Raw genomic sequence first — 72,089 nt, 5'->3', positions numbered from 1 at the left:
TTCATTATTATTATTTCGGTTAATCGTTTCCATTATATTTCTACTTTAATGCTGTAATATTGCATTGTTGCAAATTAGCAAGCAAAGGTTAAATCTAAAGACACCATACTGTACTTGCTTAGATGAATTGTAATGCTATTGTAATTACTATAATAAACCCACTTGTGAAATAAAGATAATATTGTACACAGTGTGCATTCTGTTTGAAATGAGACACTGTTCACATACAGTGTTTATCCATTTATAATAAAACTCATCATTTTTAAATGTCTTTTACATGACAGTAATTCATTTCTTAGTTGTAGATAAAAGTTTAATTGAACTCTTTTATAAGCCCATCCATGCTGATCAATCCTTAAAATCAAGCAGTTAGAAAGTACACATTGAAGCCTTAAGAATAAGATATATTATTTAGAGCGTATTAAAATGCATAATTGCCTGACCACGATGACTTGCTTTAATCATGATTATCTGAGATTACCATGGTCATGTGCACTTTAATTTAAATCACAAATTCAAGGCGGGACATTTGATGTTGCAGTGGCAGATTTGAGAGGTTGTAACTGTCGATTTGTGGCTGTACTGCAAAAGTGAATTAAAGTACAAATGTAAATATGGAATACAATTTTGTGTCTGTCATTATATTTATGTGAATATCATTTTACACGTGTGACTGTTTGTCTGCAATTCAAAACACAGGTTTTGATTATTGTCTGTGAGTGCAGATTGCATCATTCAACTTCAGATTTTTATTTCAAAGTATTCACATTGTTGCTGTGAGTGTAAATTTCAACTTAAGAATACAACTATTTATTGTACAAGCTCTCAAATTGAAATCTACAAGCTTTCGAAGTTTGCAACAGATTTACCTTCATAGTAAACTGAGTAGATGCTGGTGGCCAATGTTTAAACTAAAAAGATTTTGGACGAACTATAAGATTATGTGTCTATGAATTCCATCCCAAATTGTTTGCAGAAGTGCACGTATCCATTTATTTGGATGATTAAGGTTTTAGTTGGTATAAATATATTGTCTATGCATTCTATTATAAGAGTGTAGTCCATCCTACAGTGCATCCGGAAAGTATTCACAGCGCTTCACTTTTTCCACATTTTGTTATGTTACAGCCTTATTCCAAAATGGATTAAATTCATTATTTTCCTCAAAATTCTACAAACAATACCCCATAATGACAACGTGAAAGAAGTTTGTTTGAAATCTTTGCAAATTTATTAAAAATAAAAAAATCACATGTACATAAGTATTCACAGCCTTTGCCATGACACTCAAAATTGAGCTCAGGTGCATCCTGTTTCCACTGATCATCCTTGAGATGTTTCTACAACTTGATTGGAGTCCACCTGTGGTAAATTCAGTTGATTGGACATGATTTGGAAAGGCACACACCTGTCTATATAAGTTAACAGTGCATGCCAGAGCACAAACCAAGCCATGAAGTCCAAGGAATTGTCTGTAGACATCCGAGACAGGATTGTATCAAGGCACAGATCTGGGGAAAGGGAACAGAAAAATTTCTGCAGCATTGAAGGTCCCAATGAGCACAGTGGCCTCCATCATCTGTAAATGGAAGAAGTTTGGAACCAACGGGACTCTTCTTAGAGCTGGCCGTCTGGCCAAACTGAGCGATTAGGGGAGAAGGGCCTTAGCCAGGGAGGTGACCAAGAACCTGATGGTCACTCTGACAGAGCTCCAGCATTTCTCTGTGGAGAGAGGAGAACCTTCCAGAAGAACAACCATCACTGCAGCACTCCACCAATCAGGCCTGTATGGTAGAGTGGCCAGACGGAAGCCACTCCTCAGTAAAAGGCACATGACAGCCTGCCTGAAGTTTGCCAAAAGGCACCTGAAGGACTCTCAGACAATGAGAAACAAAGATTGAACTCTTTGGCCTGAATGGCAAGCGTCACATTTGGAGAAAACCAGGCACCGCTCATCACCTGGCCAATACCATCCCTACAGTGAAGCATGGTGGTGGCAGCATCATGCTGTGGGGATGTTTTTCAGCGGCAGGAACTGGGAGACTAGTCAGGATCGAGGGAAAGATGAATGCAGCAATGTACAGAGACATCCTTGATGAAAACCTGCTCCAGAGTGCTCTGGACCTCAGACTTGGGCGAAGGTTCATCTTCCAACAGGACAACGACCCTAAGCACACAGCCAAGATAACAAAGGAGTGGCTTCGGGACAACTCTGTGAATGTCCTTGAGTGGCCCAGCCAGAACCCAGACTTGAACCCGATTGAACATCTCTGGAGAGATCTGAAAATGGCCGTGCACTGACGCTCCCCATCCAACCTGATGGAGCTTGAGAGGTCCTGCAAAGAAGAATGGGAGAAACTGCCCACAAATATGTGTGCTAAGCTTGTAGCATCATGCTCAAAAAAGACTTGAGGCTGTAATTGGTGCCAAAGGTGCTTCAACAAGGTATTGAGGAAAGGCTGTGAATACTTATGTATATGTGATTTTTTTCGTTTTTTGTTTTAAATAAATTTGGGGTACTGTTTGTAGAATTTTGAGGAAAATTATTAATTTAATCAATTTTGGAATAAGGCTGTAACATAACAAAATGTGGAAAAAGTGAAGCGCTGTGAATACTTTCCAGATGCACTGTAAGCCTGAGGGCAGGCACACCATCTCCTTTAAAATCAATGAATTCACAGTATAAACTCTCGTGTGTAGACACCCTCATACTTAAGGTTAGGGGTTTGTGCAAATCTGCAAAACCTCATTATGCGCAATTAAAGTGGTAATAGTTTCCCTTAGCAAGCACCACTTACAGTATAAAAGAAACAGTGTTTACTGCTGTTTTATATGTACAAACATGTTTACCTTAGGTAAAATTACCAGTTGTTGGACAGAAAGTTGATTTGTTGGATCGATATTTCAATATGTGTTGACTTGGGCAACGTTCTTAAATGCAAAATCATTACAGAGTGAATGTTCCTTTTTATAAAACGTGTGATGCAGCGCCACAGGCTCCGGTGATCTTCTTGCTCACACAGGAAGCCCGTTTTCACCTGGGGCAGTGAGGTCTGTTTAGAAGCTATTCATTTCCTCACTCATTAGCGTAATGGAAGAAAACCCTGCTGTGAAGACTGACAAAGGCAGATAGGTAGATGCATAGCACTTTGGGAGAATATTCCACTTCATTTGAGACAAATAATTTAACTTCTGCAAACACACACACACGTATGCTGTGAGATCATAATTAAACCCAAAGACCTGAAAGTACCTTCAATCTTTTGAAAGCACATTCCCACATAGTCTAATTAGCAGTATTAATGTTGCTCGTGGGTTTCCAGGTTTGATCTATTCATATGTGTGTGTTTGTATGCTAATATATATATATATATATATATATATATATGTGTGTGTGCTTATGAAGAATGACTAGACTGAATATGTGATAAGCCCTTTCATATTGGCAATTAAAAGTACCCCTGTGCTGCCTTATTTGTCATATTTAAATCCAATTAGGCCAGCTAGAAAAAGCTCAGGACATATTTATAAGCATTTATAACTTATAAACACCACACGTGGCCCTGACAGTGCAATTATGAACTCTCTTTAGCTAAGTAGGGGTTGGAATAGAAAGATAATCTCCCTCATTATTTTATTTCTGTTTTCAACACACAGATGTTCTCAGATAATGTGTTCTCCTGTGTGCAGGTGGCTTAACAACTCTCTCCTAAAGCATCTTTTTCTGATAAGCACTCCATATATTCTGATGCAATTATGAACCTATAAACAAACGTCTTAAAGCTGTGTGTAATTGTTTCCTTGTGTTAAAATAATTTTTCCCATCCCAGCTTCATATACAGAGTCATCTACTGTATAAGTAAGTTATTTGTAAGTTTATTATCCCGAAAAGTGTAAATAGCACCTGTGCCATTATCAAAAAATAGCTGTACTTGCTAGAACATCCTGGCTTGCCCAACATAGTAACATTGGCTAAAAAAATGCTTTGAGTTTGGCACGGGACTATCTTTGTCTGAATAGTGGCAGATGGAGGGAATGTTTGTGAAACCTGTTCGAAAATAATCATAGTTTTTGTAATTCCATTTGGTTACACTTGTGTTAAAAAAATGGCAACAACAATTAATTGTTAGTAGTGCTAAGGCACCCTTACAGAAATGTTAGAGTTCTATCAAACTTGCTGCAAATTTGCCTCTCATTATTTTCACATGCAAATGAGTTTGCAATTTGCTACAAACAATTACCAGAAGTTTGCAACTCTTCACCGGTAGAGGTGAACCTACAGCAAACCTTTGGCAACAATAGACAATTTGCAACTATTTTCAAACACTTCTGTGGCAAACCTGTGGCAACAATTAAGAGTTTGCTGCTAATCTCATTTGCATGTGAAAATAATAAGTAATAATAATAAGGCAAGTTCGCCACATAAGTTTGCTAGAACTCATGATTTTTGCAAAGCACAATTGTTTATATTAACCCTAAGTCTTAAACTTTGCCGCATAACTCAGTCTACACTGTTTGTGCTCCAGGCATGAATATTACTTCAAATTATGAAGCTTGTTAAGAAGAGGTGTGCCATTACTAAAGCTTCCCTGCAAATTATGTAGTGCATTGTTTGAATGTTTGGGTGAACCTGTTGTATGCAATGGATCTGGCACGTCATTGGTGCTGCACTGTCCATTCATGCATGCAAGCAAATTTGCCAGTTCAACAAGTGCTCAGCAGAAAGACTTCATAACATTGAAAATGTATTCACCCATGAATTTAAACAACAGTAGAGTGCAGAACATAAAATGGTTGTCTATCAATAATGTCTTTTTAGCAAACAATTTCAACTAGGTATGATTCCTTATGCCAGTTGACTCGTCCAACTGTACAGCAATACATGCGGCCCATGTTAACTGTCCCAGCACTTGATTGTCAACACATTGGCCATTTATGTGACATTTTCTTTTATAGGACAAAGTCAAATGTCAAATTATAGGTATATACTGTATATATACAGCATGAGCCCTTTGCAATTGCGGCACAGAACACTAGGGGTCTGCATACAGCTGGTTGCAGACTGATCACACTGTGAATTCGTGACAGTAGGTTGAAAGTTCTGCTGCTGAATTTGTAATTCAAATGAGCGAGCTCCAGTTTCCTGGTGAAATATCTACAGAGTAGCATCAAAAGCAAGTTGTATTTTTGATTGTAAATAATGGAATACATTCAACAGGAATGCATATTTTATTAACCATATGCCCTAACCCTAACCCCAATCCCAACCCTAACCCTAACTTTCAATGGAGTGGAAATGTAATCTTAGAGGAAAAATGGAACCCCCAAAGCATTCTCACCATTGTTTCTGTGAATGCAATTACTTGGTTTCCATGGGACCAGAACCTGTGGATATATTCGGAAGCAACATGCCGATTTCCCGTTTGATCATGTTTCTGGTTGAGAACGTCTTGGTTACTGTTGTAACCTCCATTCCCTGATGGAGGGAACGAGACATTGTGTCAATGTAGTGACACTAGGGGTCACTCTTGGGAGCCCAAACACCTCTGATCTTTGAGAAAAAGCCAATCGGAATTGGCGAGTGGAATTTGCATGCCACTCCCCTGGACATACGGGTATAAAAGGAGCTGGCTCACAACCACTCATTCAGGTTTTGCGCTGAGGAGCTGAGACAGGGTCCCGGCCGTTTCAGCGGGTAGTACAGCATTGTGGCAAGAGGGACACAACTGGGGGGGACAAGACGTATCTACAATGCGAACAGGCCGTGTCAGCCGTGACCTTTTCTCTCTTTTTTCTCTCCCCACAAAGTGAAAAAAAAAATTCAGCTGGGGCCATATGTATTTGCATTGGGGAAGGTGTTCTTTCCCAAGAGGAAAAGATACTGCAGAGACAACATCCTGCCCGAAGGGGAGGTTAACATGTGGCAAATACGTCACATGGGCTTACCAGCTGCATGTGGAAGAAGCCCCGTGGTAGGTCCTACCCAGAGGGGAGGAACTCTACAGCACAGCGACCTGTGGCAGGGGAGGACCCTGCCGAAGGGAGACACGGATTTGCCCTCAGGGAAACTGTACCGTGGAAAATACATCACAAGGGGTTGCCACAGGTAACCAGCAAATATGGAGCACCTACCCCAGTACAGGGCATACTAGCACACATACTGGGCCCGGCTAGATCACGTGAGAGTACTCTGGACTGAACTCCAGGCAGGTGTTGCTGTCAGAGAATGCCTGCAGGTCCCTAACCCTCTTGATGGACATGAGCGCAGTCAGGAGGGCAGTCTTCAATGAGAGAGCCTTTAGCTCAACTGACTCTTGGGGCTCAAACGGGGCTCTCCGCAGGCCCAGCAGGACCACTGAGAGATCCCACGAGGGAATGAGGCGTGGCCTAGAAGGATTCAACCTCCTAGCACCTCTAAGGAACCTGATGACCAGGTCGTGCTTCCCCTGGGACTTACCGTCCACCGCGTCATGGTGTGCCACTATAGCGGCCACATACACCTTCAAGGTGGAGGGGGACAGCCACCCCTCCAGCCTTTCCTGCAGAAAGGAAAGCACCGACCCGACTGCGCATCTCTGGGGGTCTCGGGAAGAACACCAATTTGCGAACAAACGGCACTTCAAGGCATACAGCTGCCTCGTAGAGGGAGCCCTGGCCTGAGTGATCGTGTCTACCACCGCCGGTGGTAGGCCACTTTGATCTTCTGCGTCCTGCCCAGGAGAAAGACATGGAGATTCCAGAGGTCCGGGCGTGGGTGCCAGATAGTGCCCCGTCCCTGAGAGAGGAGGTCCTCCCTCAGGGGAACTCACCAGGGAGGGGCTGTCGCGAGGAGCGTGAGTTCCGAGAACCAAGCCTGGTTGGGCCAGTAGGCGTCACCAGGATGACCTGTTCCTCATCCTCCCTGACCTTGCACAAAGTCTGCACAAGCAGGCTCACTGGGGGGAATGCATACTTGTGCAGCCCCTGGGGCCAGCTGTGTGCCAGCGCGTCTGTGCTGAGGGGAGCCTCGGCCAGGGAGTACCAGAGTGGGCAGTGGGAGGATTCCCGGGAAGCAAACAGGCCTACCTGTGCTTCGCCGAATCAACTCCAGATCAGCTGGACCACCTGGGGGTGGAGTCTCCACTCTCCACTGAGTGTCACCTGCCGTGACAGTGCATCCGCTGTACAGTTGAGGTCACCCATGATGTGAGTGGCCCGCAATGACTTCAGTCGCTGTTGACTCCAGAGGAGGAGACGGCGGGCGATTTGCGACATGTGACGCGAGCGTAAACTGCCTTGGTGGTTTATATATGCTACCGTCGCAATGTGTCCGTCTGGACCAACACATGCTTGCCCTGGATCAATGGCCGAAGCCTCCACAGGGCCAGCAATACCACCAGCAACTCGAGGCAGTTGATATGCCAACGCAGTCGCTGCCCTGTCCACATGGCACCCTAGCCTAACTTGGAGGCATCTGTTGTAACAACGACACGCCTGGACACTTGCTCTAAGGGTACCCCTGCCTGCAGAAATGCAAGGTCTGTCCAAGGGCTGAACATGCGGCGGCAGATCGGCGTGATGGCCACGCAATGTGTGCCGCGGCGCAATGCCCATCTCGGGACTTGAGTCTGAAGCCAGTTCTGGAGCGGTCTAATATGCATCAACCCGAGCGGCGTGACCGCCGCTGAGGACGCCATATGCCCCAGGAGCCTCTGAAACTGTTTCAGTGGGACAGCTGTTCTCCACCTGAATGACTTCAGGCAGTTCAGCACTGACTGCGTGCGCTCGTCCGAGAGGCGCGCTATCATAGAGACCGAGTCTAACTCCATCCCAAGAAAAGAGATGCTCTGAACCAGGGAGAGCTTGCTCTTTTCAAAGTTGACCCGAAGCCCCAACCGGCTGAGATGCCTGAGCACCAGGTACCTGTGCGCACACAACAGGTCTCGAGAGTGAGATAGAATCAGCCAGTCGTCGAGATAATTGAGGTTGCGAACACTCACTTCCCTTAGCGGGGCAAGGGCTGCCTCTGCGACTTTTGTAAAGATGCGAGGTGACAGGGACAGACCAAAGGTCTGTACTGACATGCCTGGCCCTCGAAAGCGAACTGCAGAAAGGGTCTGTGCCAAGGTAAAACAGAGACATGGAAGTACACGTCCTTCAGGTCTACTGCCGCGAACCAATCTTGATACTGAACACATGACAGAATGTGCTTCTGAGTCAGCATCTTGAACGGGAGTCTGTGCAGGGCCCGGTTCAGCACTCACAGGTCCAAGATTGGCCACAACCCACTGCCTTTCTTTGGCACAATGAAGTAGGGGCTGTAGAACCCCTTCTTCATCTTGGCTGGAGGGACAGGCTCTATTGCATCCTTCTGTAGAAGGATCGTGATCTCCACACACAGGGCAGAGGTGTTCTCGCCCCTCACTGAGGTGAAACGGACGCCACTGAACGCGGGTGGGCACCGGGTGAACTGAATCACATAGCCGAGTCGGATCGTCCTGGCCAACCAGCGTGACGGGTTGGAGAGCACTAGCCATGCCTCCAAACTCCGAGCGAGGGGCACCAAGGGGACGATCGCTTTTGATAAACCTGCGGAAGGGGCTGTGCTGAAGGAAACATCAAAGCACTTACCTTGCTCCGCATACCCACCATAGGACCAGTCAGCGAAGGGGGGGGGAGGCTGAGTGCCCTCGCGGGTCTTCACGACCGCCTGCCCGTGGGTATGTATGTGTCACGGCCAAGTGCGCGAAGGCAGGGGAGGCAGGGAGCCCATGTTCGTAGCGCCCTGGCCGCGAGTGTTCAATGTACAGCAATTGTGACAATGATGGCCGTAAACACCGGGTGAATGACCCAGGGAGTGAGGAAACCACTCTTTTTTTTAAAATGTGGGCATTGTCAAAACAAAAGGGAACAAAGGATTCTCCTCCTGGCCATCCACCGGGGAACGGAGTGGTCTGTGTACCAGCTCTGGTGTTCCAGTGGGCCTCTTCCTCCCTGGGTCGTCCACCTCAGGGGCGCCTGGAGGCCTTTTTGGGGCTCTTAGCGCCGGATCGTGAGACAGGGGGTGTCAGCTTTCTGCGGGAGGCTCTACGCCAGGGCTGAGCGTTTGGCTCGGGCTGTGGCGGAGCCGCCTGAGTTGCAGCCACAGGGGGATGCCCTCGGCGGCGAGCAGATGGGGTGCGGGACCTTGAACCGCACCGGGGCAGTATGTGTTGGATGGCCGTGACTGCAACGTTGCCATGGTCATGTTCTCGCAGTGAGAACATGAACCATCCATGAATGTGATTATGGCCCAGACACGTGAGACAGCGATCATGGCCGTCAGAGGCAGAGAAATAATGACCGCATCCAGGAATTACACACAGACGGAAAGGCATCTTTAAAAAGACGGCAGTGGAACTCACTGCTCAACACCCCTCGGCTCTGAAGAAAAAATCTGAATGAGTGGTTTTGAGCCAGCTCCTTTTATACCCGTATGTCCAGTGGAGTAGCATGCAAATTCCACTTGCCAATTCCCATTGGCCTTTTCTCAAAGATCAGAGGGGTTTGGGTCTCCCAAGAGCGACCCCTAGTGTCACTACATCGACACAACATCGAGTGAGTGACAGATAGGGAAACACTGGCTTAGCATCATGGTTGCGAGTTCTTGTCTAGTCTGGACCTTCTACACTGACATTCATCCAAAATAAAGACAAATAGGTCTATGTAGAACATCTGTTAAATAATACTGCTAAAAGACAATCCAGAGATGTGTCTCTTATGTGCAGTGATGGCATTCTTCACCATTCCAATCTTGTAAATAGACAGACATGTTTGTGGCTATACTGTCACAAACAGAGACAGCCCAGGAATGATAGATAATTCTTTCTTTTCTATAATACAAAAGCAGCCATGTGCAAAATCAGCTTCATCTTTGATGCAAAACACATCTTAGGCAACACAATGATATTTCATATTGAATCAACTAGCTCTACACATTCTCTTTAAGTCTTGTCTTAAAGGCCTGATGGAAAAACCATACATATGATTTTATTGGAGTCCTCGACATAAGTAGTACTCATTGGGTCATGGACAGCATTGAGAAAAGCGATGCTTAAATGGCAACAATAAAATGCAACTAACCACAGATAGCAAAATAAACAGGCTTATCAACTTTTAAAAGGGATGAGAAAACACCTCTAATATTTTTTTTTTGGTGAAGTCAAAAGCTGTGCGTCCAATCAGACTATATGGTATTTCACTACCCAATTTTGGTTCACAACCCACCAGTTGAGAACTACTGGAATAAACATTTTTCATTCTGTTTTGGGTCGCCACTTGATGTCCATTGTAAATTATGGGACATGAAGAAAACTATTTGATTTCTTTATGAAATGAAAAAAAAAAAGAATAAAAAAAAAAACTTTTCATATTAGTTTTTAGTATCTCAGGCAAGAAAAGAAAGATACATTTTACATACAGTGGGAAGTAAAATATATATGAATATCGAGAAACATAGTCAAGGAAAGTTCAAGTCTCCCTCTAAAACTCTGATATATTTATTAATGGAGGTTTCCAGCAGGCCAATTCACCATGGAGACCTTTTCATAGAAAAGTTTTAGTCAATACACAACAGTACAATAGGACGCTAGTTTCTATGCAACATACAAGGTTGAGAGGGGCATTACTCTGTCTGTGCCCTGATTTTATTAGATATTTCCAGGTTTATAACGCAAACATTAAACTTAACAAACCAATTAAGAGATGCCACTGACCTCATGAGAGCATTGCTACAGCGTAAAGCTTGCCACTGATGTTTACGAGCCAAACTCAACCTGAGACAACTTTAGAGTCGCTTGGGCATCAGTGATTCAAGGTTGCACTTTATTAGAGTGCTTAGTGCCACCATTGCTGGCAGGGCTGCTTAGACAGCAAGTTTAGATAATTTTCAGCGTCTATCATCTTTCTACCCAGGCTTGAAAATTACATTGTCTTCTGGGTTTTGGGGCCACAACCTGAACATCTCTATTCTCAAGCGCAATTGACTGCAATGTATCCCAAAACCCTTTGACTTTGCTTAGCGTTCCAAGCCATTCCCATATTCCTGTACACATCATTCTAGACAGGGAATGGGGGATTTGGGAGGAATGAAGTGGGGGCAGTCTGTGTATTGATCACCAAATGATACCAGAGGATTATTTCAAAGTCCCTCGGGTTATCTCCTTTTGTTCATAAAAAGCCTTTTAGGCTCATATAAGTCAGCTCTCAATGGAGTGAATGGACTCAAAGTCTATCTGTCAGCTTGACATGTCAGTAATCAGCGAAAGTCTCAGCTCTGGGTTTTTGCACTGAAATGAATGTCTGTCTTCCATGCTGTAATAAAACCGTGAGGAAGTCTGCTTAGCAAGATTGTGATTATATACTGACAAGACTGCTTAAAGCCTTTCCATGGCATTGAAACTGAGGGAGGAAGGTTAGAATAAATTGGCTGAGATGAATTTGTATATATAGTTCACCTTTGCTCCTCTAGGGGGAGATATGCCATTGTTAAAATGGGCTACCAATGCCTCCCATTACCTGTGTGAAACTGAGTACACAGAATTCATCCTTTTTACTCTGATACATCACTTCCTTGGTTTACTTGTCTTTTTGTTATATTAAAATGTGTCTTTTTTATTGAAAAAAAGAGAGCAAATAAACAAAATGTCCTTGAAATGTTTAACAGTGAACAAGACATTTTGGGAGCTGTGTTAAAAACAGAGACCTTCATTATTTGGCTTCTGCTAAGACTGTTATTTCTTCAGTCTGGCAGCCAGCAGTGGGAGCTGCCGTGATTGGCATCAACAGGCGGACATATTACTATATCATCAAGCATGGCTATCCAGATCACAGCTATGACTCATTCTGAACTGGCTATCAGCTCCCACTGACCTTGTTTTATTTATTTATTTATTTGTTTGCATGTATTTTTCATTTAAAATAATTTTTAATCAACAACTTGGTCTTGCTTTCCTGTTAAAATAATTAAATATGCTTAAAACAAGAAACTTTTACATGAAGTAAAATTAGGTAACACTTTACATTAATGCTCCATATGTTAAGTGATTATAAAGGGATTAACTAATTAGGACTAATAAGTCATTTACAAATGCATCATAAACATTAACATGTGGTTATAAAAATAATAATAATAATAAATAAAAAAAAAATATATAAATAAAAGGTGACTTTAATGTACTACCTGCCAAATAGTGAGCCATTTTACCTCACATGTTATAAATGCTTAATAACATTTATGCAAAATTAGTAACCTATGAAAATTTACCTTAACATAAAGTGGACAGATGTAAAGCAACATTAGAAACCTATATATTAATCACTTTAATCATTTATTTTTGATAACATGTAAGTTAAAATGCTCACTGTTTGGTAATTATTGGAATGAAAGTTGATCTTTTTATGCATGTTGCTATAACTGCATATAAATGATTTCTAATATATTTGTGCATGACTTATTAGAGATCCAATAACCCCTTTATAAACAAAAGACATTAAGACACATGATTCTATTCTAATCTATTCTCAGGGTTGGGAGGGTTACTTTTGAAATGTATTCCACTACAGATTACAGAATACATGCTGTAAAATGTAATTTGTAACGTATTCCGTTAGATTACTCAAGGTCAGTAACGTATTCTAAATACTTTGGATTACTTCTTCAGCACTGGTAGATTTTTTCACTTCTTTTGACTATAAAAACGCTGCCAGTACAGTAAGACAAAATACACATGTTAAAATACATTCTCTGAAAAACCTAAATATCTTATGCAGTGTTGTTTCTAAAACAAGATAAATCAAATTGATCTTGTTTTAAGGATTTTTAGATGTTTTTACAGGAAAAGAATACAAAAATTATTATCAAAAATATTATTTTTGTCCTAATATCAAAGGTCTTACTAGAAAAAAAGAAATTATGATCCAATGTGAATTTTCTTGATAAAAAAATATGATCGTGTCTGGTAACGTGCATGTAAAATGGCTAGAAATAACATTTTAGCTTAGCGTAAAGCTGACAGATTACACAAGGTTTATTCCTATTTCTTGTGCTCCAAACTTACTTCAAACTTAGTTCTCTGTCTGCTCATATGAATGTAACACATCATAAGAAAGTGTTTCACCGCTGTTCTAATGCACTTTGGATCGCATCATTTATATGTATAAATGTTTTCCATCTGAAAGGACTAAATATTAAATGAAACAAATGACAATAAAATGCAAAGTAATCTCTTCAGTAATCAAAATACTTTTGAATGTAACTGTATTCTAAATACCAATGATTTAAATTGTAACAGTAGTGGAATACTACATATTCCCGTTACATGTATTCCATCACTCCCCAACCCTGTTTATTCTAAATACACAGTATATATTTATAAATATTGAATTTATTATTTCTTGTTTATTTATAAGTTTATTTTTATGATCCTACTGGAAAATAGTATTTTTTTGTGCATGTGTCTTGTTTTAAGCATAAACATCAGTAAAAATTTTTTAGATTAATGCTTAAAATAAGACAGAGAGAGAGAGAGAGAGAGAGAGAGAGAGAGAGAGAGAGAGAGAATTGCAAATACAATAAGAAATATAAACTCATAATTGAAATGTGATTTCATGCTTCCCTCAATGTTCATGTGTCTTGCTTTCATTGCTTTATTGTCTTGTTACCCTGTTATCAGTTCTGTCTTGTCATTGGTTATCATTGTCATGTTTCTCCCTTGTCCATGTATTTAAGCCTCATGTTTGCCATTGTCCATGGTCAGGTATTATGTTTATGTAATGTTGTTTGGTGGTCAAGTTAAGTCAAGTCAAGTCAAGTCAAGTCAAGTCTAGTTTGTTTTGTCTAAGTCTATGTTTTCTGTTCACAGTTTCTGGATTTCACATTGATGTAAATAAACACTGCACTTGGGTTCTACACTTCATCATCATCGTCTGCCTGTCATTGCCAGCATTGTTACAGAATATCTGACCGCAAAATGAACCCAGCAGTTCGACTTCTTTGTTTACGTCAGGGGAATCGTCCCCTGGAGGAATATTTAGAGGACTTTTGTGCTCTGGCCAGCAGGGTCGATTTTAATGAGATTGCCCTCAAGGACTGTTTTCGCTTTGGGCTGAATGAGCTAATCTCCTCCTTGATGCCAGGCGGCCGAGTACCTACAGCCTGACTCAATTTATTGACCTTGCCCTACTGATATGTGGTTCATCGTTCACTATGGGGGAGGTGGATGCCAAGCCAGAGTCAATCACCCACGTCATGGCCGCCGAGCCAGAGTCCCACGTTATGGCCGCCGAGCCAGAGTCTCATATCATGGCCACCGAGCCAGAGTTCCACGTCATGGCCACCGAGCCAGAGTCCCATGTCATGGCCGCCGAGCCAGCGTTCCACATCATGGCCGCCGAGCCAGGGTCCCACATCATGGTCACAGAGCTTGCGCCACCTTATGCCCCGGATCCTGAGTCTGCTCCATGCCATGTCACAGCCACGCCTTGGCCTGCTCCATGCCATGTCACAGCCATGCCTCAATCTGTTCCATGCTATGTTACAACCATGCCTCGGCCTGTTCCATGCCATGTCACAGCCATGCCAGAGTCAGCTTCTTGCCATGTCACAGCCACACCAGAGTCTGCTCCATGCCATGTCATGCCTCTGCCTGCTCCATGCCATGTCACAGCCACACCTCAGCCTGGTCCATACCATGTCACAGCAATGCCTCAGCCTGCTCCATGACATGTCACAGCAATGACTGAGCCCATCACAATAACACCTCAGTCTGCTTCACGCCATGTCACAGCCGAACCTCAGTCTGCTCCATGCCATGTCACAGCCAAGCTTCAGTCTGCTCCATGCCATGTCTCAGCCAAGCCCCAGACTGCTCCATACCATGTCACAAGCAAGCCTTTGCTCCATGGTTCAGGCCCACCTCCATTCCAAGGTCCAGGCCCTCCTCTGTTCCAAGGTCCAGGCCCTCCTCCGTTCCAAGGTCCAGGCCCGCCTCCGTTCCAAGGTCCAGGCCCACCTCCGCTCTACGAGCCAGTGCTCACGCATGCCATGGCCAACGAGTCAGCATCCACGCCTACCACGGCCAAGTCAGGATCCTGCCGTACCATGTTACCATGTCATGCCATGTAACCACATCAAGTCACCATGGTCACCCCCCCCCCCCCACCAGCTCCCTCTTGAACTCTGTGTTTTTGTTTTGGGGCATCGGGAGCTGCCCCTAGTGGGGGGATATGTCATGGTTTTATGTGTTTTTGTTCATGTTTTGTGTTAATGTCTTTTATTTTGGATGTTTAGTACCTGTTTTATAGTCATGTGTTCCATGTCATGTTATTTCCAGTTTTTTGCTTTCATTGCTTTATTGTCTTGTTACCTTGTTATCAGTTCTGTCTTGTCATTGGTTATCATTGTCATGTTTCTCCCTTGTCCATGTATTTAAGCCTCATGTTTACCATTGTCCATTGTCAGGTATTGTGTTTATGTAACATTGTTTGGTAGTCAAGTCAAGTCTAATTTATGTTTATGTTTTCTGTTCACAGTTTCTGGATTTTACGTTGATGTAAATAAACACTGCACTTGGGTTCTACACTTCATCATCATCATCGTCTGCCTGTCATTGCCAGCATCGTTACAGCTGACATGTGTCAGTCCCCTATCCTGTGTAATTTGTCAAATGAGGAGAACCCCACTTCGTTTTGATATAAGTTCAATAGTCGTGGCAACTTTGTGATTTGATCAGCTAAAGCCAGTTCAGTTATTTCCAGTGCTTCAAAGCGGCAAATGTTCGGTGTCTTTATGCTGACTCTGGGAGGCACATGTCATTTTGATTCCTGCCAGAACATGAATAAATAGAAACTCGGCTCGCGGCGTTTAATGTCTGCAAAAGCACAGCACGTTAAGAGCGCACAGTAGGGCTAAATCAAACGGTCTCTGTGCTGGCATGTTTTGCTCCCATGTCAAGGCTGTTGAGACTGCTCTTGCAGTGCAGAGAGACAGAGAGAGGGATGAAACAGATATAGAGAAAGAGGTGTGGCGAGGTAATACAGAAATATATATGGGCAAAATCTTATTTAACTGTTATATTACATAGTATAACAGTACACTGCAAAAAAAATAAAAATAATAATCATAAAAAAATAAATAAAATAACAAATAAAAATGTTTTGAACGAAATCCATTTACTTGAGAAGCATAATGACTATGGTACAGAGGACCTTAGAGGACAGGGAGGGAATTACTTCTCTGAAATAGTTTTGTGTTTCCACACAGTACTTTTTGCATTCTGTCACAATAGCTTTAGCCACCTTTTACAAAAATTAACCATGGTTTTACTACAGTAACCATAGTCCAACTATGTTTTTTTTTGTAGCAAAACAATAGTAACCTCAAAATGTACCATGTTTTAATTAAAAATCCTAATAATATAATAATACATTTTTGTGAGAGCAAAACGATTTTGAGAGAATGCAAAACTTATAGAGGGAACGCAAAATTATTGCAAGGGAACACAAACTATTCATGTGAACGCAAAACTTTTTGCGAAGGAACACTAAATTATTGCCAGGGGTTGCAAAACCTATTGCGAGGGAGCACAAACCATTGCGAGGGAACACAAGCTATTGTGAGAGAACGCAAAACTATTGCACTTGAATGGCAAAAAATTACTTGATAGAATGCAAAACTAATGCGAGGGAACGCAAACTGTTTTGCGAGGGAACATGAAATGTTTTGTGACACAATCTATTGCAACAGAACGCAAAACTATTGCGATGGAACGCAAACTATTGCAGGTGAACGCAAAGCTTTTTGTGAGGGAACGGAAAAACAATCAGAGGGATTGCAAACTATTGTGAGGGAACGCAATGCATTGAAATATTATGCAGCAACTACAAATATAATCATACAGTCCTACAGTATTAAATATAGCAAGCACTTCCTCGCAGATCAGTTAACACGCACTTTAATTTTCTTCCAGTGAAAACCTGTGGTTGATGTGGAATCGACTAGATAACACTTGATGCATCTCACTCTTATTTGCAATTTAAATGTTTTTTATTTATCATCAGCATGTTTGTATCTCTGCTGCAGTGTCTCTCAAATATGGAACGAAGCTTGAAAAGGAGGGAGAAAATGAAATGAGGGAAAAAACAGAGTGAGCGACAATTATTCTTGCAGCTCTTATTTTAATGAAATGCAAAAGTAATTCCCCAGTGAAAGAGGGAGTAATTGCCCAAACAGTGTTATAATGTGACAATCGTGGTAGAACAAAGTATGAAATTGCAGGGGATTTTAATCATGATTAATTCTCGCAAGAAGCTTGACAAGTTATGATAATAAAGAAAAAAAGAAAAAAGAAAAAACATCTTTGGAAAAATAGGGTTTTGTTAGCATGTCAGGGATTGTATTGCAGTTCTCATCTTGCCGTAAATCCTCAGGGTTTGAAAGATACATTTAAAAGGCAATAAACTGTACAGAATATGGAATGAGTCATTTTTAATACCCACTCTATTCACTGTACAGACATGAGACTGTTACATACAAATAAATAATTATAAATCATTCAGAACAAGGATGGAAGAAATGTTTTATGTGGTTCCACAACCAAGAAATCAACGTTTACTAAGGAGGCCTTTTCAGTATTCATTCTAATTCTTTAAAAGATTTAGCAGGGATTTTCATCTTCAGCATTGGAGTCAAACTTTTAAATGAACAAATTCTGAATATTCACATTTCTGTACTAAATTGCACAGCTAACTGGTCCCTTAGCAGGCCTGGCATAGGGGAAGTATAAGGCAGGCAATTAAAACTGTTGTTTAATGGCAGTGGTCCATTGGCATTTTGGTGCCCACAACATATGTGGCACAAAACATTCAGCTAAAATGTTAAATAAAAATGAATTATGGAAGGCAAAATTTCATTGGATTTGCCTTGACAAAGTATTATTCTCTTCCAACCAAAGCAATAAAAAAAAGAGTCAATGGCTTTATTGCATATAAGCAATCAATTATGCCTGACACGATGGTGAAGTGGCTCATTAAACACAAACCAGCTTCCAACTAAATTTCTACTGAGTGCAAAAACAGAGTATAAGTGGTAATACAGCTAGTGATACACCCAAAACTAGCAACTGGCCTAAGGCAGTGACATTGACCACAAAGACACTGTAACCTTGATTTTTTGTAATTATGCCAAAAAAAAAAACAAACTCTATTAAGTCCGGAATGTTCCTTTAAAACTTCTTGAAGTGCACAGCACAGCCTACTACAATAATAAAATGCACCACAATGAAAGAAATTGTAACAGGGTCTTCATTCCAAATAGCTTAAGTTTTAGCTAAACATGACGCACCATACCAAAATTCCAAGGTCTTCATTTCTGAGAATGTATCCAGGATACTTTGTTGGTATTGTAAGCCTATTTTATTTTACATAACTGTTCAGTGTATTAGCGGTATAGCTTTACCAATATGACATTTCAATGGTCTAACAAAACACTATTGATAAAGAAGAAATGCCATTAAAGACTAAACCAATTAATGCTAAAAGCTTTATGTATATCAAACGGACAAGGTTGAGGCTCTGGCCACTGTAAAAATACTGGGCATCATTCATGAACAATAGAAATAATTTATGCATAACTTGCTTGTAAAAAACATTCTTACACTAATTGTCACATTCAATGCAGCATGACAAGTAACGCCATGTTAATTTTCTACATACTAATACTTTTTTTACATTGCTGCATATATTTGCTACATATTAGCTTTTTCCCTGAGAAAGACATTTCAGAAGCAGGTCTGTTTACAGCGCCAAGTCTAAACTCAGTTCCTGCATATCCAGTTTGGAGATTCCACCTGTATGTGGTTTCAAAGTTCATGTCCAAACTCTGAAAATATAGTGGAACATCAAATTATGTCCCTGACGATCAGAGTTGTAGCCATCTTTTAAAACTAAAATTTATTTAGATTTGTGTTAAATTATCTATAGGTCATGGTACATTTTGCAGTTATTATTATTATTATTATTATTATATTTAAAATTGTATTTATGATCTAATTTGTATTTGTATTTTTCACCTGTTGTCATAAAGTAACTTTTAAATCACTGCAAAAGGTGCCAGTGAAAGAGCTGGAGAGAGAATAATGTTTGGATTTGGCATGACTTTTTTGACCACTTTGTTATTTTGATTATATTTTCATTTTGTTTGAAGTTTAATTTGACTTTAGAAATATTTTTTGTTTAATTTGTTCATGTTTCAATAAATGAAAATTTTCAAAATCAAAATCGACCCCTTGTATTCCCTATAATTTAATGGAGCGTACATCCCAAACCTGATGAGAATCACATTATCTAAGGATATAAAAGGAGCGTGTCCAAATTTCTATAATTCTAATTTATTGCATACAGTCAACTTACACTAACAACTTCTCATGAACCTGCTGTTTTTGTTTATATCACTGGTGCTTGAGAGAATGGACTATATAGGATGCAGACTGTTCAATAACTGGAGAAGAACCTAAGAAATAAATTGCACTTAACTCAGCCCATTAGCCCATATATAGTGATTTTGCCAAACCTACTTGCGTGTAGACTTAGTGTATACTTGCACAAAAATCCCAAAACTTCATGGACATGCCCATTGACTTTGCACTTACGACTTATGGCGTAACGCAGCACTTAGCGCTAGAGAATGTTAAAACAAAAAAGTTAGTAAAAAAACCTTTAAGAAGGTAGTTTTTGTGTAAATCGATTTCTGTGCAAATGTATTTCTTTGTAAATTGTTCATAAAACAATTCTTACATTCATTTTTGCACTCCAATTCAGTGCAACAATGTACGGCTGAATATATTTTTTGAGAGAATAGATTTATTTCTAAATCATTCGTATAATCACTCTGTTGTTAATTTTCAGACTGATCTCACCGTGGATTTGGCAACAGTAGGTCTGTGCTTACCAAAATTGGAACCACTGCCCCAGTGGTGGAAGCGCTAAGTGTTTTTGAACATTTGGGCACTTGTGAGCTCTGGTTTATTGATGAAATGTCCACAGAGTGGCCCCAAAAGCGAGTTGTAAAGTGAGGTGTTGTTAGTTGTAAATGATGTAATACAGTGAAGAGGAATACACTTTATTAACTCAACCCCCAAACCCTTAACCTAACCATCAGTGGAATAACAACGTAATCTTAGTGGGAAAATGGAACCTTCAAATCACACACGCATAATCAATGGCAAAATGACTTCCTGGTTTCAACGCGGGATGAGAACTTGGGTCTTTGAAGCTGCGCTATCAGTCACATCACATGATAAAGTAAACACACTTGAATTGATGCAAATAAATCTGATGGGTGATGGCACTACTTGGCATAATCGGGTGAATTGATGTCACAGTACTGGAACATTCGATAGCAACATGTCGACTTCCCGTGTGATGTTGTATTTTTTGCATTCAATTGAAAGCAGCAATTTACGTAACAATTGTTTACTGATTATTTAACACAGAAATGTGTCATGCTTGTGTTTTTTGAATGAGGCCCACTGTATGTGCCACTGGTTCACAGGAATGTTGAAAACAATTGGCTAAACAACCTTTGCATTGAATGATTTTAGAATTAAAGGACATCTCCCAAAAGATATTAGCCTCACTGGATTTCATGCACGTTGTTTTTAATAGCATCTTTCAGTCTTGTTATGTTGCATTGGATGTGGCTTCTTTTTCCCATTGCTAGAGATCAGGTGGCCTCTTGTTTGTCATTCATGAATGTATTCAAGTTTCTATTAGAGTGGAATCAAAACCATCACCATGTGTTTTGCTCAGATTGGCCTGATATACCACTGATTTAAACCACGCATTGAGGCTGAGCCATCAATAACACATGACAGCACTGAAAAAAAAAAGAAAAAAAAAAAGAATGCGAGAGAAGAAAAAGCATTCTAATTGTTATGTAAAAATGTCAAGCCAAATCTTTCCCAGCAGGGATCGAATATTGCTCATAATCGATCCAAAGTCACCCTAATTTTTTCAATCTGTCTTTAAGCCAGCTTTGGGTAAGTGACTGTTTAGTGTGCTTGCCAGCAGTTTGGAGCAGGTGTCTGCAGGGAAGCAGTTAATTTTTTTGTAATCATAAACATACAGAAACGCACAGGAGAGGAGAGAGTGAAGTACCTTCCGTACTGTGCTACTTCAGATTCTTTTAACGTAAAGACAGAGGGATATCTCACTAGGGGTTATGCCACTTTGTGTTTGGTATTTCATTGTAAAAACCTGTGTTTATTGAGTGCCTTTGCATGCACACCAATACGGTACATCCGACAACGCAAGAAAACTGCGTTCACATCAATCATCAGATTATTTTCTGCTTTTGACCTATGCACAAAACACACAAACACTGGATAAATCGCCAGAATGCAGGTAAAGGTGATTAATGCAAAATTGAGTTAATGGGCAAAAATATATATGTACCAATTTTTTTTTTGCTTAAATATTATATAATTTTACTAAAGGAAAACTGTTTAAGGTGTTTACATGACTTAAGATCGTACATGTTAACACACTCACAATCCAGTCTTACCATGCGCTATTTGCACTGGTACATCGCAAAGCCTGTGTTTTAAATTTCAATCATTGTAGTTTTTAGAGCAACCATGTTATCTTTCTAAGTAAACTAGGCCTATTGTAGATTGCAGCTTATCTTACACATGATTAAATGTCAAAAGGGTTAGTGATGTGAATTTTCTATATCTACAATTCAATTTTCACTAGTTAAAATGCTAATTCTTGATATCAGAAATAGAATTACTACTAGTGAAAATGCTAATTATTACTTATATAATTATATATATATAAACAATTACAACCTTTCTCGCAGAAATACCCATTCTTGATATTAAAAACTGAATTTTAACTAGTAAAAATCATTATTACTTGCATCTTCATTTTCACTAGTAGAATTTCACAATGATCTGTCATTCAGTTCTATTTAAAATGCAATTATAAATATCTATATTTAATTTCTGTTAGTACTTTATTTTTCAGTACTGTTCTAAATTTACTTACTATATAATTACAACAACTACAGTAACTACTAGGTACTAACCATAAACCTAACCTCTACCCTAACCTTAAACCATATTAAGTACATGTAGTTACCTAATATTACTCAGTACTTTCTTGGGTAAGTACACTGTAATTATACTGAAAGTACACGTACTGTAAAATAAAGTACAGCCTAATTTTTTACTAAATACTAGTTAAAATTCCAATTGTACATATCAGCTAAATACTTCTTACTAGTAAAATGCTAATTTTTGATATCAGTAATTACAATGTTACAATGTAAATATCCATTTCAATATCCCCAATTTTATTTAATTAGTACCAGTGCTAGTTTCTAATTTCTGTAAATGTATTTCAACATGTTAGATTTCATATTTAGATATGTGTTAAATTATTTAAATTATCAATAAACTGAAGGATGATTAAAGATAGACCCTTCTAACAAGTCTGAAATGCACATTGCCACTAGTAAAAACTGAAATACAGTTATCTAAAATTTAGCATTTTTACTAGTTGTAATTTAAGTTTTGATATGAAGAATGGACATTTTTACTAGTAACAATGTATTATTAATATCAAAAAAGATAATTTTAACTAGTAAGAAGTACATTGCTGATATGTAATTAGTAAGAAATGAATGATGATGTCATTTTTAATATAAAGAATTAAGGTTTTTACAAGTGCAATTGTAATTAATGATATCAATAATTGCATTTTTACTAGTAGTGACTCCATTGCTGACAACAAAATTTTAATAAGTGAAAACTGAATTGCAGCTATCGAAAATGCATGTCATGCACATGATTACATGTCAATTCAGCTTGCCATAGCACTATTTGCCAGGCATGATTAACATTGTGTTAATACCACCCGCGGAAAGCAGTCAGTAAATGAATTATATTTATAGAGACATTTATGTACATTTTCTAGTGATTATAGCAGCAATAATTCATCAAATGATGGAGAAGAGTGCTATAGCCACATACATATTCAGGCACACTTTGCAGCTCTGCTTACAGTCCTCAGTAGTTTCAGTTGACATGGTGCATTTGTAACACTCCAGATATGGCCAATCAGATACAAGCACAGCTTCTGGGATAGATAGAGTTGTTTTGGTCTGTCACAGCTCCACACAGATGCGTTCTCTCCTAAGGCTGTTTCACCACTGTCTTCTCACATCTTAACCACCTCCTTCGTTTTTTTGTCTTTCCTCCAACGCTTCTCAAATGCGTAGCTCGATGTTGCAGAAGAGAGTTGCTAGTGCCATTATTATCAACCTACGTCTGTCTGTCTGGCTTGCCTCAGCTGGGAGACTGCAGGCAGTCCGCAACTGCCTCAGAATCCGGTCCACTGGGAGATGACATTACTGTAGCGGGGAGGAAAAACATCCCTCTCTCTATCTCTTTATTTCTCCTGTCCTCTCACCCTTTCTGTCTCCAAGTTCTATAATTAGATTGCCCCCAGTCTTAGAGCCTGAGTATCTATCATGTTGGAATGGCAGGTTCTTAAAGGAACAGTTTACCTAAAAATGAAAATTCTGTCATCATTTACTCGTTAAGCTTGAACGCTCCAGTACCAATTCATTGTAATTGCATGGACATTTCTAATTTTATGTTCCATGGGAGAAAAGAAAGTCAAAAGGGCATGAAACAACATGAGAGTGAATGAATGATGACAGAAAATGCATTTTGGGGTGAACTATTCTTTTAACACAGTGAGGAGAGTCTCTGGACTGCATTAAATAAGATTGCTGTGACATTTGAAAAGCAGTGGGAGTTTGTTTATCCGTGATGGTTGTCGCATCATTTAAAATAATAGAGGAAATACATAGGGCTGTACTAAAAATACTGTCATCGCAATATGGCGTGCTAAAGGGACACTGCTTACCCCATCTAAGTGAGTTTGACTGTGGAAAATTGTCTCAAGAAAGAGACCAAGATGGTTTCAAACACTCACAATGGATTGTATTAGCAGTGTCAAACTGTTCTTTGACTGGCAGTGTTTTTGCATGTCAGAATGCATTTTCGTTGAAGGCCGTCCTTGGGATTAGGGTTAGAGCTGGGTAGGCCAGGAAAGGCTGGAATGATTTCACTAAAAAGGCCAGTTTACTCACCTCATGTAGTTCCAAAATCAGTATGCTGTTATTTATTCAATGGAACACAAAATCTTCAATCTTTCTATGCAGCAGTTCATAGTGACAATGTTTGTCAAGTAAAAAAAAAGAAAAAAAAAAAAGAATAAAGAACACCATTAAAGTAGTCCATACAACTTGAGTGCTGTGTTCTGTCTTCTGAAGCGATACAATATGTTTGTTTGAGGAACACACCAAACTTTATATCATTATTGCATAGGCTTGACAAAGCCAACATACTGTTAATCTAGAAAGATGGTCAATGATTGTTTTTTTTTTTGTTTTTTTTTAAACAAAAGTCATAAAACTAACTGCTCCTACGGCTTTTAACAACCTGGTCTCATAGTGAAAACGTGCCTCCAGGTACAATTCCCTGCAGTTTCCAGGTGAAATTAACACTAGAGGTGCCACAACTGTGTGTTTTATTCACTTTCACTCAGATCATGACTTTAATAGCAGATTATGACTGTATAAATACTTATTTTTCTCTTTAATACTCAGACCCTGCTATTTTATGATATCCACACACTTATACTCAAAGCATCTTTTGAAAAACTTAAAATTTTAATGCTTGTATTACAGAACCACCTACATATATAAACTTATTCCAAGTTGATTAGCTTGCGCGGTAGGTCACCTCATAGAATGTTGGACCTTGAATCGGACCATGAACTCAAACTGACATGTGACACGACAGAGTCATTGAAGCAACATAAAATTATGTGGATGCTTCAGAATACAGTATGTGCTCTTCATTTCGCTTCTGCATTTTAAAACACTAATGCTTAGGTTTAGGCATTGTTAAGGTAAGGATGTCTTTTTTAAAGTCTCATTTATGTTTTAAAACACTACTGGTTAGGTTCAGGCAAAAGTTTTAGGTTAGGGAGGTATATTTTAAATTCACCTTAAAACCTCGTCTGAATATGACATCATTTTACTCACTTTTGGCACCCCCAGCTGGACATTTCACTGGAAACCTGCAGCTAAACATGTTATACAACACGTCAATTTTGAACTGCAAAAATGTTGTCATGTTTATGGGAATTTCATGAGATCAGGCTGGTTTTTAAGCTACATCTACCAAACTTAGTACAGATCTTCAGACTGTTTTGCCTTAGTGTGCTAAATCTAAAAAAAAAACATGCTCCAAATAAGTTGAGACAGTTAAGTTTTTACCACGGTTTTACCAACATTTCTTCTAAGAACACTTTTTAAGCATTTGGGCACTGAAGACACAAATTTGTTAAGTTTAGCAAGCAGAATTTTCCCCCATTCATTCATTATGCAGGTCTTCAGCTGCACAACTTCACGGGCCTTCATTGCCATATTTTGCATGTCATAATGCACCACACGTTCTCAATTGGAGACAGGTCTATTTTTTTAATTCACTGGGTAAAACATCAAATAATGTGTTGTTGTAGTGCTTTCAAAATAGCACAGGGTGAAAGGAATTTACAAATCACTCCCTTTTGTTTTAATGAACATTTCCCATAATGTCCCAGCTTTTTCAGAATTGGGGTTGTTCATTGACGGAATGTTCAAACAGGCCAATGGAATGCTTGTTAATTCTCCTAATTCTCGTTAACTGCAACTGTCAAAAAATTCAAACTTATACCAAAAAAGGACTTTAATCTGCCTTAAGTTCCTCACTCTTTCTAGGTATCTTTCTGATGGTTTATGTGACAGTCTGTTTATCTATTGCTAGCTTGCTGGTGGTCTAATGTCAGTACAACCATGAAACTTCAAACTTTTAAAACTAGTTTAAACTTTCAGTCAAGGCTTTGTGAAGCCAACATCAAAGTTTGTCTTGACAAACTACACCGATCTATTCCACTGATAATCTGCTACACACTAACTCGAAAATACGAGTTATTTGATCAACCAGACTTATATCCACTAAAAAAAAGTTATTAAATCTTCTTTTTGGGAGCATTTGGTTATCTTAAGGATGAATGAGGGTTCCCTGTCTGTCACTCACTCGACATTGTGTCGATGTAGTGACACTAGGGGTTCGATCTTGAGAGCCCCAATCACCTTTGCTTAAAATTGAAAAGGCCAATGAGAATTGGCGAGTGGAATTTGCATGCCACTCTCCGCCCCTGGACATTCGGGTATTAAAGAGATGGCGTGCACCACTCATTCATATTTATGCTGAGGAGCCGATAGAGAGTCCCGGCCATGTCAGCGGCCGGTTCAGCACCACGGCAGGAGGAACACAACTTCTCGTTCCCTCCATCAGGGAACAGAGGTTACATCAGTAACCAAGATGTTCGCTGTCTGTCACTCACTCGACGTTGTGTCGATGTAGTGACATTAGGGGTTCCTATAGGAAACACCGCAGGCACTGAACCATGTCACGAGGTACGGAAGAGTGGACACAGGCAAGCTGCTGCATGCCTCGCAGCAAGCGCTCAACCATGTAGTGACCTTCCAGAGAGTGATGTAAGGCATCTCCCTAGTCCTGTTAAGGGGGGAGGAGGCACTTACCCAAGTAGGCTACCAGTGGTGCCTTTCCTGATTTGCTGTTAAGCAATTTCCCGCTGAGCACTTTCTAGAATAGCGCTGGGAAGTGCTCTTCCCTCTCCAGGAAGGAGAGCACTACGGAGACCACATCCTACCGGAGGGAGGTTAACATGTGGAGAATACCTCACATGGACTTACCAACGGGGAAGTTCACATATGGAACGATACCACCGGAGGACCCTATCTACAGAGAGGGTACGCAGCCACAGTGGCCGAAGCAGAGAAAGATCTGGCGAGGGGAAACACAGGATTCACCTAAGGGGACTGTGGCTGCGTAATATTTCTAATCTTACAGTTATACACATTTGAATGTGGAGCGAGGATTGCCCTGTTACTCACAGCTCTCCGGTTACAATAAAGTATGTCATTCTGTGTTCAGAATGCATTTAAGCGGTGTTGTGCCACTCTATATTGGATCTTCTCTAACTGTAGAATTTTTATTGTTTTATGCAGTTAAATGTTATAACTATTTAACCTTTTTATTTGTATATATGTTTTATATTCTATTGTAGGGCTGTGCTTAGAGTACATATATCCCAAACTCGTCTACTAACACGTTTAGTTGTGACATGTTTACATGACATTTTTTGCCTGAGTAGATTTTTATTGCATAATAAGAAAATGTGCAGATAATCGTGAAACTGATTAACCGCAGGATATTCTCTGACGGTAATTTCAAAGTTAAAAACTCACACACTAGCATCCCTATATACTGTTGCTGTTTAGAAAAGGTTGAGCGAAGACTCTTCAGAAATGTCTACATTTGTGTTCCATAATAGCATACAATATTAGTGTGAGTTAATAATGACAGATCTTTTCATTTTTGGACTTTTCACTTTTCAAACTCCTTTCCCAGACAATCACAACTTATTGTATTTGGAACATCCAACTGTGCTTTGACTGGCGGTTTTATGTGCATGTCAGAAAACATTTACAGTAAAGGCCATCCTTGGGGTTAGTATAGGGTCTAGGGTGGGCCAGGAAGGGATGGAATCCTTTCACTTTAAAACCCACTTCCAGACCCCTCCAGCTCTTAATTAAAATTGAACGGCTCAAGACAGTTTTATTAATTTCCTGTGACATGTCCTCTCAGATATGCTCCTGAAAGACTTTCCATGTTGCTGTTATTGGAGGGCCTAGATGCAGCACTTTTGTCCCTGCACAGTGATATATTTAAAGCCCTGACTATTGCTCCTGTTAGCTATTGTGCTCTAAGCTTCATTCTCCATCACCTCTATTTTTAAAGAGGAACGCAGAGGGAGGGTGTTATACAATGGGCAGCCATGGTTTATGAGGATTTTGGTGGCTCTCAGCATTGTAAATTTGACACTAGCCCATCCCCCCCCCCCCCCCCCCCATTGGCCAAGGCCCTGTCACGATCTGCCAAGTTTAAGTTTGAAGGCTGCCAACTGCATCAACCTAAATATCGATCTTCTTTTCTCTTTCACCATCTTTCTTTAACACCAGACATACATAAGTCATGTGTTCTTTTATAGCTTAAAGGTGGAAGACCTGGCCGGCCTCCCAGAAGCAGCGAGTCTGTCCTTTCTGTCCATGCTGTTGCGAAAGAGCTTTGCAAACAACAAGGGTTCTGTTTCACTTCTCATATGTTCCTTAACCGGCAAAAATATGGACAGCAATAAAATTTAAGTGGCAGCCAGTGTACGATTGATACTTTCAATGCTTCTTTGGCCTCCAGCTGAATGCATCGCTGCTGTGCTTGTGTTGTGGTGCAGGCATGCTTAAGTAGGCACTCAAGATAAATCAAAGGCCTCCCACTGTTGAAAGGGTGTTCTTTTCTTAATGTCACCCAGGTTTGTTTTGGTGGGTGACACCTTTCTGATGAGCTATACTCAATGGCCAAAGGTTTGTGCTTGTTAAACATTTGATTATAAATCAATAGGTTGTTTTTTGTTGGTTTTTTTGTTGTTTTTTTTTTTTTTTTAGCCAAAGGCCCCCTTTACACCTTCTGTAATCCAACTACATTTGAAGAGCACTTGACTACTTGGATGCAATAAAATCCAGGTGTAAATGCACCCAAGATGCATTGTGATTGGATTACTGAAACTATATTCATAGGGGGTTAGGGACTGATTCTGAGCACATTCAGTGAAGGTATAAGTGCAAATGTGTTTTCATTTACACATACCACTATAAATAATTAATTATGTAATGAGGTTGCGCTACATATAATCGTTATCCATCACTTTAATGGACGAGGTTGTGAATTGTCAGCCATGGTCTAGTTGTATCCATTGTTAAAGCACTACAGTATGTTGCGAGTTCTACCATTTGTCTTTTTATTCTGTTCTCACAGTGTATAAAAAGACAACACAATCTAGTCATTCGATTTCCCATTAATTATTCCACTGGACTACACATAAAACTCCCAATTTGCATGTTTTTGCATTGGCAATTTAAAACTTTGTTTTCTCTCCTTGCTTTGTTACTAATATATACTTACATCCTTTTCTGTTGGAATGTTTCTAGGCTGGTAGACACAACCGGGTCTCTATCTTATCATACTGGAGATGTATTGGAATGCGGGTTGCAAATGCAATCCAATTAAGAAAATCCACATACTATCCGGTTTCAAAATGCATTTTAATGCCAGGTGTAAAGGGGGTCATAATGTTTGACAAATATTTGGGAAACACTTTATTTTAGGGATCAGAAATTATTTTATTTTATTTTAGGGACAGTAATTCATGACTAATAATTACACTTGTATGTGACTAATTATGGACTTGTTTGGCATTCTAAAGTATTTAATAAGCCTCTAATTAAACACAAAACACTTGCTGCAGTGATGCCCTTATACTGTATGATAGTATTTAATTAGGGGTGAAAATAGCATCTAACACTATTTGCCCTTAGTGCAAAGAGGATGCTTTTTGTTGCTATTTACACTGGGCAAAAAAAAAAAAGAGTGTATATTTACAGTATTTTTTACTTATAAGTTGCACATTCACACAGTGTAATGAGAACCTATAAAGGATGTATTTTGCACTTTACTAGATATTGGTATATTTAGATTTTTACCCAATAAGTTAATTGTTTGGAAAATACAAATGTAAAGAGGCTATTAGTTTATATTATTATTATAAGTCCATAACTAGTCCCCTACAAGTCCAATCATTAGTCATTAATTACTGTCTAATTTCTGATCCCTAAAAAAAAAAAGTATTACTAATATTAGGATGTTTGCTTAAAAGTTGACTTATGATACTACTATTTTTTAATGCACTTTAAAAGTTTGGATTTATTTGAACTAAAGTTATAGTTCATCTTTTTAAAATGTCATTTAAATGCTTCAATCTGACTGAAATCGCAACAGCTATACTAACAGACATATATAATGCAATTCTATTGTATCCCCCCAACCCCTATCCACCCTGCCCCCTCCTTCCACCAAACTGTCCCCATCACTTTTTTTTAAAATAAAGTGACGACCATGGCATGTGAAGTATGATGAACAAACGTTCTCCCTTCTTAATTTTAAATGTCCATAATAATGTGTTATGGACGTGCGTACAATGTGTGTGTGTGTGTGTGTGTGTGTGTGTGTATTTTAATAATATTTAAAGGATACTAGTGCTGCCATGAGAAATGTGTATCGGCCCACCTCAGCTTGCATGCGTAACATTGGAATTGCTGCTCAATTAAACATGGCACAGACCGTGGTGAAATGGACCTTCAGGTGAACATGTATCCTCTGTACAGGGCAATTCTCTTCGCCCCATTTAGAACAAAGCAGGTAAGAAAACATCTGTTTGTTTTTTATTTATTTTTGTAAAGACTGCAAATATGGCATTCGTTTTTAATCATGTCCCTTATTAGTTTGTAATGGTTTAAGGGCACAAACTGCAGAGTGCATTATGTGACATATAAACACACATAGTTACAGGAAAAGTGTATCCCTCACAGCCTTGTTTTCGTCCCATCAAAAATTAATGGTGCTACTCTGAAACTCGTCCATATACAGTACTTTTGCCATGTAGTGTACCTTGGTTCCTTGTTTCCTTGTCTTTTACATTATTTGTTTGGCCGTGGCATTGTTCAGGAAGTCAACAGGGGTCTCCGTCTCATACCCTTCAGTCAGAAAGCTTACAATAATGTATGCCATGCAGTGATATGGCAACAGTTGCTTGTCTGGCATGAGTGTGTGAATGTTTATATATGTGTGTTCGTGTCAGGGGAAGTCTGTTGGATGATGCTTGGCAGCGGTCAGAGTTGAACTCTCCGAGGTCCCTGGCATCGTGTTCACTGTCATCTCCCCCTCACTCAGATGAGATCCTGAGGAGATCCGGCAGTTACTGCAAAAAAGGCGCCCAGTGGTGTTTGCCTTCCCACTAAGCTTGGCACTTCAGTGGGCCACTGTGACTTTTAAAACAGGGACTTCATAAAAATTAGCCTGTGTTTTGTTGTGCCACACTCTTTTATCCAATAATCCAACAACGAATGAAAGAGAAAGAGAGAGTGAAACAAAAAAGAGAGAAATGGAGAGATACATGCACAGATGGAAAATTAAGTTGTTGTTGTATTGGGCTTCCGGTAGATATTATTTTACAATAATCTTGGACCAATGTACCTGTCACAACTGCAAATCATAAACTTTGTACGTCAAATCACAAAACTGGTCACGGATCGAAGTTGAAGGGCAGCCACGACCAACACGTCACGGTTGATGGGATACAGTCAAGTGGTTTGAATGAGAAGATAACTATTTTTGATGCTTGAAAATAACTATTTGGACTGGACTAGTTCAGGTTAGTTATTATTAATATTTTTTTTCTAGGCCAAACTTTGTGATTATAATCCTGTCAGAGTCTAACATGCCTGTTTTTACCCTCACACAACCTCAGTAAAAATTACAGAGCTAATTATCTACTGTTTTTTCTGCTAACTTGCCGTTCTCTGAGAAATCTATTTCTTTTCAAATATGATTGTTTGTGACTGCAGTATATTATTTATTTATTTATTTATTTTTCACACGGCTTCTCCTCCATATAATGTTAAAATTATTCTAATCTTCGTTAACTATCAAGACAGAAAACGATTGTAATGTAGCTAAGCAATGCATATTTCATTGTATGTAAATGAACATGTACAGTAAACCTCTTTTTGGAATAAAGGTTTAGCAAGAACATGGACATTGGTTGAAGAATGGTGTGGATTTACAGTGAACGCTGTCAATAAATGTAATTATTATTGATAATGAACATAAAACAACTGATGATGTGTTGTTGAATGTGATGCATTATATGGGCAGACACCGGTAGCTGCACTCACTTTTATAGAAAATCTTGCCAACCGCACAAGAACATTCCATATTCATGAATGACAGAATGAACGAATGAATAACTTGCGCATGTGCTTTTATTTTATTCTGTCTCACCATATTAGGATATTTGAGGGCGTTCTGTAGGTGGAGTCCATGTGCTTGTTCACGTACCTATGTTTTCAAGTTGTAGCAAGTTGTGTTGTGATTTCAAGTTGAAGAAACTTCATTACAGCTCAACTTGAAAAAATCTTTTTATTTGTTCACAACCAAAGTACAGTTCTTTGAGTTACAATAAAAGCACAAAAGAGACTGCGTTGAGTAAAATGAACCTGAATTCATGACAGAAGAGTTTTTGAAGCTTCACATTAAGCAAATCTTTGAAACTTTATTCAAACTATTGACCAATGGACAAACACACATCTGCTTAACACTAATAAATGGCTTCCCTCTTGAATAAAATAAAATAAAATAAAATCTGAGACAAAGCAGCACAATTTGGGATAATTGCTTGAGGTGTCAAAGGATAATTGGAGACGAATGAGTGTAGTTCTGCGTATAATTACATGTCAGTTCCTGTTATTTCAGACCATTTTGACAGGGTAGGTTAAAAAAAAAAAAAAATAACAACAACAAAACCCAAAGAAAGATATGTAGAAGAAATAATGAGAATATATTTTTTCTGAACATAGTGACAAGCATGTGATCACAAACTTACTTTTTAAATAAGGTTTTTGAATGTTGTACTATGCTTATTTGTACCCTGAGAAAAATAAATAAATAAATAAAATAAATTAATAAAAAATCCAGTCTAACCCTTAAATGCATATCTCGGGTTTTTAGTGACCCAGGACCTCATTTCACCTCCTGTAAAGTTGTGCCCACCAATCTTTTAGTATTCCTCAATCTTTCTCTTCTAAATAGTGTGACTGTTCTGTATATACACTACTGGTCAAAAGTTTTGAAACACTTACTCATTCTTTATTATTATTATTTTTTCACATTTTAGAAGAATAGTAAAGTCAGCACAACTATGGAATAACATAAATGGAACTATGGAAATTGTGTTGTGACTAAACAAAATCCAAAATAAATAAAAAATCTGTTATATTTTAGCAACTTCAAAGTAGTCACCCTTTGCCTAGAATTTGCAGACATGTACTCTTGACATTTTCTCAACCAACTTCTTGAGGTATCACCCTGGGATGCTTTTTAAACAGTACTGAAGGAGTTCCCATCTATGTTGGGCACTTATTGGCTGCTTTTCTTTATTATTTAGTCATCAATAAAAATAAAAAAATAAAAAAAATATTAAATAAAATTAGTTTATTTAAAAAAAAGAAAAGAAAAAAGTTAAATATTATTAGTTTTATAATGAAATAAATTAATATGGTGGCACAATTATATTTTTGTCTACAAAACTAATTTCAAACATTTAAGCATACGCCTTCAGATCAAAAGATTTTTAAGATCATGAAAAACATTTCAGTCAAGTGTTTTGAAACTTTTGACCAAAAGTGTACATATATACACACTGTATGTTAGTGCTGTCGCCGTTAACGCATGTGATTTATTGAAAATATATAACACGATAATCGCGATTAAGGCATGTACCAATTTGACATTATATTTTGACATTTTATTCAGGTCCGTGTGAGTTCTGAACACTGGTTAGAGGGCAGAACCCCTGTGATGAGTTCAGTGGGGACATTACTCTCATATGCACACTACATACAAACACTCAACAGTGAGTCCGTACTGGAGAAAGGACCTCTTATAAAACAAACACTGATGGGACTTGAGACAAAAGTGAAGTTCTTCACATCTTTTGCAAGTCAGCATTTTACCACATGGAGGGTCTGTTGACGCTCAGCTCAAATTAAACATAATTTCAACTTTGTACCCATTGCTGCCGAGCTTCTGAAGCGTCAGCTAATGATTACCAGACAATTTGGATTAATTATATTTCCTTCGGCAGTGCCAACACTAAAAGTAGAACAAGACACATGTGCATTCCATATCCAAAGTGAAAAGACAGACTGATGACGATAAATATTGTGGAGAATAATGGTTTAAGAGATTTAATGTGCATTGCAATGAATAGTAGTTCTATCAATCAGTCAACATCACACTTAGACTTTGGTAAATGTTACTTGAATTGGTGCTATTGGGCGAGGTTAAGCTGATGTCCCAGCCTGGTCAAGTTATATAAGCGGGGAGACTAGCTAAACACTAACTTGACCAGGCTGGGAGATCAGCTTAACACCAGGAAAACCTGGATGGTTGATCAGCTAGACCATCTTAAATGAACAAAGACCAGTAAAATGCTTTAGACTTGTTTAAGCTTTTTTTTTTTTTTTCTTCCAGCAAGGTTATCTCCCAAGAATATCTCATGTATAGTATGTATTTATCTAGCGAAATATAGCAATCTGTGGTCACATTTTGTATTACAGTGATTATGTTACAATGTGACTTGATTCATCAAACTTAAAGGGTGTTGCCTGTACATCACCTTCAGTTGTAACTGGCCTACTAACTGTTCCACAACAGAACTAACTGTTGTATAATGTGTGCTTCAGCATCTCTGTATTGATCAATTCACATCCTGGACCGAAACTATCTGTTTTATAAAATGTCCTAGTATACTGTCATTATGCATTACTGCGTAACTCCTGTGCAATTTAGACTGTCCCAGCTCGGCCTCCAAGCATAACATTAAAATTTGCGCTCAATTACACATGGCACAAACTTTGGTGAAATGGACCTTCAGGTGAACAGTCATCCTCTGTACAGGGCAATTCTCTTCGCCTCATTTATAACAGATTGGGGGAAAATATATATTTATATTTTATTTATTTATATATCTGTGGTGATGGGGGTGTGGTCGTGTGTCTGCGGGAGAGAGAGAGCGGTAAGGCTCGTCACCTGGGTTGTCATTATCTCTAATACCTGTTTCTTGTTGTAGTGATGGCGGAGGGAGACATAAAAATGTGCACAAGGCGTCAGAGTGGGAGAGAGACCAGAGAGAGAGAGAGACTGTACCTGTGTGTGCTCGATAGAAGCCTTTACTCATTTGTGTGTGTGACTACTTGTCCACTGAATGCCTTTTTGTTTTTGTATTATGAATGATGCTGAAGAGTAATAAACATACTCACATTGACAGTTCGCTGCCTCCTGACTCCTTCATTACTCAGACAATGAACTTTCTACAGTGGTGTCGAAACCCAGGAATTCATGGAGTCTTCACAACTGGGCGAAGTCATCAAGTCCCTTGCCAGCATCCAGCAAACACAACATCAGGCCCACATGGAGTTACGCCTGGAGCAGGAGCAGCGTTTCCAACTCCTCCTCCAGGCTCAAGTGGAGGACTGACAGGAGCCTGATGGACTGAGAGGGGGCTGCAGTTGCGACCCCGGAGCCCACATCGCCGGTAACCCTCGTCAAAATGGGGCCAGGTGATGATCCCGAGGCCTTCCTCAATCTCTTTGAAAAGACGCTGAAGTGTGGAAGTGGCCTCCCGACCAGTGGGCAGCCCGCCTGTTACCGCTACTCTCTGGGGAAACACAACTAGTGGCCCAGAAACTTCTTGCCACCAGCCTCCTTGAGTATAAAGACCTGAAGACGGGTTGGCCGTACTCTCAAACAGAGCCGCAAGCGTTTCAGGTCCCTGAGGTTCGGGAAACACGGCCACCCGTTGGCTTTTGCACAGCAGCTCCGGGATGCTGCCGGAAATGGTTGCTGGTTGAGGGAGCCTGCTGCACCATGGAGATCGTCAATCTGGTAACACTGGAGCAGTTCATCTGCTTCTCATCCCCCCCCCCCCCCCCACACACACACCCCTTTCTGTCCTGTTCCGACTCCCCGGAGCCCCACCCAAACCCCTTCAACGATCTAGGGGGTCCTTCCCTGTGTCTGTGTCCCCCACTTCTCCTGTCTCTCTCCGCTCTCCTCCCCAGGTTGACGGGACCACCCCCATGAGTGAGGTAGAGAAACCTGGGCCAGTCCGTTGGGGCTGCGGGGAAGCCGGGCACTTCCAGGATCAGTGCTCGGCAATGGTGGTGGCGACAGTGGTCCGGTACCCTGACGCTCCATGGGCTACCCCTGATCGGGCAGGGATGTATCATATACTGGTGAGTTTAAAAAGGGATACATACCAAGCTTTGGTGGATTCAGGCTGCTCTCAGACCTCTATTCACCAATGCTTGGTGCAAGGTGGGGCATTGGGCACGGATAAATGGGTGAGGGTGAAGTGTGTGCATGGGGATATTCACATGTATCTAGTGGTTACCACTGAGATACTATTGGGGGAAAAAGCATAGAGTAGAGGCCGTGGTTAATTCCCGCCTCACCCATCCACTGATTTTGGGAACAAATTGGCCTGATTTTGAGAATTTATTAAGGGAAATATGTGTAGATGGGTCCTGTAAAATGTTATCTCGGTGTGTTATGTGCGATGCTATGGCTGGAGAAGCGGTGCCAGGACCAACTACATCTGACCACATCAAGATGACACAAGATATGGAATTCCCATCCTCGGGGTTCCCTGGAGGGGATTTCCCTCTGGAGCAATCACATGATGAGTCCCCAAAACATGCGTTTGACCAAATGAGAGTCATCGATGGTCAACAGCTCCAGCCTTGCATCGCACTCACGTACCCATATTTTTCGATTATTAAAGATCGGTTGTAACGAGTGATGCAGGACACTTAAAAAAAAGAAAATACAACCCAGTTATTAGTACCGAAGAGCCATCGGGAAACCCTCTTTCAGGTGGCTCACTATACCCAATGGCTGGCCATTTAGGTCATGAGAAAACGCTGAACCGAATAATGGCCCGTTTTTTTATTTTTGGATGTACATTCATGGGGATGTATGCATGCCGTGAATGTAAGTTGGTGAATCCACCGGCCACCCCAAAAGCACCATTGTGCCCTCTGCCACTGATCGAGGTCCGCTTCGAGAGAATTGGCATGGACCTCGTCGGACCATTAGAATGGACCGCATGCGGGCATCGCCTTGTATTAGTTCTGGTGGACTATGCAACGCAATATCCGGAAGCAGTGCCCCTGTGCAACATCTCTGCACATAGTGTTACGGAGGCACTCTTCAGAATATTCTTCCGAGTGGGGATTCCAAAATATATCCTCACCGATCAAGGCACTACATTTATGTCAGGAACACTATGCGAACCATACCATTTGCTAGGTATTAAATCGATTTGCACCAGTGTTTATCACCCACAAACAGATGGGTTGGTGTAACGATTTAATAAAACCTTTAAAAATATGATTTGTAAGTTTGTACACGAGGACGCTAGGAATTGGGTTAAGTGGCTCAAATGTTTTCCCCATTCGAGCTGCTGTATGGACGTCGGCCGTGCAGCGTGTTCAACATCATATGGGAAGCTTGGGAGGAGGGACCTTCAAACAGTAAAAATGAAATTCAGTACGTTCTTTATCTTAGAGCAAATCTCCACACTTTGGGTCGATTAACTTGGAGCTTTGCTCCAAGCTCAGGAACGTCAAAGCCGGCTGTATGACAGGGGCACTCGACTATGGGAATTCACATTGGGAGATAAAGTGCTTGTATTACTGCCCGCCTGAATCTCTAAATTACTCACCAAGTGGCAAGGGCCCTTTAAGGTCACACGGCGAGTGTTATGCGATTATGAGGTTAAGCGAATGGATTGGGGCCGAGCACATCAAGTTTACCATCTCAACCTCCTAAAATCATGGAGGGAGGCGGTCCCTGTGGCCTTAGTGATGGTACTCCCCGAGAGGGCAGAGTTTGGGCCAGAGGTGACTCTCAAACCAAATTAATTCACCCTGGTCCCGTGTGGAGACCACCTCTCACTGTCGCAACTCACAGACGTGGCCAAGTTGCAATAGAAATTTGCAGACGTGTTCTCGCCTCTCCCCGGTCGCACAAACCTCATAGAGTACCACATCGAAACCACCCCAGGAGTGGTGGTTCGTAGCCGCCCCATGAACTTTATGAACACAAGAAAAAGGTAGTTAAGGAAGAATTAGAGGCAATGCTTGATATGGGCGTAATAGAAGAGTCGCACAGTGATTGGACCAGCCCAGTGGTTCTGGTACCTAAGAGCAACAGGAGGTTCTATGTAGACTGTCACAAACTTAACGCATTGTCCAAATTTGATGCGTACCCAATGCCTCGGATTGACGAATTGCTCGATCGGATGGGCGTGGCTCAATTTTATTTGACACTGGACTTAACAAATGGTTATTGGTGGGGTCTGGGTAGCTCAGCGAGTAAAGACGCTGACTACCACCCCTGGAGTTCGCAAGTTCGAATCCCAGGGCGTGCTGAGTGACTCCAGCCAGGTCTCCTAAGCAACCAAATTGGCACGATTGCTAGGGAGGGTAGAGTGCTGTACATTAGTCGTAATCTCTCGCTGAGAGAGACTAAGTACAGCACCTTGGAGGAGTGTCTGGCGATTAAGTGGCTCCACCGCATGAAGGATACCAATGCGCGGATCACCAGTTGGTACCTGGCGCTTCAGCCATTCAAATTTGAGGTGATCCACAGACCAGAAGCGCAGATTGCTGTGGCTGACTTTCTCTCCAGAAATGCCCCCCATTTCTGGAGAGAAAGTCAGCCACAGCCATCTGCGCTTCTGGTCTGTGGATCACCTCAAATTTGAACGGGAGTTGGCAGGCCGGATGTTGCCCTGGCCTGAGTCGAGCAGTGAGGATATGTGGTGATGGGGGCATGGTCGTGTGTCTGTCTGCGGGATTGAGGGGTGATAAGGCTTGTCACCTGGGTTGTCATGTAGTGATGGCGGAGGGAGACATAAAAAGATGCACAAGGCGTCAGAGTGGGAGAGAGACCAGAGAGAGAGAGACTGTACCTGTGTGTGCTCGATAGAAGCCTTTACTCATTTGTGTGTGTGACTACTTGGCCACTGAGTGCCTTTTGTTTTTGTTTTATGAACAACGCTGAAGAGTAATAAACATACTCACGTTGACAGTTCGCTGCCTTCTGACTCCTTCATTACCCAGACAACGGACCTTCTTCCATATCCAAAGAGCACTATTACGGTGTTAGCTCTTAATCATGTCTCTTATTAGTTTGCAACGGATTACTTGTTAGGGCACATGCAGCAGATTGCATTAGACTGAATTATGCAATCTATATATGTATGAAATAATATTGTTTATTTACTGTATACATACAGTATATGCAGTATATACACTGTAAAACAACATTCAAGTCATTTTTATTTGTATAGCGCCTTTCACAACACACATCGTTTCAAAGCAGCTTTACAGAAAATCATGCATTAACAGAAAATGAAACTGTAATATCTATAATGTCTTAGAGTCATCATTGTGTAGTTTGATAAAATAAGATTGTGAATTGTATTTAAAAATAAGTAATTAAATAATAATTGTATTTAGAACCCCAGTGAGCAAGCCGGAGGCGACTGTGGCAGGAAACACAAAACTCCTTAAGATGTTGGTTAATGGAGAAAAATAACCTTGGGAGAAACCAGGCTCACTGTTGGGGCCAGTTCCCCTCTGGCTAACATCATTAATATAATGCCAATATTACTTATGTATAGTGCAAGTCATGGTTTAAAATTATTAAACTAAGTAAGTGTTAAGGGTCAGTGTTTAAACAAAGATTTTGTATGAACTGTAAGATTAATGACTAATGTCTTTGAAGTCCATCCTGGATTAACTGCACAAGTTCACATAGATGCATTGTCCTTGTTAGTTGGCTGATGAAGGGTTTTGTTGGCAATTCATTTTTAGTCTATGTATTTAATTATAAGAGTCCATCATTAGACTGAGGTGATGCAGGCAGAGATCATTGAGGTGCATTGCAGTTCAACCAGCCGGTAATTTCGTTGAGGTCTATCCTAAGTCCAAGGTTCAGGCAATGGCATATGATGAATCCCATGTCGTATGGTTGGAGTTGGCATCAGTTCATTCTATGAAGTCCATCGTAATAGACTGAAGTGATGTTTGGCTGGCACCAGCTGCTATTAGTCGTCATCACGCAGAGACACGTAGCAGTGGAGTCCAACAAGAAGCAGGAATGGAGCTGGATCCAGCTGGTTCTGATGAACTCAGGATAGGAATCCTAAGGTTGAGATAGGGAAACAAATAGAATAATATTAGCATAGATGCCATTCAATTTATTGCAGAGTTATAGATCGTGATCAATATTTCTGGTTTCTGGTTCCGGCAGACCTAACTAAAGCAGCCTAATTGTGAGTTGAAGGATAAATTAGGAGTATGCCTAGCTAAACAGATGAGTCTTTAGTCTACACTTAAACTGAGTGAGTGTGTCTGCATCTAAAACAGTGTTAGGGAGACTATTCCTAGTTTAGGAGCCAAATATGAAAAGGATCTACCTCCTTTTGTGGATTTTGATATTCTAGGAACTATTAACAGGCCAGAATTTTGCGATCGTAATGAACGTGATGGAATATAGCATGGTAGAAGGTCACTTAAGTACTGCAGAGCTAGACCATTCAAAGCTTTGTATGTAGTTAACAGAATTTTAAAATGAATATGAAATGTAACAGGTAGCCAATTTAATGATGGTAAAATGGAGCTAATATGATCATATATCTTGGTTCTAGTCAGCACTCTGGCTGCTGCTTTTTGAACCAATTGAAGTGTATTTATTGATCTTGCTGGACATCCTCCCAGTAATGCATTACAATAATCTAATCTTGAGGTCATGAACAGAAGTTTTTTGGCATCAGCAACAGAGAGCATGTGTTGTAATTTAGCAATATTTATGTGGAAGAATGCTGTTCTACAAACATTGGTAATTTGATTTTCAAAGGACAGATTGGTATCAAATATACTGTAACAATACATTCATCAAGAGACAAATTATATTTTAGTGGCTTGTTTTTAAAGGTTTTTGGTCCAATAATTAATACCTCTGTTTTGTTGGAATTGAGTAGAAGGAAATTTCTGGCCATCCAATCTTTTATTTCATTGATACACTCTGCTAATTTGGAGAATTGTGACATTTCGTCAGGTTTTAAAGAAATATAAAGTTGGGTATCGTCGGCATAACAGTGGAAACTTATTCCATGAAACCTGATAATATCTCCCAGGGGAAGCATATACAAGGAGAATAGCAGAGGCCCTAAAACTGATCCCTGTGGCACTCCATACTTTTGTTTGGTTTGATAATTCCTCATTTACATAGACAAAGCAGTAGCGGTCTGCTAAACAGGACCTAAACCATGCTAACGCAAGTCCACAAATGCCAACATATTTCTAGATCCTATTCAAAAGAATATTGTGATCTATTGTGTCAAATGCAGCTCCAAGATCTAAAAGCGCTAGAAGTGAAATGCAGCCGTGATCAGATGATAAGAGCAAGCCATTTGTAACTGTGATAAGTGCAGTCACTGTACTGTGATGATGCCTAAATCCTGACTGAAATTGTTCATATATACTATTTCTCTGTAGGAAGGAACATAGTTGGGAGGATACTAACTTTTCTAGTATTCTCGACATAAACGGTGTCACGTATTCCCTGTGTTAGCATTGACTTATGTTGATATTCTTGTTTAGTTCCCATGTTCCTGTTTCCTGTTAGTTTGTAGTCCTTTGTAGTTTCATTTTATGATTGGGTTTTCCCCTGATTGTTTCCACAGGTGTTCCTCATTCCCTTGTTTGCCCCTGTGTATTTAAGCCCTTGTTTTCCTTGTTTCCTTTGTCAGTCTTCATGTTTTATGCTGTGCTCTGTACATTTGTTCCCTGTGTTTTGTTTCTTTATGTTCTGAGTTACCTGGTTTACTTCTGTTTTATTAAAGCCGCTGCATTTAGATCCTCCATTCTCTCCTGACTTGTTACAGAAAGACTGACCCAAAAATGGATCTAGCGGCCTTCAGAATTCTGCTCTTCCAACAAGGGGACTGTCCAGTTGAGGATCACGTCTGTGAGATTTTAGAGCTGGCAAATATAGTGCACTATCCAGACCGCTCTCTGGTGGTTTTCTTCAGGGCAGGTGTGAATAGTGCAATGAGGGAACTGATGCCTCCAGCTGATCCTCACTGGACGCTCGGCGAATATGTGGAGAAGGCTCTGGAACTTTGCGATTCCCTTTATACAGTGGATTATGGTGGGAACCCTGGGCCAAAACCTGCGTCTACGGCACCTGTCTCGAAGCCTTCCATGGCCCCTGTCTCCAAGTTGTATGATCTGCCACTGATGTCGGTGCGTAGGTCCATGAAGACCCTACCTTAAAAATTGTCTGCGCCCACGCCTGCCACAGTCAACGAGCCAGCACCCACGCCTGCCACGGTCAACGAGCCAATGCCCACGGCCAACAGATTGCCAGCCTCGTCCGTCCCAGAGCCAACATTGCTAGCCTCGTTCGTCCCAGAGCCAGCGTTGCCAACTTCGGCCAACCAGAGGAGGAGGAAGAGAAGAAAAGTTTCTGTTCCCAAGTCTCTTCCCATGTACACGACCACGGAGGTCATTCCTGAGTCTCCGCCCATGCCCACGACCACAGAGGTCGTTCCTGAGTCTCTGCCCATGTTCACAACCACGGAGGTCGTTCCCAAGTCTCCGCCCATGCCCACGACCACGGAGGTCATTACCGAGTCTCTGCCCATGTTCACGACCATGGAGGTCGTTCCCGAGACTCCTCCCATGCCCGCGACCACAGAGGTTGTTCCCGAGTCTCCGCCCATGCCCACGACTACAGAGGTCGTTCCCAAGTCTCCTCCCATGCCCCACACCTAGGATTCTTGTGGTTATTTTCTATGAGTTTGCTCAAATATGCTGACCTGGCAGCTTTTAGTGCCTGTCTGTAGCTACAGACACTATCCTTCTATGCACCGCAAAATACCTCTAATTTTGTATTCTTCCACTTGCACTCCATTTTCTGAGCTGCTCTCTTGAGAGCATGAGTGTGATCATTTTATCATGGTGCAGGGCTTTTTTATTTAATTTTCTTTAATCAAAGGGGGGCAACAGTATCAAGAGTGCTAGAGAAGACTGTATTTATATTTTCTGTTATTTCAAGTTCTTCTAGGCTTTGGGGCTTACTGAGTGTATGAGATAGATCTGGAAGATTATTAGTGAAGCTGTCTTTAATGGTTGAAAGAATAGTTCTACCTGAACAATAGCATGGTGTAGATTGAGTAACATTAGCTGATCACAGCAAACAAGAGACGAGGTAATGATCTGAGATGTCATCGCTCTGCAGTAGAATTTCTATAGTATCAACATCAACTCCATATGACAGAATTAAATCTAGCGTATGATTATGGCGATGAGTTGGTCCTGTCACATTTTGTCTGACTCCAAGAGAGCTGAAAATATCGATAAATGCTAATCCCAATGTGTCATTTTCATTATCTATGTGAATGTTGAAGTCACCAACAATTAAAGCTCTATCTACAGTAACTACAAGATCTGATAAAAAATTTGCAAATTCACCAAGGAAATCAGAATAAGGCCCGGGTGATCTGTACACTGTAGCAAGGGCAAAAGACGAGTTTTTTTATTTATATCTGATGGTGTCACATTAAGCATTATTAGTTCAAAAGACTTAAACTTTTATCCTGTCCTCTGAGTAACGCCAAAATCTTCACAGTAAATTGTAGCAACACCTCCTTGACCCTTCAGACGAGGCTTCCTGTATGTTTATAACAATAACCTGAGGGAGTAGTTTCATTTAAACTAATATATTCATCTGGTTTAAGCCAGGTTTCAGTCAAACAGTGCACATCCAAACTATGATCTGTAATTATTTCATTTACAATTAGTGCTTTGGTAGAAAGAGATCTAATGTTTAGTAGCCCTAACTTCTTAAGATGTTTATCTTTAATTTTTTTGTTTTGTTCAATTTGACCTTAATCAAATTTTTTCTAAATGATTTAGTGAGAGTTTTGTGTTTGGTAGTTCGGGGAACAGACACAGTCTCTACGTGATATCTAGGTGATACAGTCTCTATGTGCTGTAGTTTATGTGACCTGTGTGATGTCTCAAGGTAGCTAACAGACTTTTGGATTAACCAGTTTGTCTGCTTCCTGACCTGGGCCCCAGTTAGTCAAATACTATCATTACTAAGACTATGAGTCAAATTACTAGAGAGGAGTGCGGCACCTTCCCTGGAGGGATGGAGTCCATCTCTCTTTAGCAGGTCAAGTCTACCCCAAAAACTCTTCCAATTGTCTATAAATCCTATGCTATTCTCCAGACACCACTCAGACATCCAACCATTCAGTGACACTATTCTACTATAAATCTCATCATCACAATGAGCAGGGAGGGGGCCAGAGCATATTACAGTGTCTAACATCGTTTTTGCAAGTTCACACACCTTTTAACATTATCTCTAGTGATCTCCAACTGGCAAAGCCGAACATCATTAGTGCCGACATGAATAACAATTTTAGAAAATCTACGTTTGCATTAGCCAGCACTTGTAAATTTGATCTGATGTCAGACGCTCTGGCACCCGAAATGCATTTAACAATAGTGGCTGTAGTTTTTATTTCCACCTTCCTTACAATAGAATCACCAATTATTAGAGCTCTTTCAATATGATTCTCAGTGGGTGTGACCATATTTTACAGTCACAAACAATTTTAAAAGTGAGCTTTTAAAATTATTAAGCCTAAGTGTTCTTGTTGTGGGCCTATATGAATTCACTTATATATAAATAGATATATATATAAATATATATACACTACCGGTCAAATGTTTTGAAACACTTGACTGAAATGTTTCTCATGATCTTAAAAATCTTTTGATCTGAAGGCGTATGCTTAAATGTTTGAAATTAGTTTTGTAGACAAAAATATAATTGTGGCACCATATTAATTTATTTCATTATAAAACTAAAATTGTATTTAAAAAAAAAAAAAAAGTTTTTGAAATTGATGACTTGGACCAAATAATAAAGAAAAGCAGCCAATAAGTGCCCAACATAGATGGGAACTCCTTCAATACTGTTTAAAAAGCATCCCAGGGTGATACCTCAAGAAGTTGGTTGAGAAAATGTCAAGAGTACATGTCTGCAAATTCTAGGCAAAGGGTGACTACTTTGAAGATGCTAAAATATAACACAGTTTTGATTTATTTTGGATTTTGTTTAGTCACAACATTATTCCCATTGTTCCATTTATGTTATTCCATAGTTTTGATGACTTTACTATTATTCTAAAATGTAAAAAAAAAAAAAAAAAAAAAAATTACAATAAAGAATAAGTGTTTCAAAACTTTTCACCGGCAGTGTGTGTGTATATATATATATCACATTAAGAATTTGTTTGCAGCAGTCCTCTTGAGCTCTCGTAGCAGCCGCTGTTTCTTCTTCTTGTGTAAATGTCTTTAATTGCTTCATCATTTTAAAGTTATCCCTTTTAAGGTGTAAATCATGTGTTTTAAGTCTTCCTGATATCATGCTGAACTCTTGAGCAGTGTAAATGCATTTTAATTTATATATATATATATATATGGTACCAATTAAGCCTGATTGGATTGGTTTGAATTTGTCAACCAGAAACCAATCCTGAAACCCTGAGTTCGTTCAGCTACCTTCATGGTACAGGCCTCTGGTCTAAAAAGCTTTGCATTTATTTTTCTAAATTGCACTATTATGTGTTAGCCTAACTGCAACTCTTATTAGTTTGTAATGGTTCACTTGTTAGGCTATATACAGTAGGTTGATTATAGAGGAAAATATAGGATATATTGAGTGATTAATGTTATGTTTAATATAGTTTTTGTGTTAAAATAATGCACAACAACGCGCACGTTTATGTAAAACCATAATCAACCATTATCTAAATATCAATTTAAGTAGAACAGAGTGGATAAAAATAAAAAACAAAAACTGCTTATTTATAATGCAGATTGCATTATGGGAAAAATAAACATACATATGCATTGAGTGATTAACACTGTTTAATGTATTTATTTTTTTATTTTATTTTATTTTTTTTGGTTATCTCTTATCAGAACTGCCTGACCTCGTGTTTTTCTGACAGGAACTTTTTAATTAAATAAATATGTTTTGACATTCAAATCTAGCGAGTAACACAGGATGCCATTATCGAGAACGTCAATGCTTTCGCTGACAGAGCAGACAGCTTATCGCAGAGAGTAGTGCCACTTCTCAGCTAATTATTGGGCGTCACTGACATGCGGGCTGTTGCCTCTCCCGCCGTAAATCTAAACAAAATGCTCTTTTGCACATGACAGCACTTCCAATTAGTACACAAAGGACAGAACCAGCTATGAAATGAGCTTAAGTGATTATGGCACAGTGATCTAATACAGTAGCTTTTAATGTCTCATGGTGGTTTTCTATAGTGGGTTTTATTCAAAATACAAGGAGGAAGAGAGGTAATTGGAAGAGAGATATTAGAGTTCCCTGTACTGGCAGTGTCTTCAACACTATATTTTCTGCGTGACCAGGAGTTCAAAGAATTTTTTTACATTAGACTGAGGGAGGAAATTCAGGGTTATAAGAATGGGATGAAATTTCCCCAAATCCTCTGCTGATATCAGCAGGCCGTTGCAAAGTTTCAAAATTTATCAGGGAAATGTTAATGAAACCATTCTTCTTAACCCTTTCACATGTGATGTTCTCCTGTCCTGACTGATCCCCCCAACGTGAGTTCTTTAATGCGTGCTGTAATAATTTTTTTTTTTTTTTTTTTAATTCACCGTACACTTCACAGCAGATGCACTGGAGGTCAGATTATATATTATCAAACATATAATGTGATTTTTAGTTGTTTATAATGATTGATCATGTCTGTGCAATGCAATGCAACATGGAATTCTGAATTTGTCATAGTATAGCAGCAAAGAGAATGGATTGTGCCACTGTCCAGGGGCCTCTAAACCCAAAGGGCCCCGAGCTCTAAATTAAGTATTTATTTATTTTGAGATACCTATTATAAATACACGCAAATATCAGCCTTATGTGAAATACCATTTGTTCGGCTGAATGCGATTTGGACGACAGCAGCGCGAGCACAGACACTAGAGTGTGCGCTCTGGGATTCTGCATCTTACAGGTACAGTGTGTTTATTTGAAGGACTACAGAGAACAGCCTTTGATTTACAGAACGCGCTTCCAAACACAAAGATAAGGTGCAGTTTACCCTGGCTGTGTACAAATTTGATGGTTTAAATTCATATAAGTGACAGAATTTGTGCAGCAGTATAGAGGACTTTAAAATGTTTAAGTCCTGCATGCATTTAATGTTTAATGATAAAGAAAAAGGTGCCTTAATACCCTAAATATGTGCATGGTAACCTTTTGTAATATTTGGTTAACCGTGAGTGTTCACAAACGGTTATTGTGTTATTTGTTGGGAGTTGGGACTCGGGAATAAAGAACGTTTATTGCCATGGATGCGTCAAACACAATCTCAGATATCAGGGAATAAAATGCACAGTGAGTTATGAGCCTAAATAGTACAATGCATAGATTTTCAAATGATAAAATTACATTAAAGCTGAACAAAAATAATCTCTGTCACTGCCTGCAACATAGTAAGCTTATTCTTAATAAATAGAAAATGCATAATTCTGTTCACTTTCAATAAAGCAGAGAATGCTATGGATTATAGGACTTCTTCAGGATGCTTCGATTTTTAAACGATTCAGCATTTAACTTGTGTAATTGTCTGCACACCAGAGAAAAAGGGGGAAAAAAACATTGGCTCACCGTTTATCAAGCGCTGAAACTGGTGAAAAACAATCTTGTGTAACAGTCAAATTAAGTCCTCTTTGCAACCTGAACTTCATCAGAATGTCGATTTGTGACACCAGTGCTGAGGAAGCTTGATGCAGTTCAACAAATGGTGAAACAGAATACAGGTGTCTCGAGATGCGTTAATAAATATTAAAGTTATTTTAAACTTAACAGTGAGTTGTGGCACAACGACCAAAGACATCCATCCAATGCACGTTTACATTGCCATGCCGCACGTGTGAACAGCCCCTAACTTGCCTTATAGCCTACTTGGAAAAACTGACCCGAACCAGGCCCAAAACCTGTAGGTTTGTTGGGTACCGTCGTACTCAGATTGGGTTGAAGACCTCTAAACACGTGCAGAAAAACCGAATAGTGATTTTGGTATTTGAATACCATGCACATCCCTATTAATAACGCGTGATTTTGGATTGGTTCATAATTTAAAAGTACATGTAACTGGCCATGTAAGACATTGCTCCAAACTTTTCTTCCGGCAATTTGAAAAATCCAACCAAACCTGGTAAGCATCCTGTAGTGCATAAAAGTGAACATAGTCACGTGACACGTCATGGGGGGCCTCCATGGTGTACCGGCCCATGGGCCACTCATTTCTTAATCTGTCCTTCGTCAGGAGATACATGGATTTGTTTAACTCGAGTCTGAAGGAACATAAAGACATCTTTCTGGGTCTTAACTCTTGAAGAGAAATAGCCCAGTCTCATAGCAGGCTTGGCACGCATGCACCAACCACCTGTGTATGTGTGCACATTTAAATAAAGTATACTTTGAAAGGCTAGTGCTCCACTGTACTCAGATGCAAAGCATTGGCACCAAAACCGAAGTTTACTTTGAGACTTTAGTGTGCTATGTGTTTTCTATCTGAATGTATTTACAATTTTCACACAGCAAATGATGAAAAATCACAAATTTGAGTTTACAGTGAGGCACTTACAATGAAAGTGAATGGACACAATGAAAGCGAATGGGGACCAATTTTTGAAGGGTTTAAACACAGAAATGTGAAGCTTACAATTTTATAAAAGCACTTACATTAATTCTTCTGTTAAAACTCATGAATTATTTGAGCTGTAAATTTGTTTAAATCATAATTTTTACAACCTTTTGGGGTTTTAGGGAAAATACATTTTTGTGGTAATCAACATTATGCTACAAATGCTATCGACTGAGCTTAACTTGTTTTGACCCTGGAACATTCCTTTAAATATTCAAGACACAGTACAATTTCAGTGCTAATTGCGCCTGCTAAAACAGATTTCAAGTGGTTAGTGAATAAGATGCAGGTTTTTGCGCTGAAATACTATGCGCAAAAGTGGCGGAACTGTTTAGTGAATCTTCCCCCCAGTCTTCTGTTTTGTACACTAATTGAATTTTCACAGTCCATTACTGCTTATTTGTTTATTTCTCTTCATTTTCTTGATATTGTTATTCATTTGCTTTGAGTTATGAAATTTTTATGTTTGAATTAAGTGTTTGGTAACAAAAGGATTATTCTACGTCCAGGTCAGGTTTGACTGTAAATAATAATGTGACATCATTGCAAAAACTGACACTTCAAAACAGTAAAAAAAAATAAAAAAAATAAAATAAAATAAAAGTTTAACTTTGACAAATAATCATTTGATAATGTCTAAATATACAGTATATCCAAAGGCATAACTTGTTATAAAATGTAGAATTACTACATAGGTGGCTGTTCAGAACACTGCAGCCGGCTTCTGGCTACAATTGTCATTACATGATTTTGAAGTCATGTTATTTTCATTTTTACACCAGATGGCAGCAATCCGCCCACAATACATGACACTTCTCAAATTTTCTTCATGTTTCAACTAATAAAAGTGTAGGTTTTTACTGTTGTGAAGTTACATACATTTGCTTATTTGCATATGCAAATGAATGGTAAAATCAAGAAATGTAAATAATATAAATATAAATAAGTTCTATAAATCATGAAATCCCAAAAGAAATGCAAAATGTTATAGTTTTTACTTCAGGGAAGAAGAAATGTTATAATATCTTTAATAAAATAAAATATAATACATTATTACTGTATCCGGTCAAATTTGACCAGGAATACTGAGAGTGTCGGCCTGTAACAAAGACTGTAGAAGGGTTAAAATAAGGTATTGGATACAAGGCTCGCTAAAATTTGATGCCTGTATTTTATAGATTTGAAATTCTCTCCATGGGAAGAGAAGCCAAGTCATATGGTATCTCACGATTTCGCCATTTTTGTCCAAACTATTCGTACAGTTGTCATGTGACATTGAAAAAATATATATACATGCAGATGAGTATTTAAGTCAACTTTTTGGCTTCTGAGTCAGTTACTACTGTATTCAGGAATGTTTCTTGGTGGTATTTCACTCCAATTTATCGCCAATAAGTCACTGAAGTTGTATGTTCCACGTTGGCCATCAAAAAACGGTAATCACCTCATTGCTTTTGCACTAAAAGGTTTGAGTAATGTAGTCCTTCCTAGACAGTTTCAGCTTAATTACATTTACCTTGCTAGTAAGTTGAGATACCAATAAGTCTTTATTGTCTTAGTAAATCACAAACAGTCTGGTTTTCACAAACAACCAATCACTCACCACTTGAATACATCCATTCCGCCTGCACACTTCAAACACGGACAATATTTGTCTAGTCTCTTGGCAGTCTTTCACGTGAGGTGAGATTTATACTGCCACACTTCATTATTTGTGCGGCTGGTATTTATGTTCATTAGTTTCAGTGATGGGTTTTTCTGCATAATATATCACTTGCGTTTGCGTGCATTGTGGGCAAGCAATTGAAATGCCCATTGATTTCTGAAGTGATTTAATTTTCAACAAGCGTGGAAAATGGCTTTGCCTCTGCTTGAGAGCTTGCTTCACTTAAGGAGCGCTTACAGGGTGAATTTGGTCGGGGAAGGTTAAATATTAATTGCGTTGTTTGTTTATGGACTACAATATGTTTTACGAGATGTTTGGAAAGCGCTTAAGTAATTTTCATCCCTCAGCACATCAAAGTTATCTCCGTTGTTTCCCCTGGAAGCTGTTTGTGTTGGATACATTTAGGGATTTGATTGCAGATACATCACTCCATTCCCCTCCAGCGAGGAGACAATTCTGCTCGCATTTCGTGGTGTCACACATGGTCAGGTTACCCTGAGATATATTGCAAATATATCACTCCATCTTCTTGCCCTAAGTTAGTGAAATAGAAAGAGACAACTGTCAGTAGGTAAGTGAACAGACATAAGCCAACTTGACAGATTTCACCTCAAAATATATGCTGTATATTGCTTTGTTTTGCTCCCGTAAATGGTCACATGGCCACACCATCCCTCTATCATGATGTACAATGCTTTCCACTTAACAATGAATGGTAGTTTTGTCAAATATATTTAGAGGTGAAGTGTGCATTTTGTTCAGTGTTACAATTATTTCTCGTATACCTTTTGATGTGCAAAGACTCTACAAAAGATCATTTTCTTAATCATTATTTTTGTCTTGTTTTCCAGTAAAATAAGTAAACATCCTTAAAACAAGTATCCCAGCTTAAAATGCACAGTAAACTCTATGTAAGACATTTGTAAGTTGATTTCATCTTACTGGTCAAACAGGCTTCTTAAATTTTGGCCAAAATTATGACGTTTTTGTTATGCTAAGCTGTTCGTTAGGTGATATATCTCCTGTTTGCGCACATCCCTGAAATTCTTGACCTATGAGAACTTGGCTAGTCAAAGAACTAACCAAGTTACTAGCCAAGTGGTTAAAACTAATCGTGGGTGTAGTTTGGATGTAACATTCTTTATTTATATTCACACATACCAGCTATTCAATTCTATTAGCAAGCTATTAGCTATACAAGTTGGGAAATGTATTTATTAATTTTTTTTGCATAATCTGAGGTACAAAAGCACAATGAATGATACAAATGTTGTCAGATTTTATTGCTGATTTGAAATATGTTCTTTGATTGTAATCTTGACCTACCAATTTGGAGATTTCAGTCTTTCCTCTTTCAAGTAGATAGGAGCTGCACTTGTATGCCGCTTGTTAACATTAAAAAAAAAAAAAAAAAAAATAGCTGCCCAATAGCATTCCAAAAATGGCCACAGAGTGAACTGACTTGCTAAAAAGTCTTTGCTTTGAAGCTTGTCTCTCTGAGGTTGTTCAAAAATACACTTTTTGGTGACACTTTATTTTAAAGTGTCCGTGTTACATATGAAACATGTACTATTATTAATTACCATAGTAATAGAAATAACAGTATATAACTACCAGCAGCTCTGCAAAACAATAATATAACAATTACACGTAGTTTATTAGTATTACTCAGTTATTACCTATTTAATTACACAGTAACATGAACACTAAAAGTGTGACCCACTTTTTTGTATATATTGTTCAATACAAACTTAACAAATACAATGTGGCCATGACAAATGCGTGGAGAGAAATTTAGATGTTAATGGAATCATATCAGGTTTCATAGCACTTTAAAAACAATGTTACAACAGAAACAGCTTACCCACTGATGTGCCATCCACCCAAGAATTGACAACCTTTCATGATGTCACCCTCAACAACCTAATTTTAAAATGATGTTGTGTATAGTATAAACGCAGGCTTAGTTCATGATAAAAAAGTTTGACTTCTTTCATTGTGTAAATTAGGTGTATAAGTGTAAAAACTGTGGCCCTTAGGCAGTATCAAAACATTCCTCTGTTTGTTAAGTGACCCATCCAGGGGTGCGTTTTCCAAAAGCGGCATTAGCCAACTAGGGTCGCAAGTTCCATCGTTCCCAATGTTCAAAGATTTGGTAGAAACCGTAGTTTCATCGGACATTTGCAAACAGCATCCCAAAGTAGTGTGGTTGGAACTACAGCTCTTTACCTGTGGTTAGAAGCATAGTTCCTTGTTAGTTTGCAGTGTGGACATCATCTAACTTCGCTGAGGCTTCTACAGTATATCTTTCATTCCATATTTATCTTTCATTCTGTCAGCACTTTGACCACATTTTCATGCATTTAAGAGAACGATTTTGCAGAAAGCGGCATTCTGAAATGTCATATATACGCGAATGCAGCCGTTGGAGGGATTAAAGACTGTTAAGACAGAGTGCTTTATCTCACACAGTTTCTGTCAAAGAACACAGCTTTTATATGTTGATGTTAACGCATAATTGCAATTAATATGTTTATATGGGTGCGCATGTGCGTATATGCTCAAGTGCATCAGTGGAAACTCGAAGTCTAATGCCGAGGGAAACCCCACTACTGCAGTGCAATGTATCTGTCGCCAGGGTTGGGGAGTAATGAAATACATGTAACGGGATTACGTATTTAAAATACAAAATATAAGTAACTGTATTCCACTACAGTTAAAATTTAAATCATTAGTAATTAGAATACAGTTACATTCAAAAAGTATTTTGATTACTGAAGAGATTACTTTGCATTTTATTGTCATTTGTTTCATTTAATATTTAGTCCTTTCAGATGGAAAACATTTATACATATAAATGATGCGATCCAAAGTGCATTTGAACAGCGGTGAAACACTTTCTTATGATGTGTTACATTCATACGAGCAGACAGAGAAGTAAGTTTGAAGTAAGTTTGAAGTGCAAGAAATAGAAATAAACCTTGTGTAAATTGTCAGCTTTACGCTAAGCTAAAATGTTATTTCTAGCCATTTTACATGCATGTTACCAGACACGGTCATATTTTTTTATCAAGAAAATTCACATTGGATCCTAATTTCTTTTTTCTAGTAAGACCTTTGATATTAGGGCAAAAATCATATTCTTGATAATAATTTTTGTATTGTTTTCCTGTAAAAATATCTAAAAAACCTTAAAACAAGATCAATTTGATTTATCATGTTTTAGATACAACACTGCATAAGATATTTAGGTTTTTCAGAGAATGTATTTTTAACATGTGTATTTTGTCTTACTGTAGTGGCAGAGTTTTTATAGTCAGAACAAGTGAAAAAATCTACCAGTGCTGAAGAAGTAATCCAAAGTATTTAGAATACGTTACTGACCTTGAGTAATCTAACGGAATACGTTACAAATTACATTTTACAGCATGTATTCTGTAATCTGTAGTGGAATACATTTCAAATGTAACCCTCCCAACCCTGTCTGTTGCATTACACAGATTATGCTGTTTTTGTGTCTTCTGCAGCTTTCTCGCACTAAACGGCTTACTCGTGTAAATGAGCTATTATAGTTTAATATTTGTGGAAGTTATTAGTCCAGTCCCTGAGTAATGTAATTAACAACAATTCTATGTTGCTGAACCAACATGGTTCGAACGATGGATATGCAATATAGGACATAGTTACTACTGTTTCAGGACACAGTCGTGACTAACTAGTTAATTTCTCCAACGATGCATCATACTATGGTGGTTACGCAGTGAGTTACGTCGTTGTACAGGAAACACACCCCACCCCAACACAGCAATATGGACTTAACCAATGGTGTGAGTTTGGGGCGGGACTATCTGATGGTACAACAAATGTAAGACAGAGGAATTTTCTGAAATCTGTTTGAAAACAGTGATTATTTTTTCAGTTCAGTTTGTTGTTGCAGTGGTGCAGAAATTACACACTTTAAATTTAAAATTTTAGATTTAAATTTCACTTGTTTCTTACCAAAACCCATTGAATGTGTTCAAAAGACTTGGAATATGATGTATGAGTTGCATGGACTACTTATGATACTTTTGCTTCCTTTTTGAAGCTGCAAAATTCAGACACTGTCCACAGCCATAGTAATCTGTATTGAAAAAAGACTGGGACATTAGGTTGGATGTCAGTAAGATCACCAAATGTCATTGATTATTCCATGTCTCGTGACCAAATGAACAGTGATGTTAAACCTGGCATCTGCACAGTATTTGTTTTTTTGATTTATAGCGGAGGACTAGATGCTTTCTGGACATCTTCAGTCGAGCTTGTTGGGGGTAAATGCTTCATGAGTTGTGAAACCCAGAAGTCTTCTTGTAATTACATCACGATATTGACCAACAGTTAGAGAAGGAATGGGTATATTGGTAAAACGATGAAAATGATTTTGCTGCTCTCTATAAAATGTGATGTCTTTAATGCTATAAAAGTGCCTGACTGTTGTATTCCCCTCAGGGCTGCAAGAAATGAGGCCTGAAAGACAACTACTACCGTATATTAACATCTACTGTTTGGAGCCATTGCAATATGCCATTAGAAACACACATATTTATTCAAATAGTACAAAACCTTTAAAAGAAAACAAATAAAAATCAATCAATCAATAAATAAATAGTTACTACAAAAAAGTAAATAATAATTTATTACTTTATTTTAAATTCATGCAAAATATTGTGTGGCAGAAGATTTCATTTTTATGCTCAAAACCCCCAATGAAACACATTGGATTTTGTAAACAAATGTAGATTTGGAGACACACATAAACAAACAATAACATCCACAGACAATTATTCAGTCAAATTTTAAATGAGAAAACATGACATTCTTTGTTGGATGCAAAACGACGGTTGAGAAGTAATTATTGATCTGACACTGTTGGTGAACTGCAGATTTCCATTTCAGGCATGTTAATGACCCTGCCACACACAGTCACCAGACTGTATTAATAATCACAGTCTTTACATATTTAAACAAGCAAATTTCAGTGCAAAGATCAGTATCATGCAAAGACCAATGAATATGTTCTTGTAAGAAAGTACAATCACAAATGAGTTCTCTTTAATATCTGCATTAGAAAAGATCGCCGTAAACACTCAGCTAAAATTTTCCTTTAGTGTTCACCAAAAATGAAGCCAGAGGTGTATGAAACAACAAGAGGGTGAGCAAATTATGAAATATTTTAAATTCTTTGGTTAACTATTCCATGTAATAAACTTGTATGAGTCAAAAGGGTATATTTTAACTCTTCAAAGGTCTATCTGAAGTGTTTTTCTTGCTAACTTCTCACATCCACCATGTTGAGATGCTCATGGACTTCAGTGAGAGCTGTACCATGTCAACAGAGATACAGAGAGCAAATGTTCCCCTTTAATCTGAAGAGAGGGAGAGAAAGAGGGTGAAGAACAAGTGTTATTGTAGAATCCCAGTGGCTTTCTTATACAAGGCCATAATGTATTTTTACTAACAGTGCAGGATGACACACTCAGAGTCTGTCAGGGATGAAAAGAGTGTCAGGTGCTGTTGATTGTGTCTGCAGGCATTCTGTTTGATCTTCACACACACACAAACACACACACATACACAGATTATGTTTAACCGTATCGTTGTTCCACTTTTCACACACTCTTTAACTCACATATGCACACACACACACACACACACACACACACACACATATACATATACTATATATATAACTGTATATATACAGTTGTGCTCAAAAGTTTGCATACCCTGGCAGAAATTGTGAAATTTTGGCATGGAATTTGAAAATATGACTTATCATACAAAACTGATTTAAGGATAGTGATCATATGAAGCCATTTATTATCACATAGTTGTTTGGCTCCTTTTTAAATCATAATTATAACAGAAATCACCCAAATGGCCCTGTTCAAAAGTTTACATATCCTTGAATGTTTGGCCTTGTTACAGACACACAAGTTGACACACACAGGTTTAAATGGCAAATAAAGGTTAATTTCCCACACCTGTGGCTTTTCAAATTGCAGTTAGTGTCTGTGTATAAATAGTCAATGAGTTTGTTAGCTCTCACATGGATGCACTGAGCAGGCTAGATACTGAGCCATGGGGAGCAGTAAAGAACTGTCAAAAGACCTGCGTAACAAGGCAATGGAACTTTATAAAGATGGAAAAGGATATAAAAAGATATCCAAAGCCTTGGAAATGGCAGTCAGTACTGTTCAATCACTTATTAAGAAGTGGAAAATTCGGGAATCTCTTGATACCAAGCCAAGGTCAGGTAGACCAAGAAAGACTTCAGCCACAACTGCCAGAAGAATCGTTCGGGATACAAAGAAAAACCCACAGGTAACCTCAGGAGAAATACAGGCTGCTCTGGAAAAAGACAGTGTGGTTGTTTCAAGGAGCACAATATGACGATACTTGAACAAAAATGAGCTGCATGGTCGAGTTGCCAGAAAGAAGCCTTTACTGCGCCAATGCCACAAAAAAGTCCGGTTACAATATGCCCGACAACAACTTGACATGCCTCACAGCTTCTGGCACACTGTAATTTGGAGTGGCGACACCAAAATAGAGCTTTATGGTCACAACCATAAGCGCTATGTTTGGAAAGGGGTCAACAAGGCCTATAGTGAAAAGAATACCATCCCCACTGTGAAGCATGGTGGTGGCTCACTGAAGTTTTGGGGGTGTGTGAGCTCTAAAGACACGGGGAATCTTGTGAAAATTGATGGCAAGATGAATGCAGCATGTTATCAGAAAATACTGGCAGACAATTTGCATTCTCCTGCATGAAAGCTGCGCATGGGACGCTCTTGGACTTTCCAGCATGACAATGACCCTAAGCACAAGGCCAAGTTGACCCTCCAGTGGTTACAGCAGAAAAAGGTGAAGGTTCTGGAGTGGCCATCACAGTCTCCTGACCTTAATATCATTGAGCCATCTGGGGAGATCTCAAACGTGCGGTTCATGCAGGACGACTAAAGACTTTGCATGACCTGGAGGCATTTTGCCAAGACGAATAGGCAGCTATACCACCTGCAAGAATTTGGGGCTTCATAGACAACTATTACAAAAGACTGCACGCTGTCATTGATGCTAAAGGGGGCAATACACAGTATTAAGAACTAAGGGTATGCAGACTTTTGAACAGGGGTCATTTCATTTTTTTTTCTTTGTTGCCATGTATTGTTTTATGATTGTGCCAGTCTGTTATAACCTACAGTTGAATATGAATCCCATAAGAAATAAAAGAAATGTGTTTTGCCTGCTCACTCATGTTTTCTTTACAAATGGAACATATATTACCAATTCTCCAAGGGTATGCAAACTTTTGAGCACAACATATGTATATATATATACATTATCTTTCTGTCACCTGTCTTTTTTTCTCTGACACACACACACACACACACACACACACACACACACGCCCCACTCAATCAATGGTATTACTATAGTTTGTGGCAAGTACCATGTTGTTGGCATGTTTTAAGTCCTAAGATAAAACCATGGTATTCTTTTTAAGTACCTTAAAGTACCATGGTATTACCATTTGATAATTTAACTTTACCATGGTACCACCACCACTGTTTTTTGGTTATGCATCACAGTGATATTATGTGTTTTAATTTTTTTTGTTTTTGTTTTTTTGTTTTTCTCCATGTACTTTGGTATGATATATATATATATATATATATAATGTACAGATTTTGCTGTTTGGAAGGAAATTGGTACTTTAATTCACCAAAGTGGCTTTCAGCTGATCACAAAGTATAGTCAGGACATTACTGACGTAAAAAACAGCACCATCACTGTTTGAAAAAAAGTCATTTTTGATCAAATCTAGACAGGCCCCATTTCCAGCAGTCATCACTTCAACACCTTATCCTTAAGTAATCATGCTAAATTGCTAATTTGGTACTAGAAAATCACTTGCCATTATATCAAACACTGCTGAAAGCTATTTGGTTTGTTAAATGAATCTTAACATTGTGTTTGTGTTTGTTTATGAGTTGCCACAGTATGCAATAGACTAGCATGTCATAAGGTCAATATTAGGCCAAAAATGGCAGAAAAGAAACAGCTTTCTCTAGTAACTCGCCAGTCAATCATTGTTTTGAGGAATGAAGGCTACACGATGCTTGAAATTGCCAAAAAACTGAAGATTTCATACAAAGGTGTACACTACAGTCTTCAAAGATAAAGGACAACTGGCTCTAACAAGGACAGAAAGAGATGTAGAAGGCCAGATGTACAACTAAACAAGAGGATAAGTACATCAGAGTCTCTAGTTTGAGAAATAGATGCCTCACATGACCTCAGCTGACAGCTTCATTGAATTCTACCCGCTCAACACCAGTTTCATGTACAACAGTAAAGAGAAGACTCAGGGGTGCAGGCCTTATGGGAAGAATTGCAAAGAAAAAGCCACTTTTGAAACAGAAAAACAAAAAGAAAAGGTTAGAGTGGGCAAAGAAACACAGACATTGGACAACAGATAATTGGAAAAGAGTGTTATGGATCTTAACCCCATTGAGCTTTTGTGGGATCAGCTAGACTGTAAGGTGCGTGAGAAGTGCCCGACAAGACAGCCACATCTATGGCAAGTGCTACAGGAAGTGGACATACTGACAGCTAGAATGCCAAGGATCTGCAAAGCTGTCATTGCTGCATGTGGAGGATTTTTTGACAAGAACTCTTTGAAGTAGTTTAAGTTAAAAAAAAATCAAATTGTAATAGTAATTTTTCACATTATTAATATCCTGACTATACATTGTGATCAGTTGAATGCCACTTTGGTGAATAAAAGTACCAATTTCTTTCCATAAGAGCAAAATCTGTACATTATTCCAAACTTTTGGCCGTCAGTGTGTGTGTGTGTATATATATATATATATATATATATATATATATATATATATATACAGGTGCATCTCAATAAATTAGAATGTCGTGGAAAAGTTCATTTATTTCAGTAATTCAACTCAAATTGTGAAACTCGTGTATTAAATAAATTCAATGCACACAGACTGAAGTAGTTTAAGTCTTTGGTTCTTTTAATTGTGATGATTTTGGCTCACATTTAACAAAAACCCACCAATTCACTATCTCAAAAAATTAGAATACATCATAAGACCAATAAAAAAAACATTTTTAGTGAATTGTTGGCCTTCTGGAAAGTATGTTCATTTACTGTATATGTACTCAGTACTTGATAGGGGCTCCTTTTGCTTTAATTACTGCCTCAATTTGGCGTGGCATGGAGGTGATCAGTTTGTGGCACTGCTGAGGTGGTATGGAAGCCCAGGTTTCTTTGACAGTGGCCTTCAGCTCATCTGCATTTTTTGGTCTCTTGTTTCTCATTTTCCTCTTGACAATACCCCATAGATTCTCTATGGGGTTCAGGTCTGGTGAGTTTGCTGGCCAGTCAAGCACACCAACACCATGGTCATTTAACCAACTTTTGGTGCTTTTGGCAGTGTGGGCAGGTGCCAAATCCTGCTGGAAAATGAAATCAGCATCTTTAAAAAGCTGGTCAGCAGAAGGAAGCCTGAAGTGCTCCAAAATGTCTTGGTAAACGGGTGCAGTGACTTTGGTTTTCAAAAAACACAATGGACCAACACCAGCAGATGACATTGCACCTCAAATCATCACAGACTGTGGAAACTTAACACTGGACTTCAAGCAACTTGGGCTATGAGCTTCTCCACCCTTCCTCCAGACTCTAGGACCTTGGTTTCCAAATGAAATTCAAAACTTGCTCTCATCTGAAAAGAGGACTTTGGAACACTGGGCAACAGTCCAGTTCTTCTCCTTAGCCCAGGTAAGACACCTCTGACGTTGTCTGTGTTTCAGGAGTGGCTTAACAAGAGGAATACGACAACTGTAGTGTCTGTGTGTGGTGGCTCTTGATGCCTTGACCCCAGCCTCAGTCCATTCCTTGTGAAGTTCACCCAAATTCTTGAATCGATTTTGCTTGACAATCATAAGGCTGCGGTTCTCTCGGTTGGTTGTGCATCTTTTTCTTCCACATTTTTTCCTTCCACTCAACTTTCTGTTAACATGCTTGGATACAGCACTCTGTGAACAGCCAGCTTCTTTGGCAATGAATGTTTGTGGCTTACCCTCCTTGTGAAGGGTGTCAATGATTGTCTTCTGGACAACTGTCAGATCAGCAGTCTTCCCCATGATTGTGTAGCCTAGTGAACCAAACTGAGAGACCATTTTGAAGGCTCAGGAAAACTTTGCAGGTGTTTTGAGTTGATTAGCTGATTGGCATGTCACCATATTCTAATTTTTTGAGATAGTGAATTGGTGGGTTTTTGTTAAATGTGAGCCAAAATCATCACAATTAAAAGAACCAAAGACTTAAACTACTTCAGTCTGTGTGCATTGAATTTATTTAATACACGAGTTTCACAATTTGAGTTGAATTACTGAAATAAATGAACTTTTCCACGACATTCTAATTTATTGAGATGCACCTGTATATATATATATATATAGGGGCATGTATCATGGTTATTCCCTTTATATACAGGATATCATTTACCATGTGAATACCATGTTTTGAGGTATGCACCACTGCATAACCATACCTTTTTATTTATTTATTTATTTATTATTATTATTATTATTATTATTATTATTATTGTTATTTTACATTTTTTCATTTATTTATTTATTTTTTGGCATGTGCCTTGGTGATACTATATTTTGGGCATCTTTCATGGTAATACAATTTTTACCATAGTAACAATATATTAATTGGGCATAGTATCATGGTAAAAACATAATAATAATAATAATAATAATTATTATTATTATTACATGTAACATAGTAATTCCATGTTTTTGGGCATGGCACACTGGTATTACCACAGTTTTTAGACATATACCATACAGCAGTAATACCATGTTTTAGGCATAACATCATGGTGATACCGTAGTTTTTTTGGTTTGTATTTTTTGCTTGGTTCTGTGACTCGTAAATACAACATTCATTTTCATTGCTATGCAGATGACCTTCAGTTGTATTTATCATTGAATCCCAATGATCTGACTAATTAAAATATTCTTCAAGCATGTATAGAAGATATAAATAATTGGATGGCATGCAATTTTCTTCAGTTAGGTACTAACAAAATGGAGGTTGTTATAATCGGTCATGATTCTAAAAAAGTCAGATTGAGTCAGCACTTAAACAGGTATTCCCAAATTATCAGCAGGTGGTGAAAAATGTGGGAGTCTACAATGATACTAATTGAAATGTTGAATATCACATCCAGAAGTTAGTTCAGTCTTGTTTTTTATCAGTTAAGAAATATTTCAAAGGTTAGATATGTCTTGAGTTTAAGGATACAGAGAAGCTTATACATGTTTTTATTTAGACATGCTTTGATTATTGTAATCCTCTGTTTTCAGTTTTAAATCAATACATATTAACACGGCTTCAATCAGTGCAAAATGCTGCAGCTAAAGTTTTGACACAAACTAGGTCTTATAATCATATTACTCCAGTTTTAGCTTCTTTGCATTGGCTACCAATTCATTTTAGAGTTGGTTTTAAGATTTGATTAATTACATGTAAGGCATCACATGGTTTGGCGGCAGAATATTTAGCAGAACTTTTAAAAGCTTATGAAACAGTTAGACCTCTTAGATCTTCTTGTCATGAACTGTTGGCTGTTCCAAGATCCATATGCAAAACAAAAGGTGATAGAGCGTTTGTAGTGAAGCCCCCACGATTATGCAACACCCTGCCCTGGGATATTAGATCTGCTGAATCTGTGTCTGTTTTTAAGTCTCGTTTAAAAACGAATTTGTATAGACTGGCTTTGATTACTGTATGAATGTGCTGTGTTTTTCTGTGTGTGTTGCTTTAATTACTATGTGATGTGAATATGTTGTGGTTTACTGTGAGTTAATTTTTTATTTTATTTTTTTGTGAAGCAATTTGTGCTTGATTTCCTGAAAAGTGATACATAAATAAAATTCTTATATTATTATTATTACATATACCATTGCAATAGCATGTTTTTGGGCATGCCACCATGGTAGTACCCTAGTTTTTGAGCATATACCAGAGTAATGGCATGCTTTTTGGGCATGTTAAAACCATGTTTTGGGGCAAGGCACAATATTCATAACATATTCTGGTATCTTATGGTAATACCAGAGTTATTTTGTTCCATAGTAATACCATGTTTTTGGGCATGATACCATGGCAATATCATTGTTATTTTGGCATATACTGCATTACAGTAATACTATGTTTTTGGAAAAGGCACCATAGTAATGCTTTAATTTTTTGGGCATGCTAATGCCCAATACCATGTTTGTTTTAGATGTAACATAATGAAATTATTTTTGGCATGTACTATAGTAATTGGGCATGTGCTATGATAATACTTTGTAATCTTTGAAGTATCCTGCAGAATCTTGTAAATACCTTGCTATATGAATATGATATCACTCAGTACCATGTTAAATAGGTTAGCGTTTCATGGTATCCAATCAAAATGTATACGATGGTACCAGCACAGTACTTTTTAATGGCCATTTTATAAATATCTCACCTAACTTTGTCTACCCTTTTTTAATTTTTTTAATATTTTTTTTTTTTTTTTTTTGCATACAGCTACGTACACACACACACACACACACACACACACACACACACACACACACACACACACACACACACACTCCACTGCATGCTGATTCTCACACCTGACATATTCAGTGGCTGTTTGCTTCTCCTGGTCTACAGGCAACTCTGTGAAACACAAGAATGTATTTGTACCGTTGGATGGCAAACCTGTAGTGAAAGGTCAACCGCCGCCTCATATTGAGCGATGACTGTTAGCGCAATCTTATAAAACACTCGTTATTTCAAAAGGGAATCCCACTCCTGCATGGAGCAGCATTGTTGTCAAAATGGCGCTCAAAGGTCAGCTATTTTCACTGTCTGTATTTGTTCCTGTGCGAATCGCTGTGAACTGCTACACCTTTATACGCCTCTATCGATTCTCTGTATGCGAACCAGACAAAGATGTCACAGGAACTCGTAAAATACATTACAGGGTTTTAAAGGTAGAGAGAAAAAGTAATAATCAGATATAAAGGCTGAATGCGAATGAATAGGTTACTGTAAAGAGACAAAATTGCATTCTGGGAAGATGAATGATTGACTAACAGGGTTTAGGCAAGGCCATTAGGTTTTTGAAACTGATAAAGGCAACCCTCTGAGCAAGAGAAATAGTGGGACTACATTTTAAATAATAGGCTTACTAAGCTATATAAAGTCAGATTTTTAAAATCAAATTGTTTATCAAATGTGTTATGTTTCCAGAAGTATTGATTATTCATCTTTCAGAATTAGAATCAGAATGAGCTTTATTGCCAGGTGTTCTCACGTACACAAGGTCTCACATGTTTTTTGTTTTTTTGTGTGTTTTTTTTTTTGGTGATAGGAGAAACAAGTGCACACAGAACATGACAGTGAGACAGAATATAAAACAAGGTAAGAGTATAAATAGACATACAAATAATAGGACATATAACATAGAATTGTGTATATATATGTGCAAGTGCTAATGTATGTGCAAGGTAGGGGTATGTACAGTTATTGTATTAAATATGTGAATTTACATACAGTAGTGGCCAAAAATATTGGCACCCATGGTAAATATGAGCAAAGAAGGCTGTAAAAAAAAAATCCTTTTGATCTTTCATTCAAAAAATTGACAAAAATCTAACTTTTAATTGAAGTAAAACAGTTGAAACGGGGGAAATAACTCATTATTAAATAAATATTTCTCTCCAAAATGCATTGGCCATAATTATTGGCACCCTTTTATTCAATACTTTTTGCAGCCTCCCTTTGCCAAGATAACAGCTCTGAGTCTTCTCTTATAATGCCTAATGAGGTTGGAGAACACCTGGCAAGGAATCTGAGACCATTCGTCCATACAGAATCTCTACAGATCCTTCAAATTCAGAGGTCCATGTTGGTGGACTCTCCTTTTCAGTTCACCCCACAAATTTTCTATGGGGTTCAGGTCAGGGGACTGGGATGGCCATGGCAGAACCTTGATTTTGTGGTCAGTGAACCATTTTTGTGTTGATTTTGATGTTTGTTTTAGATCACTGTCCCGCTGGGAGATCCAACCAGGGCCCATTGTAGACGCTTGAGTTTGTTGTTGGATGAGAGCAGAGGCTTTTTTTCTTGAAACCCTCCCAAACAACTTGTGGTGATGTAGGTGATGTCTGATATATATATAAATAAATAAATTGTGTGTGTATATATATATATATATATATATATATATATATATATATATATATATATATATATATAATTTATTTATTTATTTATTTTTTACTTTCTGACCCCAAGACCCAACTAATTTCTGCAATTCTCCAGCTGTAATCTTTGGAGATTCTTTGGCCACTTGAACCATCCTCCTCACTGTGCGTGGAGACAATATAGACACACGTCTTTTTCCAGGCCGATTCTTAAGATCTCCAGTTGATTGAAACTTGTTAATTATTGCGCTGATGGTGGAAATGGGCATTTTCAATGCTTTGGCTATTTTCTTATAGCCACCTCCCATTTTGTGAAGCTCAACCTTTTGCCACACATCAGAACTATATTCTTTAGTGTAACCCACTGTGATTGATGATTAAGGGAATTTGGCCTGTGTGTTGCCTCATATTTATACCCCTGTGAAACAGGAAGTCATGGCTGAACAATTTCATGTTGCTAGTTACCCAGGTGCACTACAAAATGTAAAATATGAATGGGAATATACTGCAGATATATTTTACTCATAAGAATTTCTAGGGGTGCCAATAATTGTGAGCAATATGTTTTGGAGAAAAATATGTATTTAATAATGAGATATTTCCCCTCCTTTAATTGTTCTACTTCAATTAAAGGTTAGATTTTTGTAAATTTTTTGAATGAAAGATCAAAAGGATAAACAATGCAGATTTTTTCACAGCCTTTTTTGCTCATATTTACCATGGGTGCCAATATTTTTGGCCACATTACTGTACTGTACATTATTGCACTATGGGGGAGTCCAGAGGCAGTATAATTGTTCATGTGGAAAATGGCCTGAGGGTAAAAACTGTTCTTGTGCCTGGATATCCAAGCGCTTAGTGCTCTGTAGTGCCGGCCAGAGGTTCAAACAGTTCAAAGAGGGAGTGGGCAGGGTGTGTGGGGTCCAGAGTGATTCTACCTGCACGTTTTGGAGGGTGGGCAGGAGGGCACCAATAATCCTCTCAGCTGTCCTGCTTTTGAACAATGTGTATTGTGAAAAGCACAAATAAAAACTATAGAAATAAAAATTATTGGACTTGATTTGACTTTTACTCAAGGTTTTTTTTTTTTTTTTCCTACTTTTTATCTCAGTGTTCACTCTTTGCACTCTCAAACAAACAAGTGATGGCCAATGCTAAAGTATTTTACCAATCAGAAATTAGCATGATTAAATCTGATTCAAGTAATGGCCCGCATTATCACTGCCAGCCACGTTAAAATAAAATAATACATTATAAATTCTGAACCTATATACTGTTTACCATTGTCCCATGTCTGCCAACCATGTTGAGTGGTGCAGTTACATTTGAGTTTTAGTATGGAAGACAGATTTCAAAACAATGTACCATGGTAGTACCATGTTTTGGAGATGTACCATGGTGATGTAAAGGTGTTTTGACACTCATCATGGTAAAAATTACCAAAGTTCATCCATGAAACTCTATGTGGCACAAGCTGATAGGTTCTTTGACTTGCTATCTGTTAACCAATCAGCTCGCTCACATGTGACATGTTAAGCCAATCATCTTGCATGTTGTAAGCTGATTAGCCTTTTGACTGGTAATCAGGTATTCAACTTGCTTCTCTCTCTTTGTCTAACATTTAAATGGTTCAATTTTGCAATAAAGCTGGTTTCGATGAACCACGCAGCGAGAGTATTTTTTCTGAAACCCTCCTCCTCCACAGGACCAGAGGTCTAGATATGCTACATGGGAATTGTTTGTAATATCTATTTGTGCAGTAGCATGTAAAACATGCTCAATGCAGCATATCTTGTGTTTTTTATTTTTATTTTTATTTTATTGTGCATGAGCAGCAACAGCAGCATGTCCTCATGCTTAACTCAATATTTCGGTGTATTTTCTAACAGTAGTAAGTCTCTGTACTTGCTCTGTAGCAGCAGCAGATATAGTTAAAGGGCTAGTTAACCCAAAAATGAAAATTCTCATATCATTTACTCACCCTCCTTGCATCCCAGATGTGTATGACTTTCTTTCTTCTGCTGAACACAAATTAAGATTTTTAAATAATATTTCTGCTCTGTAGATCCTCACAATGGAAGTGAATGGGTGCCAAAACTTTAAAGCTCCAAACTCCACATAAAGGGAGCATAAAAGTAATTCACATGAATCCATTGGTTAAATCCATGTGTTCAGACATGACAAAAAAGGTGTGAAACAGATCAATATTTAATAATTTTCTTTTTTTTTTTTTATAAATTCTCCTCTCTGCCCAAAAGGGGGCGATATGTATTAAGACTGTGAATCAACAAAAACACAAGAAGAAGAATATGAAAATGAAACTGCAGTGGAGACTGACTAGTAGGAAGGAGAATTTATAGTAAAAAAAAGAGACTTAAAAATTGATCTGTTTCTCACTCACACTTATATCGCTTCAGAAAAAAAAAAAAAAAAATTAACCACTGGAGTCGTCTGGAGTACTTTTATGTTGCCCTTATGTGGATTTTGAATCTTCCAAATTTTGCATTCACTTGCACTGTATGAACCTGCAGAGCTGAGAAATTATTCTAAAAGAGTTTACATGACGGAACTATTGTATGCGTACTGGGCATATTCCATGGAAATATAGTTTTTTCACATACCATAGTAATACCATTTATTTATGTATTTTTATTTACATATCCTAGTAATACCATGTTTTTGGCCTTTGTCATGGTGATATGATGTTTTTTTGGGCATGTTCCATGGTTAAACTTTTTTTCTCTCTCTTTTTTTTTCTTTTTTTTTACCACAGTAATTACAAAACATGTACATTATCAATGTAAAATATTTGGTATTAAAAAACAATTATTAAAATTAAGGAAGGTTTTTTTTTTTTTAACTAGGCATTTGAAACCAACACACAAAACCACTAGAGTTTTTGTAGTGATAGAGTAAACATGTAATTGTACTTTTGGCTCAAAACCTTATCAATATAGCCCTTGATAATATATACATCTTCTTATGAAAATTGAACATGGAAACCTTGGTAGTCTCTAAAAACACATCAGAATGCCAGGACGTGAGGGATCACTCATTGCCAAGTGCTGCTGGTTTTGGGAAAAAATCCAAACCAATTTCACAGTGTTTGATGTGTGATTTTTATAGAATTGATGGCCACATTGCCAAGATATTTCATACGATGGGGTTATGCGATTCCAGTACCGCTCTTTACTCTTGTATTGCTTATCACATAGATGTGGGTCAGTGATGGCTACCTGATACATGTATGCTTTTTAATAAGCTTTATTGTCACATATACAGTTGCAAAGCAAATTATTCAACCCCCTCACCAGCAATACATTCTGGTGATGTGAATTAAAACACATGAACTAAAACCTCAGTAAACAGTCAAAGTAAGTTTTTAATACACATTTGAGTGATTTTGAGAACAAAGAGTTCAGTTTATCTAAATTTTAAAATAAAAAATATCTAATTCTCTGCACAAATGTCATGTCAAAAATATTCAACCCCCAAAGTCAATCATTTATGGAGCATCCTTTATCCTTAATAACAGCAAATAAATGTTTCGGGTAAGTGTTCTCAGGCTTCGGACACCTCACTTTTAGAATTTTTACACATTTCTCATGAGCAAAAGCTTCCAGCTCATTGACATTCTTTGGTTTCTGTGCTGCCACTGCTTCCTTGAAATCCCAACAAAGGTTTGCAATGGGATTTTAATGATGGACTGAAAGGGCCATTTAAGGACATTCCACGACCTATCCCTGAACCAGATTTTGGACAACTTGGACGTATCCTTGGTGTTATTGTCTTGCTGGAAAGTCCAGTGATTACCAAGCTTCAATTTACACACTGAAGGCATCACATTTTTCATGCCAAAATGGCCTGATACCTGAACGAATCCATGGTGTCAGTCACATAGTCAGGATAGCCGTTTCCTGTTCGATATAAATGTAAAATTTAAAAATTCTGGGTCATCAGAAAAGCTTACCTTTGTAAATCCTTACTGTCCTGGGGGGGTTGAATAATTTCAATTGCAACTGTACACAGTGACCTTTAAAGGTCTGAGATCACATTGAGAATCTAGGATTCTAAATCTAATATTAAACCTAGAAATAAACAGTTTAGGGTTTTGAACATTTTAAAACAAAGTTAGGATTTAAAATGAAGAGCCCATTTCTAAGTCAGTAATTAAACACATTTTGAGACATTGATCATGTTAACTCCTTTGTACAAAAGCTCAGATGTCATTGTTTCTATTAAATCATGCTGGATAACATGAATCATCAGGTTGTGAACAAACTTGTTTAGTCCAGCTTGAATAGATGCTGATATTAAAGCAAAAGAACATACAAAAAATGATTTACACAAAAATCTGTTCTACTTGTGTTTCATGAATGAGGCTCATTGTCTACTTATGATGAAAAGCTTTGATCCAAATGAAACATGTAATGAGATTGTTGTGATTAAAATGTTTAATATGAGATCACAGAATTATGAACTCAAGATAATTCTCAGAGTGCATGGTGGCTATTGCACACTTTCAAGGATTCCCTTTCGTAGGAACTTGAGCTGTGTATTCACTATGGGACACTGTGTCACCTGGTCTGAAGCCCTTATACAGTCACGCAAATTTATTGACTGATGATGCTTAAGCGACACCCCTTGGGAGCTATGTCATGGGTTCCATGAAGACGCTCGCTTTCGTGCCATCAAGTCAGATTTTCTGTTCTTCAGTGCACGATCTTGTCTAGCCCGTGTTGTACTAGTGACTCACATCGAAGCGATGATCATTATTATTGTCCCTTTTGAGGGGCAACTCAAGTGGCAACTCAGTCCCATGACATGTGCATTGCCTGTCTGGGTTCCCTATCTGTCACTCACTCGACGTTGGTGTCGATGTAGTGACACTAGGGGTCACTCTTGGGAGTCCGAGACACCTCTGGTCTTTAATAAAAGGCCAATGAAAATTGGCGAGTGGTATTTGCATGCCACTCCCCCGAACATACGGGTATAAAAGGAGCTGGTATGCAACCACTCATTCAGATTTTCTCTTCGGAGCCGAACGGTCATGCTCATTGAGCTGAATACTACTGTTCATTCAGCTCTGCTGGATCTGATGGCGCATTTCAGCGGCTCATTGCGAGAATATGTCCATGGCAACGTTGCGGTCGCGGCTCGCCTTCGTAAGAAAGCGAGCCACCCCAGAGGCTCCCGCCTCGGTCCTTTTACCCACGGGTTTGAGGCCAGCGCGGTTAGCACTGGGGGCGATTTGGGGACCCCAATGGGACCGCCTCCACTGGGTATCCTCCCGCGGACATCCCAATCCCCAGCACACTCGTCTGCCCCGATCGGGCTTCCGGGTGAGTCCGCCGGCTCGTCTCACGGTGAGTTCGACCTCTTATTCGGAACCCGCGAAAGTGATGAGCTCTCGAGCGCAGCATCGGAGAGCGGGCTCGTCCAGTCGGAAGCCTCAGCTGGGCTCCTCCCTTCGGGGTTGATCGCCCAGTCACAGACTGACACGGAGATGACGACATGCTTTCCCGGGCAGCCGCGAGCGTCGGTTAGAGTGGATTTCACTGCTCTTCCCTGAACCCTCGCGGCTCAGTGATTGGTTCCTGGGCTCGCGGCACCACTCAAAACCACGCCCCGCCCCCGTTCCTTTCTTCCCAGAAGTGCATGAAGAGCTGACAAGGTCGTGGGAGGCACTTTTTACTGCCCGGTCCCGATCTTTTCAGCTTCCCCGCTCTCACTACCCTCGATGATGGGGCGGCCAAGGGTTATTCGGCAATCCCCCGGTGGATAAAGGTGCTCGCGGTGCACCTATGCCCGCAGAGTGCCGCCACCTGGCGCAGGTGCCCAAAGCCTGTAGGTTTACGTCGTCTCTGATGGCCAAGGCCTATGGTGCCGCTGGACATGCCACCTCCACACTGCACGCCATGGCTCTCCTGCAAGTCCACCAAGGCGCTAAAGGAACTGCACGAGGGTAGTTCCGCCCCGGGATTGATGCAGGAACTGCGCTCGGCGACCGACCTCGCTCTCTGAGTGACGGAGGTCACGGCGTGGTCTCTCGGGCGGATGATGGCCACACTAGTGGTCCAGGAGCGCCACCTTTGGCTCAACCTGGTCGAGATGGGTGAAGCCGACAAGACACGATTCCTTGCTGCCCCCATTTCCCAAGCGGGCCTATTCGGCGACACCGTCGAGGACTTTGCCCAGCAGTTCTTGATGGTAGAGCAGTAGATGGATGCTAGCCGGCATATCCTGCCCCGGTGCGGCTCAAGATCCCGAACCCCATCTACTCATCGCCAAGGGCGTCCCCCTGCGGTTACTGCTCCGGCTCCGCCGCAGCCCGCCCCTTCGGCCCGGTCCTGGCATGGAGCCCACTGCAGGAAGCAGACGCCACTCGTCTCGCGGCTGCCCAGAACCCGTGAAAGGCTTCAAAGCGCCCTTGAGACGGGCGACCCAGGGACAACGAAACCCGCTGCTCTGGAGCTGGTAAGCAGATCTTCATCTTTTTGTTACCTTTTGCATTTAATTGTGCTGCATGCCCAAGTGGCTGCAGTACTCAAGAGCTCAGCAAGAGTGGTTTCCTTGTTCCCTGGGTCACGTATCCGGTGTGTAAGGCTGGCATTACGACCACCGTCCACCACTCCATTGGCAGGTTGGCGCTCCAGCGGCGGTCTCACGCCCTGAGTGCCCAGCTGTGGCACAAATCCACCCCCGATGTGACAGTCTCCACGGGTCACGAGGACAGGCCTCTTCCTCCCCCGTCCCAGGCTGTTCCGGGGGTGGTCACAAGGAGCCAGGTAAGTGCTTCGATATCCTCGGACTCAGCACGGCCACGACGTGGTGTGGCACCTCGAGCTCTGCCCCGCCGCAAGGCCCCACCTGCCGGTACATCCGATGACGTTGTCCCTTTGGTCCCCCTTGCACGGAACTTGGACGCATGGCTTGCGCCTTCCAATCCGTCACAAGGGCTGGTCCGGACCGTCCGACTTGGCTGCGCGATTCACTTCGCCGGGCATCCGCCCAGGTTCAGCGGTGTCCACTTCACCTTGGTGAAAGACAAAAACGCTGCTACCTTCCGCGGAGATCGCTACCCTCCTACGGAAGGACGCGATAGAACCTGTCCCTCCAGCCGAGATGAAGAAAGGGTTTTACAGCCCCTACTTCATTGTACCGAAAAAAGGCGGTGGGTTGCGGCCAATCTTGGACCTGCGAGTACTGAACCGGGCTTTACACAGACTCCCGTTCAAGATGCTGACGCAAAGATGCATTCTAGCGAGCGTCCGGAATCAAGATTGGTTCGCGGCGGTAGACCTGAAGGACTTTCACGTCTCGATCCTTCCTCGACACAGACCCTTCCTGTGGGTCA

This window comes from Myxocyprinus asiaticus, chromosome 50 (genome assembly GCF_019703515.2).
Source record: "Myxocyprinus asiaticus isolate MX2 ecotype Aquarium Trade chromosome 50, UBuf_Myxa_2, whole genome shotgun sequence".
NCBI lineage: Eukaryota > Metazoa > Chordata > Actinopteri > Cypriniformes > Catostomidae > Myxocyprinus > Myxocyprinus asiaticus.
This window is presented reverse-complemented; position numbering follows the sequence as displayed.